The following is a 60,948-nucleotide window of genomic DNA, read 5'->3' as shown; positions in this document are numbered from 1 at the left end:
ATGGTGCGCTGAGCTCACGGTTGTTAATAACTATTAGTCTAGTGACTCATTCTAGACTAAACTCAAGACTTATAATTCAGAGCTTTCCTTCGCTCTGATACCACTTTGTCACAGCCCGCCCTAACTAAGGATAGTTAAGCCGAGTGATCTACGACTAGGGATGGGGTTAAAGAAGAAGGGGAAGAAAAGGGGCGTCATTTATAGCCGTAAAACTTACTCATCTTAATAAAACTCGTCATTTTTATTCATGAATACTCAATTGAAAAATAGTCTATGAAAGACAGCATAAAACTTAATTAATATCATTAATCAAGTTATACATCATATGAAACCATTCTCTTAAGACTCAAAGTATGACATAACATACTATAACATCAACAACATCTTGCAGCGGAAAGTAGCTAGACATATGTATGAAGACATATTCTAGACAGGTTAACTATTTATTAACAACCCTGGAGACTCCGCTCATTGCAGCACCATCATCACATCAGCTCAACCTGCACATTTAGAAAACATATGCAGGGCTGAGTACAAAAGCACTCAGTGGGCACGTATGCCTAGGTATAAAAATACATGCTTCAAAACTGTAAATTGTCATGCCATCATAAACAGTACAGCAAGGGAGTTTTTCGCTAAAAAGGCCCAAGCTTACTAAGTTCATTTGTGATTCTTAAAGTACGTCTGCAGACTAAGTTCTCTTGTAATCTATCATATCTGGAACTGTGTGCCGGAGAGGTGGCCACCTCTCACGGTCACTTGACCGGCCAACCCGCTAGTTGACTCACGGTCACTGGTGTACACTAGCCCTGGCAGGATAGCTATCAACTGCTCAGGACCCGAATTCGATTGCATCATTGGCAAAGCCAAAGCAGATAGATATCATACTAAAATTTAAACATTTTATGGCAAGACAATACTTGAAATAACTTTAACTCAAAGGTTTTATCATGAAATAACTTGCTTGAACGTAACATTTAAACTCATTTGATATATATGAAAGTAATGCCCACCTGATTGCAGTGTTTTGCTACTTAAGACAATGATTCTCTTTCCTTAGCGCGATAGGTTACTCAGACGCTTTTGTTTATTTGAACCTTTGATAACACGAAAACATGTGTTCGAGTGAATAATAGAAAAGATAACAACAAATGCAGTGAATCACTATTCACTCATTTCTCTAACTACCCATATTTCCTTAAACAACTATATCTAACTCATATACAATCGTTCTTCCTTTATCAAAATATTTCATGTACCTTTGAGGATGTAGGAAATTCCATTTTATATTATTCATTTATTTATCTATTATAAATAAAGAATAATTCTATAAACATAAAACGTTTTCCTTTTCCCCATTTAATAATGCCAATCACCAATATATATATATAAACATCAATAGCTCATTTATAATCTAAAAGTGATATTTTATCAACAATAAAACTTTAAAATCCTTAATAGGAATTATTTTGAATCATTTCCATCTCAACAAAACTGTATAGATTCAACTTCAACTAATAAACTGCTTTTACTCCGAACTCGTATGGAGTCGAATTTTATATCAATAGAAACCTCTTTGAGTCTAGTTTAATTGAAAAAAAAGTATGTTGAAAAACTCCAAGTAGTTTAAGAGATATAGCGATTTTCCCATCGCCTACCAGATTCGGCAGTTTCTGCCAACTGAAAGTCCAGATTTTTGAAAAAATAGAAAACGTTACCTGAATGAGCTCAAATTTTATATGTAGATAGCTAACACATATATCTTCATACAATAAAAATTTTAGAGCTAAATATCAACATATGGTTACTGAAATAATTACCCTAATCATCTGCCTCACGACAGTTTCAGCAGATACTGGCAGTAGACTTCTCAAATTTTAAAAGGGTAGTAAACGAAGTTCAAATAACATGAAACTTTGAACAAATATTCACCACACTCCCATCTATACCCCAGAAATTTCCCATAATATAATAGAAACGGGAATGCATCGAAATAAGGGCGTCAACTTACCCTTGTCCAAGTGAGCACTAATGGAAGTTGTCCGTCGGGGGTTTTCCGGTCGTCGTTCCGCGATGGTGTTTAGCCGCGAAGGTCTACTACTTAGTTTTCCTCGTGCGAGGTAGATCAGGCTACACAACGGTGGTTTCTCGATCCTTTTTCGTCGTAAGGATAGTGAGAAACGAAGGCCGTAAGTTGGCCGGTGGCTAAGTCGGGAATTCGACGTTGGCCGCCGAAGGATATTGCGGCCTTTGGTCAGGAAAATATAGAGAAGGCTTCGGCATTTCGATTGTTGGGTTTGGTAGCCTGAAGATGGAGGAACGAGTACACGTTCTCGGTTCAGAGCCTAGTGGCCGGTCGGCGAAGAAACAGCCCGGCGAAGGGAGCTCACTTGAGCTCTTGCAAGTAAGAAATTTAAAAAAAAATTCTTCTAAACTCTCTCTTGCCTCACACCTCTTGCTGCACTTCTATTTAACAAAGGGAGAAAAAAAAAATACAGTGTTTACAACACTCACAACACTCAACTCACAACCCGTTATACCCCGAGAAAATTTCTATCTAATTTTCTCACACCAAAAGCTTCTAACTAAGCTTTTGTCTCAAACCCTCAAACTCTCGTATTTGAGATTTTACTTCAACTTACTCTTGCTCTCTCTAACAGAAAGAAGTATTTTCTGCTTTGGTGTGTTTTTAAACTGCTGCGAATCCTAGCAATTTATAGGCAAAACTGGAATAGTGTTACTGTAGCAAAGGTTGAAAAAAATCATGTAGCAAAACTGGAATACGTGAAAGTCCAAAGCAGCCAAAATTTTCTGCAAACCACCAACTTTTTTTTGACAAATTGTTAGCACCAACATTTTGACTAACAAGGGAATAGTGTAGGAATTGATGTGTTGGATGAAAAATCGAGACATACGTGTAGTGCCGTGATCTAGTTTCTCCTAGTTCCTGTAATAATTCTCCAATTCTCGTTTAATAAATACTCGTCGTATTTATATAAATTAAATCCTCAATCTTGAGATTTAATACGTGAAAGTCGAAATTAATTCGCGACTTAGTACTAAACATATAAAGCGTGAAATAATAAAATTATTATTAACATAAACTCGAGTTATAATTCTAGCAATTCGATTTAAATAACACGATTTATGAAATCGGTTATAAATCTAAAATTTCTAATACTATTGATTAAATCAATCAACTGGTAATGCAAGGTCTCAAACGTGTAGCTAAACCAATAATTTAATTATTGGTTTGATTCATGATTGAATATTAAATCGCAGCTCTGTATCTCTTATACAGACTTTTGCTGAAATAATATTATCTGAATAAAATAGTCACAATAAATAATTAAAAGAATTTTATAACTAATGCACATGTTTAATCTAATATATATTTAAAAGAGCGGGGCATTACAAAAAATGTGCCCAGGGGAAAATTCGTCAACACCACGAGGGGCTCGACCTCGCTGGCACCAACCGCGAATCGTCGAGCCCCTAGATCCCCAAAGTCTCACCGCCTCTTTGTGATTTCTGGCGACCACGACAGCCATGTCCGCCGATCTGCCACCTCCCTTCCCCCATATGGTATGTATTAAATGTTTGACTATTTTAAATATAGAATGATTATTATTTTAGAAAGAACAAATTTTGGAAAGGTTTTTAACAATGGAAACATAAACCCTAGATTTTTATGTTAATTAATTTTCGGTAGCTGCAAATTATGTAAATATAGAATGGCAATAAACTTTAGAAAGAAATTTTTTTGGAAACAATTTTATCAAAGAAAACTTAAACCCTAGATTTTCATCTATAAATTCATTAGTTTGAATTATTAAAGATGCAGCAGACGCAAGGTAACCTTCTTCTTCTTCTTTTGTTGTCTTTCTTTTCTTTTGCATTAACGCGGCAATACCTCCTTCTTCTTTTTCTTTTTTTTTTTCCAGATTTTTGGTTTAGAGGATTAAGGGATTGCTTACTTCCCTGTTTTGGCGGGTGGCGGCTGGAAATTTTTGTTAGGTAATAGATATATATTTGTACTGTAGAAACTTTTATAACATAAATTAATGAGTTCGATTCTATTGATGGACGCTGCATGCTTTTTTTTCCTATGTTTCTTTATGAAATTCTTAGAGGCTCTTATTGTTCTCTGTCACTGCAATCTTGCTGAGGGTTTGACATGAAATCTGATGTTTGTATCTAATTCTTGAAATCATGAAAGCTTCCAGAAAGTGGGACCTAATGAAGCCTTCTGGATATGAAATTTTTAGGATATAGTATCTAACTCATTTTTCTTGGATGTTTTACTTAATAAACTAATCATCTACGTGAGCTATGTTCTCTAAGTAATCAATTCTTTGAAGTAGTTGATTTTATATGATTTTTCAAAGTTAGAATTCAAATGTATATGATTCTTAAACTTGTGAGTAATGCGATGTTTTGGTTTTCTGAACCTCTTGGATTTTGATTGTGGAACTCAACTTTAGCTATGTGTAATGATTCAAGAATGATTTATTTGACTGAATGTAATCTCTATTAGTATTTTTGTTTTGATAAGGTTTTGTGATATCTGCTCTGATTGATGTTGAAATGAACGGATGTGATTTTGATTTTCAATGGTCAGGAATCTATGGAGAGATTTCTCTAACATGGTTCTTAGAAGATTCCCACTATACCGATTTTCTGAAATTTTGAATTTTGTAAACAATCTTTGTGTAATTGTATATATGGGTTTAGATATCTCTATTGATTTGTATCCCTTTGAGCTTAGTTGCATTTATCATAATTATTTATGTTTGCATATTGCATAGCATTTTACATTTATGACAAGCCATGCCAAATGCCAAGAGCATGTTGATACAGGGGATAACATTGAAGCAAATATGGATGGTTAGACATCATATGGTTATATGTGTATTACCAAATCAAATATAGCTTCTCTAATTGATATAATTTTTCTGTAGGGATTATGTAATGCAAAATATATTAATTATATTTGAACAGTAAATGCAAATAATGAGCCACATATATTTATTTTTTACTTTACTTTGAAGAGTTAAATCATATACAAAGCAGATTATTGAATTTTGTCACATAAGATAATACTTTATTAAGGATAAAAAATACTTCTAGGTTAATCGGCACATTTAATCAAGCCCACTTAATTTTGTAACATAAGATAATATTAATGGTATAAAAGTCACTTCTAGGATAATTGGCACATTAAATCAAAGCCCACTTTTAAATGAATTATTTTTATATAATTAAATATATGTTACTTATATGTTCTTTTAACGTATGTGATTAAAAAAGCATTCACTAAGTTTCAAAATGTAATAAGTGTGAAAAAAAAAATTCATCAAGAGAGAGTGTTCGGTTGGATATACATTTATCATGTAATGACCAATTATAATCCTCACTATTCAATCGAACATTTAATTTATTTTGTGTCCGCATTGCTCTATTTATATTATTTTCACTTTTTTTTTAGATTTGTTAATATATTGTTAGTTAATATTCCTATCTTAAATTAGTATGATTATGAAATATATCTAAATAAAATAAAATGACTATTTTCCCCCAATCTTTTTCGACATGTCACTATAACATAAATTATTTTTCAACTTATAAATTTAATGTTCACTATTTATTAACTTGCAGAATTTGAAATGGATTATTGTGGTGGTAATAAACGTCAAAGAATCGGCACGATTGATGGAAATGGTACACAAGGAATCGTTTCTTATGATCCAAAAACGACAATTATTAATGAAAACAGTGGTAATTAATTATTCCTACAATCATTGGTTCAATATATAATATTTTTAAATATTATTCTCTATTAATACAACTCAATATGATGTCACAGACCCACGATACCTATCTTGGCTTGCTCGACAAAGAAGACGTAATATTTTGACAAGAAAAAGAAATCAAACTCACTTCAAAAACGCATCATACGAAGCTAGGCAAAGAAGACGTGAAATACTTTCACGAAAAAGAAAAATACCTCCACCAAACGTTAGTGCTTTGCATGTTAACCCAGGTATAATATGATGCATTGTTCAAAACATCTTTAATAAGCTTTACTAAAAAGTTCATATACAAATAGTTATTTGAATAGTTTTATATTTAATCTTATTGAGATCATTATCCATGCAGATGCTATGAATAACAATGCATCGATGGCTCGAGCTAAAAGACAATTGCTAAGGAAAAATAAAAGTCCTACAAAAAAAATTGGTAAGGATCCATTGCAATTATATTTGTTGTGTAAATTTTGTAACTTAAATAACACTTAATTAAAATTAAAATGATCTACCTTTAAACTACTAAATATTTACTATTTATATTTTTTTATTCTAACAAATATTATTTAAATCTTAACAGAGTATTTTGATGTTAGTGACCCGATCTATGAGTGTGAATATTGTAAGGCACAAATGTGGGTCGGAGAAAATGTTGAGCAATCCAAATCCAAGCCCCCAAAGTTTTCACTATGTTGTTTGAAGGGGAGAGTCGTTATTCCATTGTTGCAAAAATCTCCTAAATTGTTGAGCGATCTTTTAAAGAATAGACACCCACAAAATTTATCGAAGATATTCGTGCTTACAATATGATGTTCTCATTTACTTCAATGGGTGGAAAATTAGATTATTCCATTAATAAAGGTGCAAGTCCATATACATATCGTCTGGGAGGTCAAAATATTCACCGCATCGGTAGTTTGTTGCCAACAGAAGGGAACTCTCCTAAGTTTTCACAGCTCTATATTTTCGATCCAAATTCAGAAGTAGAACATCGCAAGAACGCTGTCAGGTTTGTCTTTTTAATATTTCACTTATTTTTTAATATGTACATTTATTTCATAAAGATAAAAAAAAAAATTATCCTCATAATTTTATGAATTGTTAAATAGAATATTAGGTTAAAGCTTATGGCATGTAAACTCTTCTTAGTTTAGTTTTTTAACACTATTAATGTTTTTAACATAATAGTTTTAATATTACACTTCTACAATTTTACAGTAACAAGAAATCAAAGGATTTGGATGACTCGATTGTGATTGCCCTAAAACAAATGATTGATGACAACAGTCCATATGCAAAGGTTTACCGAATGACTGCTGATCATATTTCACGTGATAGCTCAATCGATGTGAAGCTACGACTCATAGGAAAGAGATCAAAGGATGGTAGGGCATATAATATGCCGACTGCACCAGAGGTAGTTGCTCTTATTGTTGGAGATTTTGAGTCAATGCCTGACAAGATAGATATAATTGTTCAAAAGTGTTGTGGCAAACTTCAGCGCATCTCAGAATTTCATCCTTCTTACCTTCCATTGCAATATCCGCTTATATTCATTTATGGAGAAGATGGGTATTATGTAGATATTCCACATGCTGAAATTGACACCGGTAAGAGAAACAAACTCACGCTAAGAGAGTTCTTAGCATTCAGGATGCAAGACAGAGAAATTGAAGGACAACAACTTCTTCTTTGTAGTGACCCGCTCTTTTTATGTTATTTAAATACAGTATCGCGATATTAAAATCACATCTTTCAATAAATAGAATCCAGTTGACAGTTTATGAGATTTCAGCTTACGATCCTGATTTATTTATCAGAGACGGAGTTACTATTTTAGCTTTATGCTTTTGTATCGCGTGAGTAAATCGCGATGAGATTTATTGAACCATTCAGTAATTATTATTTCCAAGTTATAACTGACTTAGTGAAGTCGTGTTATTTACTAATTGAAAAACAGATGCAGTTATATTTTATTAGTGCTACTAGAAGTCGTGGAATTATTCCGACTGCAAAGCAGATTAAATCCACGGATTTAATTTAAGTTATATTACAGTTTGTCGATATTGGCAAACAAGAAAGCAGATATCAAACGGATACAGAAATGCGACGTTTAGGAACTCGAACCAGTATTTTATTTACAGTTCACGGATTACAGTTTAGTCCCAGATTGGGAAATTCGTATGGTATATTACAAAGGTGAGTACAAAAGTCAAAGAGAGTGTCACACCCCAGTTCTTGAAACATTAACTATAACCGGGGTACGACTCATCATTTAATATGAACAAGGGAAAAACCTTGTGAAATCCAAATAAAAGGGATAACAATCGGGCTTAGCCCCTTTGGATGAAGAAAGACAAGTATTCAAGTGATACAAATCCATCAACAAACATAATAACTTCAGGATCACAAGTTTAGTGTCATGTTTCAGATAACCAACATTTATAGAATGAAATACTTGCGAATTAATAGTCTCGGCTCAACAAAAGATATTGTTTAGAGTCACAACATAATAGGTCTTAAGTTAAGGAAAACAAAAGACAGATACTGGCTAATTCTACAGCAGAAGACAAAAAAACAGAGTTGAACCCTAGCCTCAGCTCGCCTCGTCAGCACCAGCCGTTAACCTGAAAAACATTTGAAGATATTTGGGCTAAGTACTAATGTACTTAGTGGGCTGCAACTTTTGAAACATTTCATAATCTGAAGAACAGTTTATCCAATCATACTTGACATGACTTAGAAGGTTTTTAAAGTGAAAGAACTTCTAAGCATGTTAAAACATTTCATTATATATATATATAGGGGGCCGCTCCAATGAGACCCCCTAATTTTAGTGAGATCTAGGGCACGATCTGGTGCGTTTATTTTATCAATCCTATGGATGATATTGTATCTGGAGGGTGATTTTTTTTTCGCAGGGTTCGAATCCTGGAGGGAGCATAATATTTTAAATTTTGTTATTCATCAGTATATACTGCATTGTTCATCAGTATATACGGCCCTGTTCATCAGTATATATGTCTTATTCATTACGAACTTTTTAAATTTTATTTTTCATCAGTATATACATCTTGTTCATTAGATATACGTTATGTTCATTAGTATTATATGTCTTATTCATTGTACTCATGTTACACGAAAAATAGGGGGTCTCACTGGAGCGCGCCCCTATATATATATATATATATACTTAATTTGCGCGCAGTTGTCACACTCATTTCTGTTACTCGCTATGATCCCGGACCTTTTAGCCACCGACGGATCCATTTATCCCATTTACTTGAATTGAGGGCGTAACCCAGACAAGTTTACTTTTGACCTCGGGACGCTACCCAGGCAGGCCCTTACATTCTATGCTTCGGAACACATCCAACAAGCATCCTTATAACGCCTCTTAGTTAGTGCCCGAATGGAGATCAACCCACCGAGTCAGCTAACGGTGTACACAATTCTCAAATAACGTGTTAGGCTATAAGAGAACCTCAATTGATTCGTTGTGGCGAGCATTAAACAGAGCAGAGTGCACATAAACATTTTATTGGATAAACAGTTTATATTTTACGAACATTTAAGCTCATTAGCTCAATCATACATTTGGAAAATAAGCCCACCTGAATAGGCAAAGCCTGTCGTTTAATCTTATCTCTGAATCGGAATAGCAGTGCTAATCATCCTGACGTTCAAAGCCTACAAGAAATCTATTCTTAATAGGTCTCTTAAATCTGAACTCAAATCACGGTAAAGTACTTAACATTCTATGATTCACTTAGCCGGGTTTTCAAAAATTAATGAATAAATAATTGAAAACATTTCTCTTGAGTTAAGAACACCAACAATATTCTTACTCATCTTTCTTTTGTAATTGGAATTATAAATAAAACCAATGAAAACATGATGCCATGCATGACTCATTTCATACTTAAGCATAAAAAGTGTTTACTAAAAATATGCACAAGTATCTAGTTCGTTCTGCTCTGTTACGTTAACCCGCTCTGGTCTCTACCAGCTCTGGCTATCCCAGCTCTGCTTTACAGCTCGGGTTCCAGCTCTACCTTTCAACTCTGGCATTTCAGCTTTGTCATTCAGCTCTGGCATCTCAGCTCTCGATTTCAGCTCTGGCATTCAGCTCTGTCATTTCAGCTCTGGCATTCAGCTCTGGCCTTCAGCTCTGGCGTTCAGCTCTGGCTTTTAGCTCTGGCTTTCAGCTCTGGAGTTCAGCTCTGGCTTTCAGCTCTGGATTTTAGCTCTGGTTTTCAGCTCTGGATTTTAGCTCTGGCTTTTAGCTCTGGCATTCCAGCTCTGCCCTTTCCAGCTCTGGCGTTCACCTCTGCCCTCATCTCTCTACTCTTCTCTCATCTTCCTACTCTGCTCTCATCTCTCTACTCTGTAACACCCTAAAAACTAATGACCAAAATAATATGCTTTTTTAAATCCTCAGGTTAACTTAAAAATAATTGAACCAAAATACGATTTTATTTTAACCGATCTAAACACCAAATCCACAAAATAAGTTCAGTTTCAGAAAAACGTCAACCAAGCCTTAAACGACCAAATACTTGTACGTCAAGTTCATCATTCACCAATAAAAAAAAAATTAAACCAACTACCAAAACCTTCATAAAAATAAAAGCAAGCTTAACCTCAAAATGACTCAAAGAAGATTAACGAGTTTAAAGTCCAACGTTTGCAGCGGAACCAAAAGTACGAAAATAACTTCACCACACCCATTCCGCCACGCCGCTCCAAAATCACTGACCTGAAAATATTTTAACGAAAGGGGGTGAGCACAAAAACGTACTCAGTGTTGGGAAACAATAAAGATGATATGACTTATCCAAACGTGTATTAAATTGTGGAAAACGATACTCATTCGCAACTTGCCTCACCATCACAGCATAAATAACACACCTTACCTCACCTGCAAATAATCCAGCCACACAGGCATGAATCCATTCACAAGATTGCCACACAGGCAAATAATCCAGCCACCCAGGCAAGGAACCATTCACAACATTGCCACACAGGCAAATAATCCAGCCACCCAGGCAAGGAACCATTCACAACATTGCCACACAGGCAAATAATCCAGCCACCCAGGCAAGGAATGATAATAACCGACTGGCTCAACTGTGCACAGGACCCTGTCATACTCGTCGTCCCCAAATCAGTGACTCACCGTCACGCTGCCATAAGCGCCAATGCGCATACTCACCGTATGCAATCAAACTCGTATCTCAACCACAATATACACGTTGGATTTATAGAAGAAAATATTTCATAAACAATTTTAATTCACGTGGCAATTGAAACATATTTATTGAGTTAGAAGAAAAGTCACCCACCTCAATATCAAGCACAACAAAAGAAATTCAATCAATTCTCACACGGGGGTCCTAATTGCGTCGCACCTAATTCAATAAAAACAAAAATTTTATAAGGGCCTAAGCCTCAACCTTAAATAAAGGGTTTAAAGAAAAATAACTATTTTTCGAAGCTAAACTATTTTAATCAGAACTCACTTTAGAGATTTGAAACCCCATTAGTAAGTATCATTAGCTACTGACTTAAGAACATAAATAACTGAATCAATCAAATTAGCTTCTGCAAATAAATTAAATCTAGCTAATTAGTTAATAACCTAATCTTCTTTTCCCAAAACTTTAATACGCAAACCCAAACTATGACAAAACCTTATGTATTGATTATTATAGAAATGAAACAGTAGCCCTTTTTTTTAAAAAAAAAAAAGAAAACTAATCACCCATTTATTTAATTAATAATTAGTTCAAAATCAAGACTTTAATTAAAACACAAGAAAAAGATTAATACAAGTAATCCTAACCATTAAATAGCTTTCGCCTGTAGAGACAATACTTTAAACAACCAATATATGAATCAACTTGATGCAAAAAGGAACGAAAATGTGTTATAAATATTTGCGAAAATCGAACCAGCTTATATTTTGTAAAACTAATCCCCAACTCCACTTTTCAAATAATAAATAAAGTTAACTATTTGTTATTCTCTTTCTTAACTTTAAAAAAAAATAGAGAACACCTCCCTCTTTTATTCAACTGACCGATACAACAAATTAAATACACAACTCAGTGGATTAAAATCAAACAGCAATATTAAACTCATTATGCTAGGACTGAATGATATCATTATATTATAATTATTAAAATTTCAGTAGACTCAAACACGTGTAATACCAAATCAATTTCTTAAGCTTTAGTAAATATTGAAAACTTTACCGGAAGTAACTCAATTTGACGAGGAAAGAATCTCACAGGCGAAACAACTTCTGACTTTGTTAGGAAAATTTGGGAGAGCGCAAAGAATATTTGTGAAATCTTGTGAATGTGGTAGAAGAGGAGTGCAGAACGTAACGTATATCTATTGACGTGATTTAAGGGTTTGTAGTTATAACCCTAATAGAACCCCACTTCATCTCTAATTCTACTTAATAAAATAATACTAATTACAAGTTTTATTTCTCTTAGCCCAGCTTCTCTAAAAGCCCAAATTAAAGGGAAATTATTAAGTTATATTTACTACAAAAAACTAATAATAATTCTAGAACCCTATATATATACACATATAAATATTTCTATTTGACTTTTAACTAGGGCGCAACTACGGACTCCCTCAAGTCCGAGATTATAAAATCAAACATGACAAAATTATATTTTAAATCACCAAAATAAAGAATTAAACACAAGTAAAAGGCGGGACGTTACAACCCTACCCACTTAACAAAAATTTCGTCCTCGAAATTTATCTTACCAGGAGTTATAAGGGTTGGGTATTTAGCTAGGATTTCATCTTCTCGCTCCCAAGTTGCTTCCTCGGGACCATGACGACTCCATTGTATTTTGATTAGTGTCACTCGTCGGTTCCTTAGCTCGTGGATTTTTCGCTCTAGAATTGCAACAGGTTCTTCCTCGTAGCTCAAATCTTTATTAAGAGATATCCCACCAAATGACACCACGTGACTCGGATCATGCATATACTTCCTTAGCATTGACACGTGAAAGACGTTGTGCACAAATGCAAGCTCGGGTGTTAACGCTAAACGATAAGCGACATCTCCAATCCTTTCAAGAATTTCAAAAGGTCCAATGAAACGCGGCCTCAACTTTCCTTTCTTGCCAAATCTCAAAACTCCCTTCATTGGTGCTACTTTCAAAAACACTTTGTCACCAACCTCGAAATGTAAATCCTTTCTTCTCTTGTTAGCATATGACTTTTGTCGGTCCTGAGCAACTTTGATTCTATCTCGAATTTTCTTAACCACTTCCACCGTTCTTTCCACCATCTCGGGACCCAAGATTTTCTTCTCTCCAACTTCGTCCCAATAAACGGGCGATCTACACTTTCTTCCATAAAGTGCTTCATACGGAGCCATACTAATGCTAGAATGGTAACTATTGTTATAAGCAAACTCTATCAATGGCAGGTGTGACTCCCAACTTCCCCCAATATCTAAGACACAAGTCCTTAACATATCCTCCAAGGTTTGAATCGTTCTCTCAGACTGTCCATCTGTTTGTGGATGATATGCTGTTGAAAACTTCAATTTTGTACCCAAAGCATGATGAAGGCTGTGCCAGAACCTTGAGGTGAATCGTGGGTCTCTATCAGATACAATGGATATTGGTACTCCATGAAGTCGTACAATCTCCTGAACATATAGCTGAGCAAGTTTATCCATCGAAAGAGTCATCCGCACTGGCACGAAATGTGCTGATTTTGTCAAACGGTCAACAATCACCCAAACTGCATCATTACCTCTCAAGGTCTTAGGGAGTCTAACCACAAAATCCATAGTGATATGTCCCCACTTCCACTCCGGTATTTCCAATGGTTTCAACAAACCAGAGGGTCTTTGATGCTCGGCTTTCACCTGTTGACAAGCCAAACACCGTTCCACATACTTGGCTATTGATCTTTTCATTCCATACCACCAAAAATTTTTCTTTAAGTCCTGGTACATCTTGGTACTACCGGGATGTGCAGTGTATGCGGTTTTGTGTGCTTCATCCATTATCTCATTTCTCAACTCCTCATTCCCAGGCACACAAATTCTTTTATCCAACACAAGAGTCCCGTCTTGCAAGATTGAAAAACCCTTCGGATCGTCAGACACTTCTCTAGCTCTCATCTTTTGCAAAAATGGATCATCCATCTGTGCTTTCCGGATTCTATCTCGCAGCGTTGGACGCACTACCAAAGCTGAGATAGTTGCATCCGCTTCATCAGGGGAAGTCACCACTTCAAGGCTCAACCGCTCGAACTCTTTTGCTAACTCTTCTTGTTGAGTCAATCTTCTTGCGGGGTTAGAATTCCTATTTCTGCTGAGCGCGTCGGCCACCACATTTGCCTTTCCGGGATGGTACATAATCTTGCAATCATAGTCCTTTACTAACTCCAACCATCTTCGTTGTCTCATATTCAGCTCTTTCTGCGTGAAAAAGTATTTAAGGCTCTTGTGGTCCGTGTAAATCTCACACCTACCTCCATAAAGGTAATGCCTCCAAATCTTCAAGGCATGAACTACCGCCGCCAATTCCAAATCATGAGTTGGGTAGTTAAGTTCGTGTAACTTCAATTGTCTAGATGCGTAGGCTACGACCTTCCCTTCCTGCATTAACACACAACCAAGCCCTTGTTTCGATGCATCGCTATAGATCACATATCCCTTGGAGCCGTCAGGGATAGTCAAGACTGGTGCAGTTATCAATTTCTCCTTTAGTATTTGGAAACTCCTTTCACATTTCTCGGTCCACTCAAAAGTTACCCCCTTCCGCGTCAGTTGAGTAAGTGGCCCCGCGATTTTGGAGAATCCCTCAATAAACCTTCTATAGTATCCCGCCAGTCCAAGAAAACTTCGTATCTCGGCTGCATTCGTCGGTACTTTCCAATTGTTCACCGCCTCAACCTTCGCCGGATCTACTTCGATTCCCGCCGATGTTACTACGTGCCCAAGGAATCCAATTCGATTAAGCCAAAACTCACACTTCTTAAACTTAGCATACAACTGTTCTTTCCTTAGTATCTCCAATACCGTGCGTAAATGTGACTCATGTTCTTCTCGGCTCTTCGAGTATATCAAGATGTCATCAATAAAGACTATCACGAACTTGTCCAAGTACGAATGAAACACCCTATTCATCAGATCCATAAAAACTGCGGGGGCATTGGTCACACCAAAAGGCATGAGTACAAACTCGTAGTGTCCATACCTTGTCCTAAAAGCCGTCTTTGGAATATCACCCTCCTTTACCTTCAATTGATGATATCCAGAACGTAGATCTATCTTGGAGAAGACACCTGCACCTTTTAATTGATCGAAGAGATCCTCAATTCTCGGCAATGGATACTTGTTCTTGATGGTGAGTTGGTTCAGGTCCCGATAGTCTATGCACATTCTCATACTGCCGTCCTTTTTCTTCACGAACAAAACCGGTGCTCCCCATGGTGACACACTCGGTCTAATATGCCCTCTATCCAACAGCTCCTGTAACTGTGCCTTTAATTCCTCCAATTCTTTAGGTGCCATTCGGTATGGGGCCTTAGAAACTGGTGCTGCTCCTGGTACGAGATCAATGGTAAACTCTACTTGTCGGTCTGGCGGTAGTCCTGGTATTTCTTCAGGGAACACATCAGGAAATTCACGAACTATCTCGACATCCTCCACCGTTGCCTCCGTTAGTGTTGACCCCATCAAGTTTACTAGAAATCCTTGAACATCAGGCTTTCTCAACATCCTCATTGCTTTCATGGCAGAAATAACCTTTGGTAACTTACCAACAGTTGCCCCATAGAATATAAACTCCTTCTCCTCCGGTCTTTGAAATACCACTTCTCTCTGATGACACCTTATGGTGGCGTAATTGCTACTTAACCAATCCATCCCTAATATTAGATCAAAATCACGCATCTCTAGAACATGACAGTCGGCCGCTAACCTTTTTCCCCCCAAAATCAGTTCAACGTTTCTTGCCATCCTATCAGTTCTTAGAGTTTCTCCTGAAGGGAGTCTAACATCAAGTGCTAAGTTCTCTACTTCTACAAGCACATTGGTTTTCTCACATAGCTCAGCAGATATAAAAGAATGTGACGCACCAGAATCAAAAAGTGCTAAGACAGGTAGTTCAGAGATACTAATCATACCTGACATAGTACCACTTCCTTCACCGGCCTCCTGTCGAGTGAATGCATAGAGTCGGGCGTTACCACCTTGTTTCGGATCATTTCTTCCCCTTCTCGGGCAGTTGTTTGCATAATGCCCTGGATCCTGACAGATATAACACACTCCAGGTGGCCCATAACACTTGCCAAAATGCGGTCGCTTGCACTGCGGGCACATGGGTTTCTGAGTTGAGGTAGTAGGTGCCGGATAAGGATTATATCTTCCCTTCCCACTCGGAGCATTCTTATTCCACTTATCCTTGTTATCCCACTTTCTCTTCACCGGATAATTCGCCTGCCTGGTATTCTTGTCGATCTCAAGCCCAGCTTCTACTTCGTGTGCACGCCGAACAGCCACCCCATAGCTTACAATCTCCTGCACTGCTAGAATTCCTCGTATCTCCGGTTTAAGTCCTCGTAGGAAACGGTCTGCCTTTTGATCATCGGTATCGACCAGTCGTGCGGCATATCGAGCAAGTCTGTTGAACCTTCGTTCATATTCAATCACCGACATCTCCCCCTGCTTCAACTCAAGAAATTCTGCTTGTTTCTGATTGCGATAAGAGCGTGGAAAGTATTTCTCCATCACCACGTCCTTAAATCTTGCCCAAGTTAAGTTCTGTTGCTGCTGCGCAGTTAAGCTGCTCCGGTACGACTTCCACCAATGCCCTGCATCTTCAGTCAATTGAAAGACTGCACACGACACCTTATGTGCATCCGTACACTCGATATGCTCAAAGATTCTTTCCAGTTCCATAATCCATTCTTCCAATACCAGGGGCCCGCTTCTCCCGTCAAATCTCGGGGGTGAATACCGGCGAAACTGTTCAATGACTTGGTTGGTTGCCGGCGGCGCCGGTGCCTGGTTTTGCTGGTTAGGCTGTTGCTGCGCGATTCCTTGTAGCGCGGCAATTAGTGCTTGTAGCACATTCCCCTCAGGTGGATTGTTCCCTGTGTTTTCATTATTCCTAGGGATTTCTTGATTGCGTCGCGGTCGTGCCATCACCTACACAAGTTGAGCCTAATATTCAATCACCTATGTTCTTTCTACTTTCGAGGACGCAAGAGAAACTAATTCACATTTATGTCATGCTTTACAATAATCTATCATTCAAAAATTTTACAACTCACATTCAATGCCACATATAAATTCCACCACATATCACCATATTCAAAAATAGTTCATTATTTAAATACTCACCAAAATAAACAAAATAAAATAAATACCTCAAGCAGGAGCGCGCGTCGGAAGTGGGTGATGGTGGTTTTCTCAATCACGAACCAATTTAAGTTTGCAAGTCTACAGAATCGTAGACCTGCTCTGATACCACTAAATGTAACACCCTAAAAACTAATGACCAAAATAATATGCTTTTTTAAATCCTCAGGTTAACTTAAAAATAATTGAACCAAAATACGATTTTATTTTAACCGATCTAAACACCAAATCCACAAAATAAGTTCAGTTTCAGAAAAACGTCAACCAAGCCTTAAACGACCAAATACTTGTACGTCAAGTTCATCATTCACCAATAAAAAAAAAATTAAACCAACTACCAAAACCTTCATAAAAATAAAAGCAAGCTTAACCTCAAAATGACTCAAAGAAGATTAACGAGTTTAAAGTCCAACGTTTGCAGCGGAACCAAAAGTACGAAAATAACTTCACCACACCCATTCCGCCACGCCGCTCCAAAATCACTGACCTGAAAATATTTTAACGAAAGGGGGTGAGCACAAAAACGTACTCAGTGGTGGGAAACAATAAAGATGATATGACTTATCCAAACGTGTATTAAATTGTGGAAAACGATACTCATTCGCAACATGCCTCACCATCACAGCATAAATAACACACCTTACCTCACCTGCAAATAATCCAGCCACACAGGCATGAATCCATTCACAAGATTGCCACACAGGCAAATAATCCAGCCATCCAGGCAAGGAACCATTCACAACATTGCCACACAGGCAAATAATCCAGCCACCCAGGCAAGGAACCATTCACAACATTGCCACACAGGCAAATAATCCAGCCACTCAGGCAAGGAATGATAATAACCGACTGGCTCAACTGTGCACAGGACCCTGTCATACTCGTCGTCCCCAAATCAGTGACTCACCGTCACGCTGCCATAAGCGCCAATGCGCATACTCACCGTATGTAATCAAACTCTCTGCTCTCGATCCCCAATTCAGCCACACAGCCAACTCCACAAAACAACATGCTCAAGACTTGACTTACAGCAACATAAATCAAGACTCTACCTTTTTCCTTTCCTTTAACAGTTATGATGCTAAAATACATATAAACACACAAAGACATGAACATGAATTTAGATCTTGGACGAAAAGTGAAGTAAAGAAGCAAGGGAGTTAAAGGTGAAACCTTGGCTTGGATTTGCTGGGTGAATCGTTGGCTGCTGTTCTTGGAGTTCAGCGTTGGAAGCTCAGTCCGGGAGGAAACGAGAGAGAGATGAATTGAGAGAGAATGATAGTGGCGCAGCGGAGGGGATGTATTTGAAAAGAGAGAAATAGTGAGGCGGTTGTGGAGGAAATATCTTGGTGAAGATGGGTTGGGCTTTGTCAAGATTATGAATGGGCTCTCATTTCAACCAAAGGTAATTACAACATAAGGCCCAAAAGAAAATAAATCTTAACACACACAAATGCTTGAATGCTTAATTAAATAAATATGCAATGCACATAAATTTAATAACTAAATTTACAAATGCTTTTGTAAATCATTTTTGTTGGAATTAAAATAAATTCTTTTTCTCAATCCGGCGTGAATCATCATAATCTAAGTTCAAAAGTATTCTAAACTTAGCTCGAGGAAACGGGGTATTACAGAGAGAGAAAGGTAAAAGTAGAGTGTGGGAGCAACAGCCGACCACCCCCTCTGCACTTCCATCTCATCATCCATCGGCAAAAGCCCCAGAGAAGTCTTTCAGCCGACTTCCATGGCTGCCCGGTTCCCTCAAGTCTCTACCTCCAGCCACCCTATGCCTGCTCATCTTTCTAGCATACTCAAGTATGCAGCAACAAATCCTTCTATTAATGCCAACCCAGCCAACAAATGCTATTTTCACTCTCATCTTGTTTCACCGAGAAAAATTGAAGAACAACCCAGCTTATTTCTGCCGAAGCTCTCAAGGTAAGGCTTGGCTTCAATGATTTCATTCTCTGTGATTAGTTCACCTGCATTAAAACAAGAATCATCGTTCATTCCAGTTAATTCCCCAGTTGGAACTAATCAACTACAACGAATAATATATCAATCAAACCAAACAACTGCAAGGTAAGCTTTGTTCTTAACTTTGCTATTTCCAGTCCAAAGTCTCATTCATTCGTTTAAACCATGGCTCCCTCAATTCATTTCAGTTGCTACACATTACATTCAACCTCAATAACAATCCATCAGTTCGAACGCATTCAAGGTATTTTGCTATCTCAAATAACCATTCAGTTCGCATTCATATCAGAGGCATAATCACGTTTCACCACTGCATTAAATGGGCATGATATGTATAACAATAGAAAGACTTATGTTTTTCATCCTACTGCACTCTAGAACAAGAAGCTTGAGAATCTCCATCCTTAACGACTAGAAACTAGAGAAGAAGAGGAAAGTAGAACTTAGCTTTTAGGAGGAGGAAGGGCTGACTGCCCGTTCGGTTGAGACTTAGACGACGATAACCGTGACAGGGACGAACTCACACGACCTCATCGAGACCCGAGAACGACGGCTACGGCGATGCCGAACCAGAAGAGACGGCTCAAGGTGGAGGGGAAGAAGCCGACCGGTACCAGGGCCGGAGCAGCAGCCGCTCGACAGTGGCGATTGTTCCCTTTTCTAGAAGCTAGGGCTCGACAACGGAAGGAATTATGAGGATGGGAGATGAACGGAGCCGCTCCCAGGCGGCGACCACTCGCCGGATTCCAGACGAGGACGTGACAACAGCGGCGACCTGGCAATCGAGATTTAAGGCTCGCCTATTTCCCTTGGACGAGTTCAGCAGAAGAACAGGGAAGGAGAGGGCTCCGGTGTCGAACACGTCGGCAACTAACGCCGGTGGTAGCAGACGACGGCTGGACGGTCGGAGAAGGTGAAGTCGATCGAGCGCCGATTTAGAGAAGAAAAGGGCGAGCGGCTCCTTGAGAAAGAGAGAGGCCGAGAGTTTAGAGAGAGAGAGAGAGTTTGGGCTGTGTTTTGTTATTTCATTTTGGGCCATTCCCTTATGTAATTTGGGCCGAATTATTTTAAGTTTGGGCTTCAATTGTTTTAAAAGAATTGGACTGAGATATAATTGTTGATAGACTTCTATTTCCAAATCATATATATATATATATATATATATATATATATATATATATATAGGAATTGGTTCAATTGAGAAGCTCAAATGTGTTGAGAAGTTGAGAAGCAATGTAATAGATGAACATGTTAGTACATTTTGATGAACATGGTAATTAGACACTATATAAATAAATTCTTTGAACATACCAAATACAACTGACGAACATACGAATCTATTTAATTTGTTAAAAAATACGTCACCGCCAATGATCGAACCCCAGATCAAACTCGCGTTCATAAAAACTAATTGGCATGTTCATCTATTAAATTGCTTCTCAACTTCTCAACACATTTGAACTTCTCAATATAACCTAACCCTATATATATATATAGAGAGAGAGAGAGAGAGAGATGAGGGATTCTAATAAAAATCAAAATTAATGTGAGAAATAAGAATTAATCTTGACCATATATCTTTTAAGATTAACGGTTACGATTGACCCACTAATATAATACTCCCTCCGTTCCAATATAAATGTTTCACTTTTCATAATGAGACGTTCCAATATAAATGTCTCATTCATTTTTTGGCAATATATTCTCTCTCCATATCTAATATATATATATATATATATATATATATATATATATATATATACACACACACACACACACATGTATCCATTCTTATCTCAAACTTGTGTAATATATTTGCTAATTATCTTAGTCAGTTTGAATTTACAAATATATGTTGTTAATCTAATTGATTATCCATCATAATAATAAATAGATATTACAAAGTAAACATTGATATTAAATCGGCTAAATAACAATATAAGATTTTCAGGTTGACATATCGATTAATTTTATAATTATTTTACAATTTATATTTTTGTACTTATTTCAAATTCGATACAAAAAAATAATTTTACAATATATTTACTCGCTATCACGCAAACTAATATACTATATCTAAATAATTAAATATACGTTGTTATAATAATTAGTTATATGTGGTAATCAACCACGAATATTACAAAGTAAGCATTTGTAATATATATTATTAATACTTGTTAATTAGTACTCCCTCCGTCCCACGAGTCTTGACACGTTTTCCTTTTTGGGCCGTCCCACGAATCTTGACACGTTTCCTTTTTTGGCAATAATTATTATCTTATCTCTCCTACTTTATCACCTTTATTATATTCTCTCTCCTACTTTATCACTTTTATTACATTCTCTCTCCTACTTTATCAATTTTATACTTTATTAATTACACACTTAAAACACTAATCTACAACTCCTTAATTCTCGTGCCGAACCCAAACGTGTCAAGACTCGTGGGACGGAGGGAGTATTTTTTTGTCTCAAATCTGTATAGTAATACGCCAACGTAGATTTGACTGTCGTTTTAAAATGAATTGTAGATATTCTATATATTGTAATACCATGGATTTTCAATCATAGGATTACCAATATCTTAGTGGTATTATTAATATAAGATATGTCCCTTGATGAGGATAAAAATATGCATCCCTACAATATCGGAGGAGAATAATAGAATAAATGAGAGATTCACATGAAACAACACTGCTAAGTCTCAAATCAGCCCTGTTCGGCCCCGAACAATGCTGCCTTCAATAGTATTAGCCTAATTTCTCGAAGATGACCTTATCCCAACAGAATCCAACGTCCACAGCCAACCAAATCCGAAGCCAAGATTATGACGAATATGCAGAGATCAACATGAAGAAGCACGATCCAGTAAGAACTCAAATACGAGTCATTTTCTTATTAGAATTCTTAATACTTTTCCTATTAATACATGTAAAACCCTAGTGAAAGATCATCTACGATCATTGTTTACTTGTTCTCAAAGCCTTATGCTAAAATCAATACAAAGTTCAACGTTTCAACGCTTTTCTGGTGTTCTTGTTATTTTCAGTTACAAGGTGTTATTTTTGGGCGCAACATCCCTAATTCTCGGTTACTAAGAACAATTATCCTTGCGATAATAAAAGTGTCTTGATGCCTAGGTTTTCTTTTTGAGTAAGTCGAAAAATAAAATTTTAATTTTATTTTATCGTGAGTTATAAAGATTTGAAATCAATATATTTTTATGCATTTCAAGTGCGTAAAATTAAGTGAGTATTTATTATTAAACGATCTAGATTTAATTTAATCATCGAACGAACGTGGGCCCGTAAAAAGGGGCCGAGTCTGGGGAGGGTTGGGCCGATTTTTAAGCCTTATTTTTAGCTCAATTGCAACCCAGTTTCCAATCCATAAAGCTCACTCAAACATTAGCCATCTTATTTTTGAATTTAAAATACCAACATAATGATTACAAACATGAAAACTTGCAAGTGAGGCCACCAATACACGGGTGCATTGGTGGAAGGCACCCCTTATTCCCTAGCATTTTCAGCTCCCACACCCTTCAAAGTATAGATTTTCTCCTCATTTTTCATTCACTCCAAGAGCAAACTCTAGAAAAAAGAAAAGAAAAAAGGAAGCTTTCCCCTTCTCTCTTTTTCTCCATTTTATAGTCATCATCCACGATGAGGACAAAAATATGCATCCTTTGAAAATTGAAAGATTAAAGCCAATTCAACCTAAATACGCCAATAACAGAGCTGTCGTATAGACAATAGCTCTGATTTTCGGGATTTAACGATATCTTGAAGACTCTCACATATCCGATAAAGAAGGTGATTATCTTGAAGGAAATTATAAACTCGGAGAATTATAGCTCTGTTAGAAGTAAAAAAAAATGAGTCATATTCCTACTAGAATTCTCAATGTTTATTCTATAAATACATGTAAAGTCTCATTGTAGAGATCTTTTGAAACTTTATATTAACTTTGGAATTTGGTGTATGCGTTAATGCGTGAGTAATGAGATATAAGCGATGATTTTAAATTAAGAATTCTAGTAGGAATATGACTCTTTTTTGTCCTCATCAACTTCTCTTGCCTAGTCTGGTGAAAACATAGCTTGCCCAATGTTTTGACAACACTAAATAACTCAAAGGCGCAGGGCTAAATTCGGTGTAATAACGCTATTGCTTCTAAAAAATAATGCAGTCTGCTTGATTAGTACACTCATCGTGTCCAAATTACTGAACACCTCTTATGAAGGATAATTCTTAAATCACAACGCTAATTTCTCAAGGGCAACCTTGATCCGAACATATTTCAATTTTCATAACAACGACCCTGCTTCAAAAGAATGTGACAATCAAACCACATTCTCCACTTCGCATGTGTCCAGTCACGTGTGCGCAAATTTTAACCTTTCACATTCCTTACGCGCTTATCTCTGTATTCGCCCTAATCATACTCGATGCTCAAGTCATCATAATCGTCCATTTTGCCACGATTTTCTTTAAAGACTTTGTTTATTCTTTTTTTGAATTTCTCACCATTTTCTTCCCTTCTTCTCCTCTTCAGTAAAAACACAATAAATACATCCTTGCTGCTTGCGCATTTTTCGACCTCCTTCCCCGTCGTTCCAAGTTTGCCGGTTAACTTCCCTTCAACAGTAGGTATCTATTCTGCTCTACTCACTTGATTTCTCCTTCTTAGTGTAATGGCGCCCAAAGAAATTGATTGACCGTAAGAACCTTCTCCCTTCCCTTCGACCATTCACTCCAACAATCTCAATCTAAAATTTTCGAGTTTTGAATAGAAAGGAAAAAAATTGTAAAAGAATATAATGAAACAAGTATAAGTATCTATGATGTTTTTTTTGCCTTCTTTTCACTTGGGAGAAGGAGACAATGCAATATGGACCGATATTTCTTTTATACGGAAGAAATTGGCAAAATTTATTGAAATCTCTAGAATTTTTTCAGAAAAATATTCAAATATTATTATTGTGTAAGAGACCATAAATATCAATAGCCCAAATTGAAAAACTATTGCAATGATATAAGAAGCCCAAATAATATAAAAGCTCAGATAGAGCAATTAAAATTGGATCGCAGCCCATTTTGCAGAGCCCATTTTAGCTTTAGGGTTTTGCCCTATTTTACCATTCTTTTTCTGCGTCTGTGTAATTCTTGCCTCCCCTCTCCCCTCTTTCTTGTCTACCCCACCCCGTCGGACTCCTCCTGCGGAGCGCACCGGAATTTGGTGAAAAATGGTAAGATTTGCGATGAGCTCAATTAATCAGCTGTATCTCCGTTTAATTGTTTTTCATATAGATGGTTATCTTTATCGGTGTGGCCTAAGCTTTTCAGACCATTTCTTAACTTTTTCGACTATGGAACACACTCATTGTTATCGAGGCGTTTGTTTATTTTAGGTGAAGATTTCGTAGGAGTCTATTGTTTAGTTGTTGACATGCAGTTTTGCTTACAATGAAGTTGCTTGCAATTTTTTAAGATTTGATCTGAGTAGCTCTTGATCTGGATTGGAACTATGCTGGTTGACTCATTGATGGTGTTGGAAACCGGTATCATTTACACAATTATTTTAGGCATTTACTCGTTTTAGGGCCGGTTCGTCTGGGACATTGTACTTGGAGTTTTTATTTTCTTTATAACTGCTGCCGCTTGTTAAGATGTTTCGCTTTGCAATGATTAAAATGTCTCACTCGTAAATTGTATTGTATTTTAGTGAATTAAAAACTAGCACGACATTTTTGTTAGCATTCTGAGGTTTGAGGTATTTCCATGTTATTTGAAGCCTTAATCTAGAGTTTACTGGCAGTGGGTAAAATGTAACTATGTTTTTACGTTTATTCATAGAGTTGGATATGTCTGAAATTGGATGCCTGTCAATGTTTAATTTATGTTATTGTATTTGCTACTTGTAGGTTTTTGTCAAAGCCCAAAAATCGAAAGCTTACTTCAAGCGTTTCCAAGTTAAGTACAAGAGAAGAAGAGGTAAGTAATCAATTATTTGTTTATTTCAACTGATTTTAGGGTTCTTTATTCCTTTTGATTTATTTTTTCATGACGTTTCTCAATGTAGAGGGAAAGACTGACTATCGGGCAAGGATTCGCATGATCAATCAGGATAAGAACAAGTACAACACGCCAAAGTTTCGCTATGTTGTGCGATTTGTATCCTGATGTCTGTAGTGTTTAATTTGTCCCTCTCTAAGATTGGTATCTAGTACTTATAATCTTTGTTTTCTCATGCTTTCTTAGCCCCCACAATTGATTGAGATTGTTGCTATTGGTAATATGTTCATGATATTGTATTGTGATTGTGTTTGTGATCGACCATGTGTGATGTAGTGTTGGCCTTAACATCCTTATTAGACCAATAAGGATATAATTTGCCAAATTTTGTCATCTAGCATCGCTGGTGATCACGTCCTTGCTGCTGCGTATGCGCATGAGCTGCCTCATTATGGCCTAGAAGTTGGGCTAACCAACTATGCTGCGGGTTAGTATGACCTAGAAAAATCTTTTGTCTCTTAGTAATAAGAATTCTCTAAAAAGTTGGTTTGTTATAGCTTACTGCACTGGACTTCTTTTGAGTCGTCGTGTCCTGAAGACACTTGAATTGGATGAGGAGTACGAAGGAAATGTGGAGGTAACCTTTTTTATTGATCTTGTCTGTTTGTTTGCATGTGTTTGCTGGTGCAGGGAATTCCTTTTTGATTACGTGTTACTGAGTTGTACTGTAATGTTGTCCTTTCAGGCAACAGGAGAGGACTATTCTGTTGAGCCTGCTGAAAGCAGAAGGCCGTTCCGTGCCCTTTTGGATGTTGGCCTCATCAAAACTACTACTGGAAATCGTGTTTTTGGTGCCCTCAAGGTATTGATCTTGATCTATATTCTTTCTGACAATTGTGTATTTGATACTCGGGCAATCTTTTCTGTTGCATGAGATTGCGTCTGTCATACTAGTTTTCTTAAGAATGAGGTGTAAGTGTTGTATTGTCCGGTTCTTGAGCTTAAACAGTTTAATTGGTTGTGTTATAGGGTGCTCTGGATGGTGGACTTGACATCCCGCACAGTGATAAGAGATTTGCTGGATTTAGCAAGGACAGCAAGCAGCTCGATGCCGAAGTGCACCGCAAGTACATTTATGGGGGGCATGTTGCTTCCTACATGCGGGTGTGTCCTTTTTCCTTGTTTTTTAATATACTGAGGTTTTTCTCCCTTTTCCTTTGATCAAATTAATTAAACTATTGGATATCTGCAGACTCTGATTGAAGATGAACCTGAGAAGTACCAGTCTCACTTTAGTGAGTACATTAAGAGGGGTATTGAGGCAGATAACATTGAAGAGGTGTACAAGAAGGTTCATGCAGCAATTCGTGCTGACCCAACACCTAAGAAATCTGAAAAGAAGCAGCCAACAGAGCACAAGAGGTAATACTATCTTTTATGCTATTATAGTCAGCAAACCCTTTGTCTGGGAGATAACTAAATTAGTTTCGGCCCCTAGAAACTTTTTAATGGGAAAAAATCAATCTGATTCTTTCCAACTCTATATGGTGCATACTAAACTGCTGTGCAGGATTTTGGATCATACTAAACTGCAGGGCCAACTGTAATTGTCTTTATCACTTGTTGTACAGGTACAACCTTAAGAAGTTAACTTATGAGGAGAGGAAGAACAAGTTGATCGAGAGGTTAAATGCTCTGAATGCTGCTGCTGGTAATGATGATGATGATGAGGAGGAGGAAGATGATGAGTGAACCGTCATTGATAGACAGTAGGGTGTATTATCTTGTCAAAATTTTGCTTTGTTGCGGTAATCCGATGGATGCTTCAATTTATTGTTGTTTTTCTCGACAAGAATTCATTACCAGTATTGATGCACTCTTGTCTAGACTTTTAATTATCTTTTCTAGATGTGATGAGTTTGAACTTTGTCCTAATATGGGTTCTTATACTTCCTTCTGGGTATTATGATTTTGCTCTTGCGCTTATTATTTCTATTGTTTTTGTTCTTGAACTACCATCTTAACGTCAATTTCTTTGTTACCAATTATCTTCACCAGAATTCTGTAATTAGTCTTGTGTATATTAGGTTTGCAGAAATGATGATGAAGCCATCGACGTGCTGCACTTAAGATTGGGTATTTAATATTTTACTTGATGTTTATAACTTTTAGGCGGACTCAAAATCAGATTCTCTGTCCGTGGCGTGAGTAATTTGATGTAGAATTTAGGCCCTGTTTGATAGGGGGGAGAAAAGCCCTATATTACTTGTTTATCTCTTAATTGCCTCTAAATTTATTAACTTTGGTCATTTTCAGTTTTTTACCATAATCTTTGAACTTCCGATGTCAAATCAACTATTTATTTTTTTCAATTTTCCCATGAAGCACATTCTCGGCAAAAATCAACACTAGAATTATTTGACATAGCGCAAATCTCTTAATATCTAAATTTGTGTCACATAAGGTGAGATGATGTGTTTCAACTGTCTTCTAAATTTAACCCGCGCAAGATGAAGGGGTGAATCAAACGGTGAAATCACAAAGGAAAGAAGATTTGCGCGAATCATTCACGGTGAAATATGTTCCATTTGTATTAGGTGGTCCAAGACAGGTAATGAACACTTAGAATATCATCTTTTGCGAATTTGTGTCCCAGCCGATTATTTTGGTCAAGCTCTTCATTGATGAATTACGTCCCATTAGCACCCGTGAAATCTTCAATTTACCTAAATGCCCATATGTTTTGTTCAATCTCATGCAAGAGACGACAGATTAGAGTAGGATTTGGTAATGGAGGATTTGAGGAGATGAACCCTAATTTTATTTCAAAAAACATGCACAAGAAATGACTTCGTTTCTATTGGAAATACGACTACATCGTTTTAGTAATTTTTTGCGTATCCATGTCGACAAAATTCGGCCTCCACGTGTGTTCGATATTTCCCAGAAATGCGCTTAAAAAATTGGAAAAAAATTGATAATTGATGGTTTTAAATCAAAAGTTTAAAAATTGTGGAAAAAAAACAAAAAATGACCAAAGTTCATGAATTTATAGACAATTAACCTTATATATTAAGAAATGAGTAATTATCCCGTGGCACAAAAACGAACATTTTTCTTGTTTAATCTCTTTCTTTTTACCAAATGAAGTGGTTTTAGTCAGCAACTATGGCAAATTTTCACTGGTGGGTTTGGCTAGAGATCAAGAGAAGCATGGAAATCTGACGACACAAAGCCTGCACTTCCATCCTTTTATGTCCAAAAGAAACAATTACTTCATAAAGAAAGTTATATCAAATACTCCACATGCACCATGACCACCATTATCCAATACCAAGTCAAAAATGCAGTTTGTTTTCTTGCATTCAGGTGTTATCAAGATTACAACCATTAGAGTCTACGATTGACAAAACGAATGCAAACCCTGGCAATTGCATTGCTTTTTGACGAGTTCAAAAATCTCATTCAGTCGTCATCTTCTGGGTCAAAATCCTTAATCTTCACATCTGCATCTTCCCCATACTGAATAGACATGTCAATTTGCGACAGAATGTACTGAATGCTGCATTAACCAAATGTACTATTAGTTCTATAACTACATCTCAAAGAAATTTGCTTTTATAAGATAATATTATTCATTTCATAAGCTAAACTACAGAACAATGCAGACCATCGTCAGAATTCTACTTAGACACAAGAGATTAAAGTGAAACCATAAAGAAAAGTAGAAAATGTTTTGCAACACCTTACTAAGTAATTGTGCCCCAAGATGCATAATGAGATGTTATACCTGCTCTCTTTTCTCAGATCAAGAGGAAAAAAGCTCACCATGCTGTACTGGTCCACCTGAGGCCAAAGATTTTTGAATCACTTAAAAACGTCCATGCAAATGGCTAAAAAGTAAAAACAACGGCAAATACTTACTTAGGGGCATCTGCATCACTTTATAAACAGGTAAAATGACAGATATTATATACAACCGATTCTTAGGGAATGTTAGAAATGCCGTTCAACAGAAGATGAATTTAACACCCATAGGAAATCAGAAGTTACTGTGGCAGTTTAGATTGTTTAGATTCTTTCTTTTCTTCTTTCTCTTTTGATGCTAAGACAAACCGATACATATCATTAAGAAGATGCATCAAGTAGAAACCAGAAGCATTCTCCTCCCATAGATAGGTTCCATATAGTATAGTAACACTTCTATTCTGAGAAGCAAGCTTGGCATCATACATACAATTTCTTTACTGTGAATAAAATCATAATATCTAAACATACCAGTTCAATCAAACTCTTATTAAGTTTCCCAAACTGTGGAGCCATGCGCTGATTCAACTCAGCCAATAGTGTCTGAGGTTCTGGATTTAAGTAACTAAGAGAGCAAAACAAGTGGTGTCAGATCAAAAATATATTAACCCAAGATAAATGGCAGAACAAGCCCCCCAGTCAGGAAGACAAAACAGATTTATTTAAAGTATGCAGCACTGACTTCTCAATGTCCCTCTTGTTTCTCACAAGGTCCATTTTGGAGAGAATATTAACATGAGGCAGCTCCAGTTGAACCATGGCAGAAAGTGAAGCCATACAACCACTTATGAACTTGGTGACATCTGTTATAAACTAATACAAAATACAAGATAGAATTTCAGTGAAAATACAGATGAAATGGAAAAGACATGCAAATAAAATACATGTGCAAGTACCTGTGAATCAAGTAAGTACACAACACAGACATTGAAGTTTTTACGCTTTAAATGCTCCACAAAGTTCTTAAGCACAGGTACATGGGAGAAGAGTTCTATCTGGCCTAAATGATAAAAGAAATTGAGGCATCAGAATCTCAGCTCCAGAAGATAAATAAAATGCACATGGTTGGTGATTGTCAGAGTAAAAAATTTAGATATCAGTTGGATAATAAAGTTTTTGTGCCTCTTCAGGGGGGGTAGAGAATAAAGACAATTCAACTGTGCAAAAAACTGAAGATTTAAATGATAAGGCCCTGCAATGGGTGACAACCATGTATGTCATCAAAGTCATCACTAATTTGGAAGGGAAGTGCAATCCAACTAAAGTTTATCATGTGAGAAGATATACAAGAATGAACACCAAGGAAAAAGGTATCTAGAGCAGATCATCAATATTTTAGAAGTAAACACTAAGGAAAGCTCTGCAGAGAAAGACACTTTATGACAAGGGACTCGGAGTTCATGCCTTATCTTGGATGAGCAACAAAAAAATCTCAGCAATTACACTGATTGGCGACGCATTTAACACGAAGAGAGAGTGACGGAATGGTGGCTATAATGTCATATGATATCATAGGATACTCATGACAATTAACAGCGTAATTTATGTTCTTGAACATACAGGAAAGATATCAGAAAACAGTCGCGATACCTGGGCAGTCAAAAACTAAATAATCATCGTCCAAATAATTATCCAACTCTTCTGTCAGCCACTCATCCAGATTTTCTTCCAGGTGCATGTGGTTGTTAAGGCTGTACAAAGTCTAATACAGCATAAAGAAAGACTGACGTACCATCAAACTCATAATCACAGTTTCACTCTGGTAAAAGACACAACTAAACTGAGACAGCACTAAATCATTAATTAACAATATATAGAATGGAATCATATATTGTGAAGGATACTCCATGCAGTAGATAAGGCCACCATTTGGCCCCAATCCAAGCTCCTCCATGACATCCTCCAGAGAAATGAGTTCCCTAATATCTGAAAACAAGTGTCCAGATTAAGGTCATGCAAATTGGAACATGTCTCAATAACAACAATAAATAAACCAAAAATTTGCAGGAACTCACCCATTGCTACAGGATAGTTGAAATTCTCAGCAGCAGGATCTAAGTTTACAATATTGATTGATCGGCCAATAGTTTCACAATGTTGGTACAAGCTAGAACAGTAGGTAGACTGCAACAACCAGGTAGAGTGCATCTTAGTAGTGAGTATCACTCATCATAGTAACAAGAAATCGTACAAAGAATGAATCTAAATTGCCACCACCATCTGACGAATATATATGCCAAATACTCAAATATGGTGAACATATAAGATACTGTACAATATTTGTTAATAACCTTTCCACTGCCAGCAGGTCCAATGACTAGTTGTGCGAAACCCATGATACTTTCCTATTTGTTTTTCTGCTATGTATCTTGCAGGGCGTTCTCTGTTAGGTGGAAATGGAGATACGGAGAAAATCAAAGGCTTGGAAGACTCCAAGAACTGCAACCAAAGCGTAACTAGCGAACCAAACAGCAGCCGCAAACAATAAGCTCAGTGCATCAGTGAGGCCCATAAAGTAATGTCACCAAATGAAAGCATTATTATACCACCTTGAATTGCCAATCACACCACAAAAAAGGACAAAAAAAGAAAAGAAAATTAGATTAGGACCAAAAAACAATTCAAATTGTTCCCATTCATAAAACATGAGCAATCAATAAGGCGTACATCCAATCTTAAGGACATTGCAGAAACATGATCAAAACAATATGCCTTTGTGTCTCTTTCATAATTTCAAAAACAACTTAAATAATAAAATCTTCCATTCAGAGTACTACAATAATAACACAAAGAGAAACTATAGTACAATAGATCAAACCAGCATCCTTTTTCTTTCCTTAGAACTATCTTTTACGTTGTAACTTCAACTCCAACAAATATAAAAATAGACCACCCAACCCCTCACCCCCCACCCCACCCCACGACCCCCCCCCCCCCAAAAAAAAAAAAAATTATTTTTTATTTTTTGTTAAATTTTTCTCCCCACCCCCTCAACCTCAACCCCACCCACCCCTCCCTCCCTCTAAAAAATTATTTTTTATTTTTTAAAAAAGTTTTCTCCACACCCCCACTAAAAAATTAGTAGCATTATCCTTGATTCTTGAAAATGGAATGTATGTGAAATACATGCAGCAGCAGAAGATAGTAAAAAAGGCAACAAAATTTTCTCAAACTCAGTAGCCAATCTACAACTGTAGCAGACTAGCAGATGAATATAGTCATCCTCCTCTATTGGCAATTTGGCATATTCTGATCATACTTCACAGACACACACACAATAATGGAAATCATGACAAGAAATGAAGGATGAAATCACCTGCTACAAGGCAGAGTCATCTGCTGATTACTCAATGAAGCAGACAACATTTTCTCAAAGAGAAAGGGAAATAATTTCTCAGAACTCCAAACTATTGCAAAAAAATGGATGCAGACAAAACAAGAAGCTCCCAACTCTTCAAGAAAATAAAACAGAACAAAACAAAATGGATTTGATATTAAAGGATTGGTTTAGTCTTTCATAGAGTTCAAGAATCAAGTTCTCTCCCTTGAGAAACAGAGGAAGACAAAGTTGGAGATGGTGAAGGGAAGTAGCTGCGACTGCAACTGGTACATTTTGAGAATTCATCCACGCTCAAATCAGCATACTTCTCATCAACAAAGCAGTTTTCAGCATTCAACCAAATAAGCTAACCAAAGCAACACAAACTGGATTTGGGAATGCATTTTTTGAGTAAATTATTGGGTAAAACTTCAATTAGCTCCTTATCTGCTTCCTTTATGAAAATTCAATTTGGGGCATTTTGGCAGAAGCTTCTAAATATCCAGAATTAAATTAATTCAGAGTAGGTGAGCTTTTTGTTTAAGGAAGGACAGCTTAGCGGTGCTGGAGGGTTTACCTTGAGGAGTGCAGGAGCAGCTTCGCGGCGCGGCGGCGGCGTGCGGCGGAGAGCGTAGGAACTCCCGGCGCGGCGGCGTGCGGCGGAGAGCAGCGAATTCCAGAGAGCGCGACAACAATCAGCAGCGAGGCGACACCAATTGGCGGCGGAGGCGAGCAGCGGCGGCGGAGGAATTGAGGTGTGCGTGAAGCGGCTGCGACGCTGCGTGCAGATCCAATTTTCAAATTCAGACGAGAATTGAGATTTGAGAGTTTGAGACCATGGGCTTTTTTGATCTTTTTTGGGCTTTTTTAAGTTTGGTAATGGATATTATTGGGTATATGGGTCTGATAAGATTCATGGGTAATTAACCTACCCAAAACCATTTTATTTATCACTTAATGGTCCGGTCCGGTGTGGATCTAATAAGCAATGGATCGGTTCTGGTTTCGGAACCGTAACAATTTTAATGGTTCTGGTCCAGGTAAAACCCGTCCATTGACATCGCTAGGCACGAGTATTAAGGAGAGTTAAATTAAATGTAAAAGTAGTAGGGACCACAAATTAGTGCTTTATTTAATGTTATTTTATGTGATTTTATCTTTATTAGATCTACTTTTAAACACTACAATTAATTAAAGGAAAACACGGCTGTACAGAGGGAAAAAAAAGGCGGCAGAATTTGGGGTCCAAACTTAATCATTTCATTCCATAAAATTTGAAAACACCACAATGTACGTCCATCTACAGCTATATAAACAAAGCTATTGTTTGCTCACCATTTTTACATGATCAAGTGACCAGAAGAAAATCCAAGAAAAGAGGATGAGAAGAAAAGATTTAACAACAGAGGAGAGGTCTTCTATGCTTCAATTCCTTCTTCTTGAAAGCAAAAATGGAAAGCCACCAAGAGGGAAGATGAAAGCTATGGAGGAAAAATTCCACGTCAGCCGGCGGACTGTTTCGCGCATTTGGGCTGAGGCAAAACAACAACAAAATCAAGGGCATGCCATAAACTCATCAAGTAAGAAGATAGCAAGACCAAGGAGAAAAAGAGTTGAAATAGACCTAGAACTAATTGCAAGTTTAGATTTAACAAAGAGGTCCACCATAAGGAGACTAGCTAGTGGTAAGGATGGCAACGGGCCGGATCTGGACCGGATCTCATCAATACCAGATCCAGATCCATTTTTGTTTATCAGATCCAGATCCGTGGATCTGAAAATTTTGGATCCAGATCCAGATCCGTTAGATCCGCGGGTCCGCGAGTCCAGATCCATGGATCTACTGTTTTTAAATTAAATTAAAAAAAATCATAAAATCAATATCTAATTTCCATCATGAAAAATATTGCACAAAATACATTCATGCAATACAAATTCTTTGCAAAGTAATTCTAATTTGTCTGTTATTTTTAATTTTTAATATATCTAATATTATTAATAAAATAAATATACAAAATAAATAATATAATTATATAAAACGGATCCACGGGTCGGATTTGGGTCGGATCCGAATCTCAAATTTCAAGATCCAGATCCAGATCCGTTTTAAAAAATGAGATCCAGATCCAGATCCAGATCCGCGGGTCCAAAAAAATGAGATCCAGATCCGTAAAAATGGATCTGGATCCACGGATCTGGATCGGGTCCAAGATCCATTGCCATCCCTAGCTATTGGCATAAATTGCAGCAAGAGCACCGTAGGTCGGTGGATAGATCAAGGTCTGATCAAAGCTCACACGAGTGCACTAAGACCTGACCTTACAGCCCAAAATAAGCTGTTAAGGTTGAGGTTTTGCTTAGATGCAATAGAGATTGGCAGGCTGTCACATAACTTGAGGTTCAAGAGCATGCAAAACATTGTACACGTAGATGAGAAATGGTTTTACTTAACCAAGAGTTCTCACAGGTTCTATTTAACACCAACAGAGGCTGAACCACATAGAACATGCAAGAACAAGAACTTCATAAAAAAGGTGATGTTCATATCTGTAGTGTGCCGGCCACTGTTTGCTGAAGATGGGAGCATTTTATTTGATGGGAATATAGGCATATTCCCATTTACAGAGATGGTGGCAGCAAAAAGATCAAGTAAGAACAGGGTGGCTGGAACTCTAGAGCAAAAGCCCATAGAAAGTGTGAGCAAACCAATTATGAGAGACTTTTTCATCAACAAGGTAATGCCTATATGCATCATTTATATGGCAGATTGAAAAGTTATAAGACCTGACCATTTGCATGCTTACTTTTTTACAACACATATTGTGCCTGCCATCATAACCAAGTGGCCTTCTTTTGCAAGCAAAGATGTGTTTATTCAACAAGATAATGCAAGACCACATATTTGCAATGATGACTTGGAGTTTAGAGAGGCTGCCACACGTGATGGTTTCAATATCAACATTGTGAATCAACCTCCAAACTCACCCGATACCAATATCAATGACCTTGGGTTTTTTAGGGCCATTCAAAGCCTACAAACTGAAATTGCATGCAGTGATGTTGATGATTTAGTAAATGCAGTGCATAAAGCTTATGAAGACCTAGATCCAATGTCTTTAAATTGTGTTTTCTTAAGCTTATAGAATTGCATGTTGGAGATCATGAAGGTGAAAGGCAATAACTGTTACAAGCTGCCACATATGAAGAAAGGTTCATTGATGAGACAAGATTTGCTTCCAACAAGTTTGGAAGTCCCCCATGAACTTGTCACACAAAGCATGAAGTATTTGAAAGAGAAAGGTGCAGAGGAAGGACTAGAAGAGCTAATGGATAGATTAGGCATTAATGAAGCAAATATGGATGGCATTGAAGAACTTTTCAATGCCATGATGTTGCTTGATTAAAGCTATCATCTAGAAGGGTTTTGTGCAGTTTTTGTAAATGCCTACATGAAGGTATAGTGCAGTTTAGAATCTGTAGTAGGAAACATGTTTTTGTGCAGTTTTTGTAAATGCCTACATGAAGATATAGTGCAGTTTAGAATCTGTAGTAGGGCACATGTTTTTGTGCAGTTTTTGTAAATGCCTACATGAAGATATAGTGCATTAATGAATGTGGCAGCCAACTACACACCCCAAGATTAAGGTGGCAGCCAACTACACAACCCCAAGATTAAGGTGGTAGCCAACTACACAACCCACAATTAATGCCAGCACACCAAGATAGCAAGAACAACCACCAAACATGAAGATGGCAGCCAACTACACACCTCACAATTAAGATGGCAGCCAACTACACACCCCACAATTAAGATGACAGCCAACTACACATCACAACGTAAGCACACGAACACACAAAGCACAGACAACACATTTAACCATCATAGAGTATAATTAGAGCATGTTTATATCATTTCAGAACCAATTGACAACCAACAAACCCTAGTGCTCTTGCATGCAGCCACCAAGAATTGGGATTTGTAGTTGGTGAATTATAATCGAACGTATACAGATTTAATCGGTGATTTGTTGTCGAATTACAAATTATACCTAGTGTTGTTTGGAAAATCGAGAGAGAGAGAGAAAAACAAAGTTGAGAGCACGAAAGTCTGATTGCTATAGTATTGCAAGTGAAGATATCGTAGTTTACAAAGTGCGTATGCATGACTATTTATAGATTACAAGCTAAGGGCAAAATAGTAAATTCATTGCTAAAACATGCACCCCGTGTGGTTGAGGATATAATAGTAAATTTGCCCTTAGTCAGGAGATTTCTCCGCTCTTTTGGTGATTTCTCTGGCGAAAGCCATTCCTCTGGCGGGGGGGGGTGACTTCTCTGACAGAGGCCATTTCTCTAATGAAGACCGTTCCTCTGACAAGGCCCGTTCCTCTGACCAAGATCGTTTCTCTGACGGCATCCGTTCCTCTGGCGAGGTCCGTTTCCCTGATAAAGGTCATTCCACTGCTTTGCATATATTACTCCTCATCAGCTACTCCCCCCTCTGGTCTGACTAGTTCGCTCTGGATCAGAGTAATCTAATCAGAGTGTTCGCCCGCGTGGTTGACGTCATCCACATTAAATGCCCGTCCCTTCACAGTATGCTTTTCCGTACTTCGAGGTTATTTTTTAATCCTCGCGTCCTTTCGCCTCCCCGTAAAAATCCTTGACCGTCGATTATTTTACCATTGCCACGTGTCGCTCATCCCGCTAGTTAGTGATTGCCCGCGTATGTTATACTTAGGCGGTTCAAATCCTTACTGTTCATTTTCTCCATTTTTATTCCGCATAATTTCCTCTCGATTTCCGACGATCTTCCTCCTGCTCCGGCGATTACCTTGCGACCTTTCCGCTCCAGTCCTTTCCGTCGACCCTAAAGAGTATTTGACTTAGGTAAATTGCATACCCTCCTCCCCCGATACTTGTATTTAGTGTAGAGTATTTTTGAAATTGTTGGTGCTCTGATTGAGCGTGAAAACCCTAAGATTTTTAAGTTTTTCCGATCATGGCCTCTACCTCCGGCGCCCAACCTGCCTTCTCCCCTTCTCCTTCTCCCTCTCCCTCTCCTCAGGCTACTCCGCCTTCTTCTCCTCCCCAGGACCCCTCGGTTGCTCCCCTTTCTGTCGAGCCCGCCACTCCCCGGGATTCTCCGGCTGCCTCTGAATCTCCTCCCCCTACCCCCAGGACTCCCAAAACTATTCCTGCCTCCCGGTTAGGTTTTGCGGAGATGGAACAGATGTTTGAGAAATGTAGACGTCCGGAGGGCTTAACCTTCGAGCCTTATTCCAAGGCCTCCGAGCCTTTCACCAAACTACACATGAATAAAATCCCCCTCTTCTGAGCTCAAATAGAAGCTGGTTTAAGGCTTCCCCCCCTGCTCTCCTAGTGGATGTTTGCAACCATTTCCACGTTCCCTTCTTCCAGGTGGCCCCTTCTGCTCTTCGGAGGCTGTTTGCCTTCCACATCCTTTGCACAGCCCACGGTGTCCAAGACACCACCAAACTATTCCTCCAGACCTAAACCCTTAGATGGTAGGGCAACCCCTTGTATAGTTTTGCTGCCCGTAAGACCTATCCCACCTCCTTCCTTAATTCCCTCAATTCCCATGATAAGGGCTTTATGTCCTTTTATTGTTTTGTAAAAACTAATAGGGGCACCTGGCGCCAGTATGGTGCCCACGAACTGCAGTGGCATGAATCTCGGACTAGTTATAAGCCCCCCGCTCAGGGAAAACCCAACAATTTTGACTTAGGGATAATAAGCTCCCTTAATATTATGAATAGAGAGGATCCCTTCCCTTGTAAAGAGATAGCTGAGAATAATCAGGCGGAGCTGGCAGAGAGTCCGCCATTCCTGTGGTGGACGTTGATGACGACGTTCCCATCTCTGCCTTGGTCCGGGACATCCCGACTCCCGCTTCCCGTCAAGTCCAACAGAAGAGGAAGGCCGCCGTGCAGGCCCTTGCAGAGAAACGACGCAAGAAGGGCCCTAGCAAGGCCGACAGACTCGTAGACCCAGAGGTTGGGTCAGCAGGTGGAGCGGAGGCTGCCTCCGTGGATGCTGAGGGGAGTGAGGTTCCGGCCCTGCCCGCAGGGGAATCAGGGGCTTCTGGCTCCAGGCCAATCTCGTCCCTAAAGGGGCGAGACTTCGTCCGCACTTTGCTTTCCCATATCCATCCTAAAGATAGGGAGACCACAGGAAAATCGAAACGGGCGATATTGGCTAACCAGCTCAGCCAATTGGCTCTTCAGGTACCCTGCATTTTTACCTTGTTTAAATGATTTTATTACTAACCTTTCGATTTCTCTGCTCTGACACTTTTCCCTTCGTTTTTCTACAGCTGGAGTCCCGTGTGGGCGAGGCCATCCAGTGCATCGATGACTACGATGCACTGGAGAAGGACCTGGAGAAAGAGAAGGAGCGGACGGCAAGTCGCGATGAAGAGGTCGCGGGCATGGTGGAGCAATACAGCAAGGCCGAGGCAGATGTGGCTGAGCTGAAGGCAAAACTTGCCCAGGCTGAGGTGGAGAAGGCCTCTCTGGCCTCTGAACTGGAGAGGGCCAAGAAAGAGGGGTATGAGATAATATCGTCCGATTCCGGATGAGGTATCTGGAGGAGCACCGGGAATCCTGGTGCAACTGGAAGGCAGCTTGCGAGGGTGCCCAGAATCGGGGCTATGTGATGGGGGCCAGGGACCAGCGCCTGGAGTTCTTCCTCTCTCCCCAGGGCCAACAATTCCTGGGTATGATGTTAGAGGGTACTTTGGCGGCCTTTCAGCGGACTCCGGACTATCTTGAGGGCTTCTCCCAAATCTTCGCCCACGTGATAAAAGAAATATCTGTGAAGACGACGGAGTTATTGGGAGCATCAGCGGAGCAAGCCGATGCCCTGGACATGGGAGCTCTGAAGGATCACATCAAGGATGAAGATTTGAACAGGTTGCTGGGCATCACTGCCGAGTCCCCGGAGAAGCCAGGGTGGTGGTATCCGGTCCTGGAGAAGGCCCTTCCCCAATTCGCCTTTGGGGTCTGCTCTGAACCGGCGCCCACTGCCCCTGTATACTGGCCTTCCTTCTGCGCTTCCCTGACGAAATTCGTGAATCAACTAAGGGGCCAGACTGGTGTTGGTCCTCTGGGGTTCTCGCAGTTTGGCCTGGAGCCCCCTCTGCCCTCTAAGGAATCTAAGAACCACAAGGGGTCAAACACATGGAGAGTAAGTACCAAGTTATACGATTATTCGTAAATCGAGGTTTTGTGCCCATAGAATAAATTCTCACATATTGGAGAAACCTACTCATCTTTTCACAAAAGGCTTATCGCAAATGGTCATTGAAAGATGGGAATGCGATTGATGCCACCCACTTAGGAAACTTTAAGTATAAGTGGGAGAAGTGTTAGGTGATTGGTAAATAGACGCATTGTATACTAAAAGTTTGCTTTAGTATAAGTGGGAGATTGTTGGATTTGTATACTGAAAGCAAGAACGTTTTATGCTTGTATACAATGTTTCCTAAGTTCACTATTTTAATCTCCTATCTGATTGTGTTCATGATTGCATATGTATGTTCTCTATCTCTATATAAGTAGATTATATGGTGTGTTGTAGATCACAGAAGACCATATAATTGGAATAACCTTAAGAGATATAATATGATCACAACCGAAATAACTCTAGGACAAGTTATTGGTTTAGGCTGCGGTATAGATGGAAGTAGTTTGTCTTGACTACTTGTCTATACTGGTACGTCATAACGTATTGATAGGACCATAATGAGATGTATTCTTCTATCTGACTTAAGTGAAGAATCAAGATCTCTGTGACTTAATAAAATCTTAATACTAATAAGATTTCAGATATATATGTTAATTCGTGTATCACTTTGATTTACTATGAGTGAGAGTTATATAGTAACTTGAGTACTCTGTATCTTGGGTGATAGCGGTTAATATATGTTATTTGATTATTTGTATTAGTACCCGTATCCGATATAGGATAATGACATCCCCTTAAGGAGCTCAATAAGGTTTATTGCGCTAAACCCTGCAGGTTGATTAAGTTCAGACGCAATAATAAGGTTTGAGTGGTACTGCTTAAGGATTACAAAGAGATTAATTAATTTAAGCTGTCAGAGCTGTAATTAATTAGTGGATGTCGGATATTTTAAATACGGGGATTTAATAAGTCTAAATACAAGCCCCGACTCATCACCGGCAATAAAGGGGTAAGTCAATATTGGTTCTCTAGTGGAATGAACTAATATTTATAAATTAATTATGGTTTGGGCTGACCATGGATAATTAATTTATTTGTGGCCCATCTTTATTCCTTGTATCTGGTCCCTGGACTGGCCCAAAGTCTCCTAGCCCTAGAAGGAGTAGAAATCATTCCCTACACCTAATCTGCGCCCCTTACACGTATTTAATTATTTAAATACAGCTGTCAGCTCTCAGGAAAATACACTGATAAAATATTAGGGTTTTTGGAGAGCTGTGGGGCGCAGGAAACGTGAGGAGCATTATTTCTCTCTTGGGACTTTCATAGTTCGTTGTCCATCCAACGGTGAAAGCTGAGCGGGATACAGTTCAGAAGATTTGAGCTGGAGTCAGATTTTCGCAGGAAATCAAGTTCTGGCAGTTTCGGGAGAACGGCCATAACTTCCTCCACAGAACTCCGATTCAGGCGAAACAGGCGGCCACGGAAATCTCTCTCGAAGACAAAGAAGTCGTATTTCTGGGCAAAATACGATTTGAGGACGTTTGAGGCTACAAACGAAGGCTTGAAGCTGACTGGTCTGTTCAGCTGCGAGTTTGACGAATTCTTCTGAATTCTTCAGGTATTTCTGAACTCCAACGTGCAGCACTTAAATTCATAGGAGCATGTTAGGGATTAATTGTTGTATGATAAATTAATAATAATCCAAGAAACGATCATCGGGCAATTAGAGTATTAATTCAGTTTAATATTCCTTCAATTGGTATCAGAGCCCAGGATTATTTTCTTGGCTCTATTATTAATTTATGTACGATTAATAATATGCGTTGTTTTTATTGCTGCTATTCTTCGTGGTCTGTTGATTCGTGGGGTACGTCGTTTTGACATTGTAATCGTTTTTCGCCACGAGAAAATCCATGGTTAGATTAGAATTTCAATTGTTTTGTTTTTCAATTGTAATCTATAATTGTGGAAAACGAGACGAAGGCGACGACGATCAGACCGGAATAACGGAGGACGGATTGGAGTTAAGATCCACGGAGGTAAGTTTGCGCTAGAAGGCGGCGTGCGCCGCAGGCGCGTCGGGCAGCGCTATCGCGCGTGCCTGTGCGCTTCTGTGCGCGCGCCTAGGGCTGCTGAAACTCACCAGGTGCCGTGTGAGAGACGGGACAGACCAGGGCGAAGCGGGGGCTGTGCACGCCGAGGGTCGCGCTTGCGCGCGCTGTGTGCTGCGCACCCGGTCGGACGATGCTTGGCCGCCGCTGTTGTCGTCCCTGGTGCGTGCCGTGTGTTGCTGCCGAGGCGGGGCGAAGCTGGGTGAGGCGGGGCGAGACAGGACGAGGCGGTGTGCAGGGGCTACGCGCGCCGAGGGCTGCGTGCGTGCGCGTCGTGCGCTGCGCGCCCGGTCAGGCGCTGTGCGGTCGCTGTTGCTGACCTGCTGCCTGTGCGCGAGGACTGCCGAGGCTGCCGAGCCGAGCCAAGCTGCTGCTGCTCGCGCCGGGGCTGCTGCTGCCGTGCTGACCCGGCTGCTGTCGAGGCAAGGAGGCGGCGGCGCCTAGGGTTCCCAAACCCTAGGTGGCGCATCTCAAACCCTAGGGGGCCCAAACCCTAATTCCCTACATGGACTTGATGGAGATGTTCGGGCCGAGTTTTACTTTTGTTTACAAAATGTAATAGTTTAGTGTTGGGATTCCACGAATGGGTCACGAAGAACTTTATTCTTTTAATTCTGTTCTTTGCATGTCGTGGTGTTAATCCTTTGATGCTCTTTACCTGCTGTCTTTGTCTTTGCTTGTTAATATGTGTTTATTGACTGCGCTTAGACAAGCATGCTAGGTTTATCATTTTCTTAAGCATGTTTTAGAATTCTGCGAGCATGTTTTACATGTTGCGTTCTAGATGAGCATGTTTAGGATTATGTGTTGAGCATGATCAAACCTTTTGAAAGAAAAAGACTAAGCTGTATTAATAATTTTATAGATGATTAAAAATTATTTAGATTTCCACAAGCGGTCTCTAGACAAAGTGATTGGCGATGTGAGTAAACGTCCACATGAACGTGGCTTACTTCATATTTGATTTCACAAGTTTGTTAAGTTGAGATTTCTATTAAAAATATTTAAATCCATTTAAGTAGTGGGAGTTATGCGGTAAACGTCCACACGAACGTGGCTTACTCGTATGATTTTCATAAGTACTTTAGAGGATGGATTTTAAATAAGATAACTAAGAAATTAAATTGAATGCGGCATGGTCCTAGTGAGTATGTCAAATTTCGAGAATTTAATTATCAAGGTTAAATTGTGGTCATTACTTAATAATTTTTATTCTTAAAATTATGTAGACCTCCACATGCGGTCTCAAGACAAAGTGATTGAGAATATGAGTAAACGTCCACACGAACGTGGCTTACTTCATATTTGATTTCACAAGTTTGTTAAGTTGAGATTTCTATTAAAAATATTTAAATCCATTTAAGTAGTGGGAGTTATGCGGTAAACGTCCACACGAACGTGGCTTACTCGTATGATTTTCATAAGTACTTTAGAGGATGGATTTTAAATAAGATAACCAAGAGATTAAATTGAAAGCGGTATGGTCCTAGTGAGTATGCTAATTTCGAGAATTTAATTATCAAGGTTAAATTGTGGTCATTGCTTAGATATCATTTCAAGTACAATGTACAACTCCCCAAAGGAGTCCCTTCTTGAAAATGATATGGTCTAGTTAAGGTGCCAACTATTAATTTCCTTTGTCAAAAGGTTAAGTTGACATGGATGGAAATTAAATGACTAGGTAAATAGTCTGGTTGAGGGGTTCATGTGTAAAGGTCCACACGAACGTGGCTTACTCGTGAGATTCCTTGGGCAGTTGGAGGTTTCATTAATATTGTTTTATCAAAAGGTTACAATATTATTGTTACGAATTATGTGTTTATTTTGTTTACTTTCAGATATGTCTATGTCTCTTACTATTTATTTATTCTTGCACAAAGTCTTTTAACCGGTCCACATATATAAAATGGAAACGCAGTTTTGGATTTTTATCTTTATCACAAACTAAACATAATTTTTTGTGTTGCCTACTACTCCACGTTCTTATGGTCCGAACAATGAATCGACTGATGAGAAAAAGGAATTACATAAAAGGTGGCATAAGACGAATAATGTGGCTATATGCTATATTATGAGTATAATGTCACAAACCTTGTAGCTTCAACATCAGGGCATGGACGATGCTATTGGCATCATGCTGAATCTCAAGAAAGTGTTCGGAGAGTCGGACTGAGCTGCTCATTTAAATTTGATAAGAGTAATCTTGTTATTTTTATGAGTGAGCACAGCTCAGTGCATGAGCATGTCATGCAAATTTTGACGGACTTGACTTGCTCAGTAGGAGTATCGACGGTGAGGCAAAAGTCGATATTATCCCGAACTCTCTTCCCAAGTCTTTAATTAAGAACTTCCGCCTCAATGCTGTTATGAGCAAGAAAGATAATACTTCTTTTGAGTTGTTGAATGCTCTAGTTACGGCTAAGGAAGTTGTGGGAAAGAAATGTGCAAACACTTGTTATTGCCAAAGGAGAGCCATCTTCTTCGTCGAATGACGGGAAGAAGAAGGGTCCAAGGGGCAAGAAAGACAAGGGAATTAGTGGGAGTAGTGGTGTGATAAGATTGAGTATTGGAGATTTTTTCTTTCAATACTCAAGGCAAAGGGTTAAGGTACTTCACATGCTATAGTAACTGAGACATATAAGCTCATTTTCTACTCAGTTGTGAGTAGTGGATAACGAGAGAAACTGATAATGATTGTTACACCTTGCATGGCTTTTTATAAGCTGACAAGGAAGCTGAGAAGTGATGAGATGATTGTCTTCGTAGGCAACGTGACTAGAGTCGCAGTTGTTGCAATTGAAGACTTGTCTTTAAGTCCTAAAGACATAGTTTAGTTTCTTAGAGTTCCTTATCATGTTTCAAAATTTTTGAATAGATGGATCACATGTCATTTTTGATAGTAGTATTTCTATCATAAGAAATGACAAAGTAGTCTATTCTGGTATTTTTGAACATCTCTCTTCATACTATAACTTGTCTACAAAATACCTTTATATTGCATTTACATCATCGAACAAAAGAAAGAGAAAAGTTAAGGCTAATCTCTCATGAGGATCTTACACATATATTGATACCCTAGATTAGGTCACATCTATCTTAACAGGATCCAAAGGCTCGTGTCTAAATAGTACATTGGATTCAATCCAGGTTGTACCATTTGGAACCTGCGAATCCTGTATAGAGGAAAAGATGGGGACCGGGTCATTCATGGCAAAGGGGATAAATGGTCAATAATGTGTTAGGAATGATCTTTTCTGATTCATTGTCAGTGTTTGGGATTCCAACCCAGTTTACTACACCGTGTAATCCCTATATAAGATGGTGTGGTGGAGAGAAGAAATAGGTCACTCTTGGAAAAATATGTCCGATGATGAGTTATGCATCTTTGCAATTAGACATAAAGAATCAGAAGGTGGTTATTAGCAATGACACACGATTCTTAGAAGTGGACTATGGAAATAATCACTAATCCAAGTCAGATAGTGTGCTTCAAGAAATTGAAGACATTAGACAGGCAATTCCATCACCCAAGCCAAGTGTGCAAGAGTTTTGTATCACAAGACACTGCACGCACTGTTGACACACATGTGCCACCACAAATCCATTGTAGTGGGAGGGTTGTGGAACAACCCGATCGATTTATGTTCCTGGGAAGATCTTTGGATTCAGTCCCTGGTAGTGAATATAAGAGAATCGACCCAAATATCTACTTGGAATTAGTGGGAGACGAGAATGTAGATTCTTGGCACGCCTCAATGGAGCAATCCATTAAGAATATGGGTGTATACTAGAAAATCTTGCTACCAGGAGGCAGTAAAGCCTTAGGTTGTAAGTGAGTATACAAGATAATGACAGGCCTGAATGAGCAAGGTCGTAGCTTTCGAAGCTAGACTGGTGGCGAAAGGTTATGCCCAGTGTAAGAGTATAGGTTATGATGATATTTTCGCTAGTGCCATGCTCAGAACATTCAGATCATTTTACCCATAGCAGCTCACTTAAACCATCGAGGTCTGGCAAATGGATGTCATATATATTACCTTGAAAAAGGTAAGGACAGCCATGTGCAACAACCTGAAGGTTACGTGAGGGAGGGAGAGAAGCATCTCGTGTCAATCGCTCTCGTGTCATCGGTGATGTGGTTTATCTTGCATTTTATGTAGATAATATCCTCCTAATTGACGACAATATGGAGCTATTGTCAAGACATAAAGTAATGGTTATCCGAACAGTCTCAGATGAAAGACTAAGGAGGTACAATATACATCATTGTGATCAAGGTTATAAGGGATCACTAGAAAAGGATGTTGGGCTTATCTCGAGTGTCTTACATTGATACTGTGAATGCTCGTTTTAGTATGAATACCGCCAAGAAAGGATTGCTACCTTTTAGATATGGCGTTCCTTTATCTAAAGACTATGTCTTAAGATGCCTGTTGAGGTTGAGGAAATGAAGGCAGTATTCTACGTTTCCGCAGTAGATAGCTTCATGTATGGATTACTATGTACGAGATCTTATATTTGCTATGCAGTTAGCATGGTTGTAAGATATCAGTATAGTCCTAGTTAAGAACACTGAACTGTGGTAAATTATATTCTCAAGTCCATGACTAGAGAATAAGGATAATTTACCAGTTAGACAGTTTAGTTCTTTTTTGGATTATACGATTTCGGATTTCCAGGGTGATCGGAACAAAGAATAATTACCTCGAGCTATGTGTTTTCCTTGGAGGGTAAAACCTTTTGGTTTGACCACTACCTCCAGGATCTAAGGGTGATTCCTAGTTTGCGTGAGAGCATCACCTTCGTGAAACCTCAAGTGTAGTTGCAAACTCTAAGGAATCTAAGAACCACAAGGGGTCAAACACATGGAGAGTAAGTACCAAGTTATACGATTATTCGTAAATCGAGGTTTTGTGCTCATAGAATAAATTCTCACATATTGGAGAAACCTACTCATCTTTTCACAAAAGGCTTATCGCAAATGGTCATTGAAAGATGGGAATGCGATTGATGCCACCCACTTAGGAAACTTTAAGTATAAGTGGGAGAAGTGTTAGGTGATTGGTAAATAGACGCATTGTATACTAAAAGTTTGCTTTAGTATAAGTGGGAGATTGTTGGATTTGTATACTGAAAGCAAGAACGTTTTATGCTTGTATACAATGTTTCCTAAGTTCACTATTTTAATCTCCTATCTGATTGTGTTCATGATTGCATATGTATGTTCTCTATCTCTATATAAGTAGATTATATGGTGTGTTGTAGATCACAGAAGACCATATAATTAGAATAACCTTAAGAGATATAATATGATCACAGCCGAAATAACTCTAGGACAAGTTATTGGTTTAGGCTGCGGTATAGATGGAAGTAGTTTGTCTTGACTACTTGTCTATACTGGTACGTCATAACGTATTGATAGGACTACAATGAGATGTATTCTTCTATCTGACTTAAGTGAAGAATCAAGATCTCTGTGACTTAATAAAAACTTAATACTAATAAGATTTCAGATATATATGTTAATTCGTGTATCACTTTGATTTACTATGAGTGAGAGTTATATAGTAACTTGAGTACTCTGTATCTTGGGTGATAGCGGTTAATATATGATATTTGATTATTTGTATTAGTACCCGTATCCGATATAGGATAATGTCATCCCCTTAAGAAGCTCAATAAGGTTTATTGCGCTAAACCCTGCAGGTTGATTAAGTTCAGACGCAATAATAAGGTTTGAGTGGTACTGCTTAAGGATTACAAAGAGATTAATTAATTTAAGCTGTCAGAGCTGTAATTAATTAGTGGATGTCGGATATTTTAAATACGGGGATTTAATAAGTCTAAATACAAGCCCTGACTCATCACCGACAATAAAGGGGTAAGTCAATATTGATTCTCTAGTGGAATGAACTAATATTTATAAATTAATTATGGTCTGGGCTGACCATGGATAATTAATTTATTTGAGGCCCATCTTTATTCCTTGTATCTGGTCCCTGGACTGGCCCAAAGTCTCCTAGCCCTAGAAGGAGTAGAAATCATTCCCTACACCTAATCTGCGCCCCCTACACGTATTTAATTATTTAAATACAGCTGTCAGCTCTCAGGAAAATACACTGATAAAATATTAGGGTTTTTGGAGAGCTGTGGGGCGCAGGTAACGTGAGGAGCATTATTTCTCTCTTGGGACTTTCATAGTTCGTTGTCCATCCAACGGTGAAAGCTGAGCGGGATACAGTTCAGAAGATCTGAGCTGGAGTCAGATTTTCGCAGGAAATCAAGTTCTGGCAGTTTCGGGAGAACGGCCATAACTTCCTCCACAGAACTCCGATTCAGGCGAAACAGGCGGCCACGGAAAGCTCTCTCGAAGACAAAGAAGTCGTATTTCTGGGCAAAATACGATTTGAGGACGTTTGAGGCTACAAACGAAGGCTTGAAGCTGACTGGTCTGTTCTGCTGCGAGTTTGACGAATTCTTCTGAATTCTTCAGGTATTTCTGAACTCCAACGTGCAGCACTTAAATTCATAGGAGCATGTTAGGGATTAATCGTTGTATGATAAATTAATTATAATCCAAGAAACGATCATCGGGCAATTAGAGTATTAATTCAGTTTAATATTCATTCACTTGCACGGCTTACGATTCAACAGTAACCCTCTGCGCGGAGCATGGAAGACCCGGGGGGTGCAACCAACTTTTGCGGCTTACGATTCAACAGTAACCCTCTACGCAGAGCATAGAAGACCCGGGGGGTACAACCAACTTTCGCGGCTTACGATTCAACAGTAACCCTCTGCGCGGAGCATGGAAGACCCGGGGGGTGCAACCAACTTTCGCGGCTTACGATTAAGAGAACACCCTGCACGGAGCATGGAAGGCCCGGGGGGCGCAACCAACTTTCGTGGCTTACGGTTAAATAGTAACCCTCTGCGCGGAGCATGGAAGACCCGGGGGTGCGACCAACTTTCGCGGCTTACGATTCAAGTGATTCCTTTGATCCACCTTTGATGTTTGCTTTTCCCTCGACTTGCTAAGTAGCAATTTGAATTTGTTTTTCCCTTTTTTCCCTTAGCTTGCTTAGCGATTGGTATTGAATTTGTGAATTGTGGGTATATACCCTACTCCCTCCTCTGGTGACATATGCAATGCTCTGCATGAACATGTTAAGTAAAATATGTAACTTGGAAAGCAATAACTTAAAGTAAATGAGTCAACATCAGGGAATTCCCTAGAACCACGTATCCGATTTTATTGATATCATGGCCCCGAACCTCGTTAAAACCCCTGTGGGGAAAAAGAGTATTCGGTCTACAATTTGTCATGTCATCAAATAACATTATACATAGAACTTTTTCAAGGTGTTGATATTCCATTGTCTGGGAAGAGCTCTGCCGTCTGGATCCGACAGAGTGTACGCTCCGCCGCCCAAGACCTCAGTGATGATGAAGGGCCCTTCCCAATTAGGTTCAAATTTCCCTACTGGCTTCAATGCATCGGCCCTTTTGAGGACTAAATCACCCTTAGCTAGCTTCCTTGCTTTGACCCTCTTGTCGTATCCTGCCTTGATGATGCTTTTATACTTCGCTGCTCTGACTTGAGCTTCATCTCTCTGTGCTTCTACCAGGTCAAGCTCTGCTCTGCGGAGTTCCGAGGTTTGCTCTGTGTTGTAAGTTGTGATGCGATATGATTCCAATCTGGCCTCTGCTGGTATTACTGCATTGGATCCATATACCAAGGTGAAAGGCGCCTCTCCGGTTGCTGTCTTTGGGCTACTTCGGTAGGCCCAAAGGACAGTATCCAACTCCTCGACCCATTTCCCTTTGCTTTGATTCAGCCGCTTCTTGATTCCCTCGCATATTGATCTGTTTGCCAACTCCACTTGCCCATTTGCTTGGGGATGAGTCACGGACACAAAACGTTGGGTGATGTCCATTCGATCACAGAAATCAGCGATCCTCTGCCCAGTGAATTGAGTTCTATTGTCTGACATGATGATTCTGGGGACTCCATATCGGCAACATATGTTTCGCCAGATGAATCGCTCCACTGTCACTTCGTCAATTTTTGCCACAGCCTCAGCTTCCACCCACTTGGAGAAGTAATCCACTGCCACGATGAGAAAACACTTGCCCCCTGGTGCCGTGGACAATTTCCCGACGATGTCTATGCCCCATTTGTCAAATGGGCATGCCGCGTACATGACCCTCATGGTTTCTCCTGGGACATTGATTTTCTCAGCATGTCTCTGGCAAGCCTCGCATTTGCGGACGAATTCCCTGGCATCTTTATTGATATTTGGCCAATAAAACCCTGCCCGAATGATTTTTCGTATGAGATCGCTAAATCCCGTGTGACCACCACAGCAACCTGCATGAATTTCTTTTAAAGCAAAATTAGCCTCTTCGGGAGATAAGCATTTTAATAAAGGGTGGGTGAAAGATCGTTTGTAGAGTTGATCATTGATCAAGCAATAATTCTCGTATCGAGCCCTTTGATTTGATTCTTTGCTCAATCGTTCCCCTGTTTTAAGAAAGTGTATAATTGGGGCCCGCCAATCATCCCGAATTTCCACTGTAAAGACCTGTGAAGTCCCCATTTCTTTGGTATCGCAGAACAGCGTAATCTCATCGCTCCACGTCTGTTCCACTGCGCTGGCCATTCGCGCCAACAAGTCTGCCTTTGTATTCTCTTCCCGGGAAATCTGCTCGATTTTAAACTCCATAAATCTTTGCTTCAGTTCATTGACTTTGCAGTGGTATGCTTTCATCCTATGTTCTTTTATATGGTAACCTCCAGAGAATTGTTGGGCCACCAACTGGGAATCAGTTCTGATGATGACACATTCTGCCCGTAGCTCCGACAAAATGTGCGCTCCTCTGACCACAACCTCGTACTCAGCCTCGTTGTTGGACATTTTGCAAGTAAATTTTATGGCGAATTGGTATACCTCCGAGCTTGGGGAAACAATATACACACCAATTTCGCATCCCTCCTTTGTGACTGACCCATCCACAAAAGCTATCCAGAACTCTTGTACCGGGCGGCGAGTAGTTTCTTGAATGAAGTCCGCAAGGGCCTGCGCCTTAATAGCCATCCTTGGCTCATATTCCACGTCGTACTCCCCTAGTTCCACGGCCCACTTCACCATTCTCCCCGACAAATCTGGACGCCCCAACACCTGCCTGAAAGGTAAACCAGTTTGCACCACTACCCGATGTGATAAAAAAATAAGGCCTCAATTTTCGTGCCGTGACCATGACTGCCAGATCAGCCTTTTCAATCTCGGAGTAATTCAACTCAGGGCCCTGAACGATCCTGCTGACGAAGTAAATTGGTTTCTGATGACTCACTTCCTCTCTGATAAGCACATAACTGACTGACTCTTCTCCCACTGCTATGTATAAGTACAATGTCTCTCCCGGGACTGGCTTAGTCAGAGTTGGGAGCTCCGCTAAGTAGGCTTTGAGATCCTCAAAAGCTATTCGGCATTCTGCTGTCCACTGAAATTTAGTCCCCTTCCTTAAGATTTTGAAAAATGGCAAACTTCGTTCTGCTGACCGTGAGATGAACCTGCTCAGAGCAGTGGTCCGCCCATTCAGAGTCTGTACTTCCTTGATTCCTCTGGGTGGGGTCATATCCATAATGGCTTTGACCTTGTCGGTATTGACTTCGATTCCCGCAGGAGTGACTTTGTATCCCAGGAATTTTCCCGTGGTAACCCCAAAGGTTCACTTCGCCGGGTTGAGCATGAGCCGATGATTTCTGATCACCATGAAAACCTCTTCCAGATCAGAGACATGGTCCTCCGCTCTGACGCTGCGCACAAGCATATCATCAACATATACCGATATGTTTTTGGAGAGTTGTTCCTTAAATTTTTTTTCCATCATTCGCTGGTAGGTAGCCCCCGCATTTTTCAACCCAAACGGCATGCTCCTCCAACCAAAAACCCCGCAGCAAACGGCAAAAGCTGTTTTAGCGATGTCCCCTCTGTTCATTTTCACTTGATGCTAAGGCACACCCCGAAGTGGAGTCCACAAGCTGATCGATCCTCGGCAGAGGATCGTGGTCCTTGGGGCAGGCGGCATTTAAATCCCTATAATCCACGCACATACGCCAGGTGCTTGTTTTCTTTACCACCATCACGACATTCGATATCCACTCTGGATACTGTACTTCTTCGATATGGCCCGCGTCCAGCAGCCCTTGGACTTGTTCCCTAATCACAACGTCTTTCTCGGCACCGAAATGCCTTGTTCTTTGTTTCACCGGTTTGATCTTAGGATCCACATTAAGGCAGTGTTCCGCCAACTCTCTGTCTATTCCCTTCAGATCGGCTGTGCTGAAGGCAAACACGTCCGCATTTCTCCTAAGGCAGCTGATTAACTCCTCTATGGTTTGGTCATTCATGGAAGACCCAATCTTGGTTTGGAAACCTTCTCGCCCGGGAAATAATTCTATCATATTACACACATCGCTAGTGGAGACCAGAGTGGATTTCTCTGTACTGTCCCGATCTTTTAACGACTCCGCCAACTCCTGTCGCTCCTCTACCGGAGCAGTGATTTCGCCCACTTTCCCTTTTTTCCGAGCGTCTGATCCCTCTGTTATTCTTTCCCTTTTCTGCCCCGAAGAGTGTGTAAGCATCTGCACATGGCACGCTTTCGACATTTTCTGGTCGCCCCATACTTCTCCCACTCTTCCCCCGCCGATGGAGAATTTCATCTTTAGGTGGAACATGGAGATGATTGCTCTGAACGACGTCAAGGCAGGGCGGTCGAGTATCACGTTGTAGGATGGTTTTGGCATATCCACTACCAGGAATCGTATTACCCTAGTTTTGCTGGCATCCGCGTTGCCAAGACTTAGCGACAACTCCACAAAACCTATCGGCATAACCATTTCTCCTCCAAACCCAAATAATGGGGCGTTCGTTGGTTCAATGTGGGCCTCGACTCCCATGTTCTGGAGACACTCCAGATATAAAATGTTCACCGCACTGCCCGAGTCCACGAAGACGCGATGGACAATGCAACCGGCTATGTTAGTTGTGATCACCAGCACATCGTCGTGCGGATACATAAGCGTTCTCAGGTCCTCTGCCCTGAAGCTGATGACTAGCTCCTCTGCCGCGCCCGTGATTTCCATCACATGCTTGGGATAGTACCCTGATCTCACTGCGCGTACAACTTGTTTCTTGGCCCTATTGGATGTTGGTATCCCATTTTTCCCAAAAATCATATGTACTTCTCTTCGGTATGGGAAGGGAGGTAACCGACCCTCTGCTGCCCCTCGGCGGTTATCATGGTTTTCCTCTAGTCTACGGTCCCTGTTATTCCCTTGATCCTATCGGGGCTCGTTTCTCTGCTCTGGCCTTTGATCTCGACCTTCATTCCTTCTAGCGATGAACTGGTCCAGATTTCCCCGACGCACCAAGAGCTCCAGCTGATGCTTAAGATGCTCACAGTGCTTGGTATAGTGCCCATAGGAATTGTGGTACTCACACAACTTATTGTTCGGCCCCTGTTGTGGTGGCCCGTCCCTGTAAGTCCCGGGTGCTCGGAAAAATGGTTGATTTTTGATTAGATGAAATATCTCCTCCGGAGTTTTGTTCAAAGGGGTATACTCATCGAAACGATTGACTTCATTCACAGTGCGCTGCTGACGGGGTGGTCCTTCTGCCTGAGGAGGAGGTACCCTCAGGGGCAACCCTCTGGAAGGAGCCCGATCCTGGTGTCTATTATGCCGCTCTGGTGCATCCTCGGCCTTCTTGGCCTTGTGCTTGTCATTTTCTGCCTTTCTCGTCATCCTGGCATCCTCCAATTGTAGGTATCCTGGTAGCCTAGCCATGATATCATCAAAGTCCCTGGCCGGTCGGATTTGTAACTCATCAAAAAAGAGTCCCGATTTTAACCCTCTGACATAAGCACAGTTTTTAATCTGTGACTCCGCCTCTGGCACCTCCAGAGCGGCGAGGTTGAACCTAGCTGTGTATTCTCGTAATGTCTCGTTCTGGTCTTGCTTGATGTCCATCAGGGAAAGAGCTGACTTCCCAACCCTCCGCGAGCTCGCGAACTGCCTTAAGAAACGCTTCTGTAGATCCTCGAATGAGTGAATAGAGTTTGGGGCGAGCGTCCCAAACCACAACTGGGCAGGTCCAGTTAATGTGGTGGAGAATATCCGGCACTTGATGCCCTCCGTGTACATGTGGAGAGTGACCAGCCCCTCAAACCGGTTGAGGTGTACTTTCGGGTCGGTGGTACCATCATAATCCAGAGAAATAGGTTTGTAACTTCGTAGTAGAGTATCCGCCAAGATGTCAGCGGAGAAAGGGCTTTTGCTGGTGGTGGGGACCCTCGATGTTTTGGCCCGCTTATCATCCATGTTCCTCCCATGCTCCCTCCTGTCCCTCGGTGAGTCATGAGCATGACGTTTGTGGACCCTGTGGTCCTGCTTCCCAGAGGAATATTCCTGTTCCCGTCCCTCTGACCTTCTTGTCTGCTGTGTTTTCTCTGACCGGTGCGACCTCTCTGACCGGTACGACTTCTCTGCCCTGTGAGATCTCTCTGACCTCTGCAGCCTCTCGTCCCTCTGAGATTTCTCCCTCAGCGAGTCCTCCAAGTCCTTGAGTTGGTTCCTCAGTTGTGACACTTGATTTTTGAGCCGCACGTTCTCCTTTGGCCTCTCCTCCCCGAACATGGGAGTGACGGAACGACTGTCGGACTCGTCGACCCCCTCCTTCCTGACGATGCTATTGAGGCTGACTCGGCTCCCCTCGGGCCTTCTCTCTGGTTCCTTCTCAGCAGGGACCTTTTGTGTCTCCTTAGGCAGCATAGCCTGCTTGTTGGCAAGCGGATCGTTCACCTCCAGAGCAGCGGGAGGCGGGGCTTCAGTGCCCTGTGGGTTGATCATATCCATTGGGGGAGTTGCAGCAGGAACGGTGGACAACAAGGGAGTCCCCGTTGCCTGGCGCACAACAGCGTAGTTGAGCAGAGCCATCATCTGCTCTGCCAACATGAAGTTTATCGGCCCACCACCAGATGTGGGGGCCAAGCCTTGCAAATCTGATCCCGAGGTCACCAGAGCAGATCTCTGGGTGGTAACATTCTGACCCGTCAGCGGTGTAGCAGAAACGGTGTGAAAACCCGGCGGCGTGGTGAAGATGGTGCATGTTAGCTTGCAGACCGTTAAACAGCGAGGTAAGAATAGGGATGGCAGTGGATCTTGGACCCGGTCCAGATCCGTGGATCCAGATCCGTTTTTACGGATCTGGATCTGGATCTGGATCTCAGTTTTGAAAACGGATCTGGATCTGGATCTTGAAATTTTAGATCCGGATCCGGCCCAGATCCGACCCGTGGATCCGTTTTATTTTATATATATTTTTTATATTTTATATTTAGTTTACTAATAATATTAACTAAATTAAAAATAATAAATAAATTATATTCAAAAGAATAAAAACTAAAAGTAATTAGATAAAAGTATTTTGTGTTATATTTTTCATGATGGAAATTAGATGTTGTTGATTTTGAGAATTTTTTTAAATTTAATTTAAAAATAGTAGATCCATGGATCTGGACCCGTGGACCCGCGGATCTGACGGATCTGGATCTGGATCCAAAATTTTCAGATCCACGGATCTGGATCTGGATCTGGATCTGGTATTGGCCAGACCCGGTCCAGATCCGGCCCGTTGCCATCCCTAGGTAGGAACCTCAGTGGTATGCGCAGCGGAGCTAAGGACAGCGTTGTCAAACTCCTTTTCAAGAGTGCGGTGAGCATCCGAAGAACCCATAGTACTTACACAGGGAAAATGTGAGAAAATATTTTGAGAAAAAGAAACAGATCAGACCGTCCGCTATCAGAGAAACACGAAATGTAGAATGCCCCGATCACTGGCACGAAGGCCATTAGGAGATCCCATGAGAAACACCCCCGCACACTGGGAAATAAACCCAGGACACGGTTTAAAACGTGAGCAAAGAGAACGATGGAGATTTTCCATAGATTCGGAGTCAAACTCGTAAGAGAGAACGTATTATCCAGTAAAATGACCGTGAAAACCCAAAAAAACACAAAAACAGAGTACCAATCAACAGATTGTTAGCGAAATATGTTAGATTCATGAGAAAAACATAAATTATGCGAGAAAACATTATCACCATACGCAATTATCATGATTACATAAGATAATCACAAATTAACACCCGATCCTCAACTTCGCCACCTTCCCAACATGCAAATGCAAGGAAAAACGTAAAAAATCACAGATCTTAAAGATTCGTAGATAGATCAACATGGACAACACGATTATCAGTCCAAATTCGTTTGGGTAATCAGATCATCGGCTCAATCGGAGCCTATGCACGCAAATCCAATCGGAATTACGGATCTGCATGCGCAGGCGGTTGAAACTCACGTCCTAGCGCAGTTTTCCCACAGACGGCGCCAGTTGGTGAATTATAATCGAACGTATACAGATTTAATCGGTGATTTGTAGTTGGTGAATTATAATCGAACGTATACAGATTTAATCGGTGATTTGTTGTCGAATTACAAATTATACCTAGTGTTGTTTGGAAAATCGAGAGAGAGAGAGAAAAACAAAGTTGAGAGCACGAAAGTCTGATTGCTATAGTATTGCAAGTGAAGATAACGTAGTTTACAAAGTGCGTATGCATGGCTATTTATAGATTACAAGCTAAGGGCAAAATAGTAAATTCATTGCTAAAACATGCGCCCCGTGTGGTCGAGGATATAATAGTAAATTTGCCCTTAGTCAGGAGATTTCTCCGCTCTTTTGGTGATTTCTCTGGCGAAAGCCATTCCTCTGGCGGGGGTGACTTATCTGACATAGGCCATTTCTCTAATGAAGACCGTTCCTCTGACAAGGCCCGTTCCTCTGACCAAGACCGTTTCTCTGACGGCATCCGTTCCTCTGGCGAGGTCCGTTTCCCTGATAAAGGTCATTCCCCTGCTCTGCATATATTACTCCTCATCAATGATATTTTTAAACAAGCACTAGATAAATGGTGATTAGAGACAATAAAACAAGTACACACTATTTATTACCCGCTCCGACTGCCTTGTCTTCATAGATGCTTTAACTGTCTTGACCTTCTTAATACCCTGGTTCAATTAATTTTATGTCAACATGAGTACATATATTTCAACAAGTCATACAATACACTATCGCGAATTAAAAAACTTACCTTTTCTCTGCCCTTTTGAATGTTCGATAGTTCGGCTAAGCTGGCAGTCTCAACACGATGTTCCTTTTGTAGCTCCTGTAGGAATTAATATTGAGAGTACGATAATTAGAAATAAGCAGACAATCCCTATCAGGTACACACTATTTATTACCCGCTCCGACTCCCTTATCTCCATAGATACCTTAACTGCTTTGTCCTTCTTAATACCCTGGTGCAATGAATTTTATGTTTAAAAATGAGTTCATATATTTTAAGGAGACATACAGTACACTATCGCGAACTAACTAACTTACCTTTCCACGGCCCTTGTGAACTTTAAAGAGTTCTGCTAAGCTTACAGTCTCAGCATCATGTTCTTTTGGTAACTCCTGTGGGACATCATGTTCAGAGTACGATAATAAGCATAAAACAATAGACTATACACAATTATAACATCTATATATAAGGGGTGTATTAAATTGTTACGTCTTCAAGTTCATTAGGAGGTGAATTCGGCGCAACTTCATGCAACCCGGATTCAACAGTGAAGTACCCCTGGCCACAACCTTCGTTACTGACAGGTTCATCTTCACCAGCCTGAGCAAAGGAACAATAATATCATATTAAAAACCGTGAATCAGAAAAAAAGATATATTTTCAGCACAACGAAGTTGAATTATATATCATATGTACCTTCTCACTCTCATCAACACAAGTAATTCTGCTAAGTCAGCTTCCTTAGAAATGGTATCTTTTTCCAACACCCTACTTGCTGTTGCCTAAGATTTTAAAGCAATAAAATCATGTACTGACACTTGATGTTTTCCTTGCATCATTTACTCAAAAACAATTCAGACAAAAACAATCTAATTGAAATATGTATACAAATTACATTAAAGATTCACAATATCCATCATCAATATTATATAATATACATATAAAGAAACCTGTTGGTAAGGGATAAGCTTTATATTTTCACAAATGCAGTTTTTCTTCAATAGAATATTATAGCACATGAACCAAATCTAATTAAGAGACATATATAGCATAAGTTGAATAAAGATATAGTTTGACACCTCTGTATCGACTTCATTCCGAACAGGATAATCAACAATCGTTGGAACCTGAGACGTTGTGAAACAAAACAGATTAGTATTATATACTAGATTACAACAATATGTCCTTTTTGGTTTGTTTTAAAATAATTTAGGGGAAGAAACCGCATACGTTTTGTGTCTCAATATTAGCAACCGTAACAGGCGGACCTTCAGTGGAAGCTGCAATGTGTTCGGATTGTGTCGACTCACTTAAGTTCTCAACCAGACGAATCCCCGAAATAAGGGAGCATGTCACCAAACACTCTTTGAAAACAAGTGATCTTCTATGTTCAACCGACGTCTCTAACATAACGCTTTTCAGAATTCTAGCATTTTCACCTATTTCACGGGATATTTTAACCATCCTCCAGCGCAACAGACTTTCAGGCGATTGTTCTAAGCTGACGGCCGCATCCCTGCCAACATTTGCACGTTCCAATTGCTCGATTGCTGGCAGTGGTATTGGACCACGCAGTGATCCTGATCCAAAATATTTCTTATCAACCTCGAGCTTTTGTCGCTGCAGTAATTCACTACCTGACCAGTTGACATATATCGGGATTGTACGTGGTACATTCGAACCTTCCATATACATTCTGTCGACATAGACTAGCTGCACATTAAGGAAATTTTGCTAAGTAATTTTTTGAGACTGATGCTTAATGCAAGTTGTATTTTGAAAAAGAATTCCAAATATATACTTACCACAAGAAATAGTATTGGACCACAGAATATTTTCTTCCCATTCTCGGCCCAACTTTGTGCATGCTGAATCAAAGCCTTCAACATGTATCCTGCCCAGTTCCAGTTTTTGATCACACTCAAATCCTCCAAGCATCTCATGACGAATGGATGAACTATCCCATTCGGATAGCTCTCTATTAGACTAAACTGCATAGCAATGAGAAAATGCCTCTTGAAACCATGGCCCTCCATCCACCTCTCCCAACATCTTATCTAAAACAGCTTTAATCTTTATATTGTCACGATGTCGAACGTTGAACAACGACACCCACTGCATACTCAAAGCATTACAAGTCGAATAGAGGAATCTGTTGATCTCTTCACCACCCTTAGGAAACCCAAAAACTCTACAAACATCATCTTCAGTTACTTTAATTTTCACATTGTCATCAATCAACAATTCACTAGTTTTGTAGTCAAAATTCGCCATCAACCAATATGCCATCTGTGTTGGCAGAAATCTTACTCTCATTTCCAGCAAGTGTCCATAACCCATAGATATAACATAATCCACTTGAGACTAATTTAGCTTAGATAAGTACCCACAGAAAGAGGATGATGTTGTTCTTGTATGTAAACTAGCGAAAACGGGGTCACTGTTGTTGGCTGCATTCTTCGCTGGTCTTTCAAGAGATTCACCTTATCAAAACAGACAAGTTGAGCTTTATTGTGAACTCTTGATGCATATAATCATCGATAGAACCCCAAAGGATATATGAATGTCACCTACCTGTTCCATCCATCGGAGGTTCGTTCTGTGAGCCAACATTTCCATCTGATTATGATGTGAAATCAGTTTTTTTGGTTAACAAATATGCAAAGACACAACACAAATAACTCTAATATTTAAATACCTCGTTTATCCGTGAGTCGCTTAGATGTCTCCAATCTTGCTTTTTTGGCCACCCTTTTTTTGTGGAGATTCAGATTCTAAAGACCATGATAATTAAACATAATTTAGTTAAAGTTATAAAATAAGATAACAATCATCCTTCGTCGTGCACGTTAAATGTACTTCTAACAGCCTCTATCGGATCAGTTGAATCTTTTTTCAACACAAAAAAACAGACAAATTACTAGGGTGACTGACTTCAAATAGTTTACTACTACTAATTTTTTGTCCAATATTATAGACTACAATATACCTGGTACAGGCGCCTCACAGATTAATTGATTAGGGACCTTTTCTTTCCCTTTGTCATTTATGTCTACTACCAAATTAGGATTCATGCCGAAAACTGAATTTAACAACAAAAATTATCATAAATTGCTTGAGCATACTTTCCATATAATTTGTAATCATTAACTAACTTACATATTTTTGCTTTCCGTCTGTTTATTCCACATGAAACTTCATAAAAAACATAGTCATGCTTGTTAGTCCGAATCCTCAAATTAACGTCATTATATCCATAATTAATACAAATAATATCTTTCAAATAATATTACTCACCCTCCTCAACAATTTCGTGTTCCCCAGAAGCAACGGTATCTATAAAAATAATAATCATATGCATCAACATAAGTTAAACTGGTAATTGTTTAAGATTATAAACAAATGCCGACAAATAACAATTTGGTACCAATATACAACACATATGGTCCCCCCATGAGACAGATAAATAAAAAAAACGTGGCCCACTCAACCCTGATTCTTAACAACTATGTGTTCAGATATATACTGGTTTTCCACTCAAAATTTTTCTGAAATATTTCATACAAACCAAAAGCATAGGCCACGTCACTATCATTTAAAGAAGATTCCCAAAATAGTAATGGGATACACATTATAGACTTGTGGCGAACACATCAATTTAAGATTGAGTTCATACCTGCAGATTCATCATCCTTGTTCGACATTTCGCACTCGTCGTAAACCCTTAACACCCACAAAGTATCTTCAATAAATAAATGTGCAGTGCCATAGATTATATTGAGTAAGAAATTAAATTCAAGGTTTTGTCAAAATAAAAACATATTCAACGACTAATAAAGAATCGAGGTTTACCGTGGTCACAAAACACTTTTTCCCAGCGATTTCTCCAACGAATTCTCTAAGAAACGCTTGATTGAGAAGAAACACCTGTCTTTTTTAGTATTGATTCACCGTGAACACAGAGGTTGAGTAGAGTGAAAATGGCAGATGAGAAAGAAAAATGGTAGTTGTGTGTTGAGTAAATGAAAGATATTGGGTCTCGTGTCAATCAAAATATTTTTGTCAACTATCCTATAAATGAAAC

General features: G+C 39.5%; 3 protein-coding genes and 2 long non-coding RNA genes across 5 annotated transcripts; 3 read left to right on the top strand and 2 right to left on the bottom strand.

The window, feature by feature from the left end:
• Positions 1–222: 222 nt before the first annotated feature.
• LOC131006494 (uncharacterized) lies at positions 223–3,403 on the bottom strand. The gene is made up of 3 exons (XR_009095551.1): positions 2,012–3,403; positions 1,014–1,097; positions 223–500 (listed from the first exon to the last, which is right to left on the bottom strand). It is a non-coding gene; the product is annotated as an uncharacterized LOC131006494 (long non-coding RNA).
• Positions 3,404–3,422: 19 nt separating this feature from the next.
• Positions 3,423–4,107, top strand: LOC131006493 (uncharacterized). The gene is made up of 2 exons (XR_009095550.1): positions 3,423–3,585; positions 3,945–4,107. It is a non-coding gene; the product is annotated as an uncharacterized LOC131006493 (long non-coding RNA).
• A 19,614-nt stretch (positions 4,108–23,721) lies between these two features.
• On the top strand, positions 23,722–27,169 carry LOC131006492 (60S ribosomal protein L5-like). The gene is made up of 9 exons (XM_057933643.1): positions 23,722–24,454; positions 25,130–25,199; positions 25,288–25,379; positions 25,581–25,707; positions 25,778–25,857; positions 25,966–26,082; positions 26,250–26,384; positions 26,473–26,642; positions 26,852–27,169. The coding sequence occupies exons 1-9, from the start codon at positions 24,452–24,454 to the stop codon at positions 26,970–26,972; spliced, it is 915 nt and encodes a 304-aa protein (XP_057789626.1). The 5' UTR covers positions 23,722–24,451; the 3' UTR covers positions 26,973–27,169.
• Positions 27,170–28,491: 1,322 nt separating this feature from the next.
• On the bottom strand, positions 28,492–33,444 carry LOC131006491 (GPN-loop GTPase 3). The gene is made up of 10 exons (XM_057933642.1): positions 32,924–33,444; positions 31,319–31,576; positions 31,043–31,151; positions 30,872–30,953; positions 30,618–30,703; positions 29,924–30,027; positions 29,710–29,840; positions 29,499–29,592; positions 29,011–29,066; positions 28,492–28,782 (listed from the first exon to the last, which is right to left on the bottom strand). The coding sequence occupies exons 2-10, from the start codon at positions 31,361–31,363 to the stop codon at positions 28,686–28,688; spliced, it is 804 nt and encodes a 267-aa protein (XP_057789625.1). The 5' UTR covers positions 31,364–31,576; positions 32,924–33,444; the 3' UTR covers positions 28,492–28,685.
• Positions 33,445–37,348: 3,904 nt separating this feature from the next.
• Positions 37,349–38,947, top strand: LOC131013931 (uncharacterized). Its single transcript, XM_057941895.1, has 3 exons — positions 37,349–37,592; positions 38,170–38,594; positions 38,684–38,947. The coding sequence occupies exons 1-3, from the start codon at positions 37,349–37,351 to the stop codon at positions 38,945–38,947; spliced, it is 933 nt and encodes a 310-aa protein (XP_057797878.1).
• The last annotated feature ends 22,001 nt before the right edge of the window (positions 38,948–60,948 follow it).

This window comes from Salvia miltiorrhiza, chromosome 1 (assembly GCF_028751815.1).
Source record: "Salvia miltiorrhiza cultivar Shanhuang (shh) chromosome 1, IMPLAD_Smil_shh, whole genome shotgun sequence".
Lineage (NCBI taxonomy): Eukaryota > Viridiplantae > Streptophyta > Magnoliopsida > Lamiales > Lamiaceae > Salvia > Salvia miltiorrhiza.
Note: the sequence above shows the minus strand (reverse complement) of the source record. Positions and strands in the feature narration are given on the sequence as shown.

Coding starts and splice junctions, on each gene's coding strand:
- LOC131006492 (XM_057933643.1), top strand. Junction 25,200..25,287: donor TAAGTACAAGAGAAGAAGAG/GTAAGTAATCAA, acceptor TTCTCAATGTAG/AGGGAAAGACTGACTATCGG. Junction 25,708..25,777: donor GCTAACCAACTATGCTGCGG/GTTAGTATGACC, acceptor GGTTTGTTATAG/CTTACTGCACTGGACTTCTT.
- LOC131006491 (XM_057933642.1), bottom strand. CDS start 31,363: ATGGGTTTCGCACAACTAGTCATTGGACCTGCTGGCAGTGGAAAG. Junction 30,954..31,042: donor CAACTATCCTGTAGCAATGG/GTGAGTTCCTGC, acceptor ACTTGTTTTCAG/ATATTAGGGAACTCATTTCT. Junction 29,593..29,709: donor AACAAGAGGGACATTGAGAA/GTCAGTGCTGCA, acceptor TTGCTCTCTTAG/TTACTTAAATCCAGAACCTC.
- LOC131013931 (XM_057941895.1), top strand. CDS start 37,349: ATGGCCTCTACCTCCGGCGCCCAACCTGCCTTCTCCCCTTCTCCTTCT. Junction 37,593..38,169: donor GGAACAGATGTTTGAGAAAT/GTAGACGTCCGG, acceptor GAGAATAATCAG/GCGGAGCTGGCAGAGAGTCC. Junction 38,595..38,683: donor TCAGCCAATTGGCTCTTCAG/GTACCCTGCATT, acceptor GTTTTTCTACAG/CTGGAGTCCCGTGTGGGCGA.